Source organism: Mytilus edulis, chromosome 13 (genome assembly GCF_963676685.1).
Source record: "Mytilus edulis chromosome 13, xbMytEdul2.2, whole genome shotgun sequence".
In the NCBI taxonomy this organism is placed as follows: domain Eukaryota; kingdom Metazoa; phylum Mollusca; class Bivalvia; order Mytilida; family Mytilidae; genus Mytilus; species Mytilus edulis.
In genome coordinates, this window is record NC_092356.1 from 2,249,381 (window position 1) to 2,321,469 (window position 72,089).

Sequence of the window (72,089 nt, forward strand, 5' to 3'; positions counted from 1 at the left end):
AGTTTTTTGTTTTGTTTTGTAAGAATTAGTCTGTGTATAACTTGTAGTACTTCTATTTTGTGACGTAATTGGTAGAAAATTGTAAGTTAGTTTGTTTTTGTCATATATCAAAATGACTTACAATTTAAACGTGAATAGGTAGGAAAGAGCGATCGTCAATTAAATTTTCTCTTAGTAAGGAGTTTATGACAGAATGGAAACATTTTGAAAATTTCAATATTTTTCCTTTTTCATATCTTAACTTTAATGTACTTTACTATCATATTGTTATGAACAATATAATATTCGTGGTGGAAAAATAAAGACTTGTTTACAATGTAACTTCTAAACTTTTTAAGATGATTCTTAATATTTAAATTTGTTTCCAAGTAATTATATTGATTTTATATCAAATGTTCACATTTTGTGAATAAGAAAAACCTTTTAATGTTCTTATTTCTGTCAGTAAACAGACGCTTATAATTTTATCGGGTGCAGGTAGGAAATAGCGGTCAAAGTATGTTAGTATGGGCGTGATGACAAAATAAATCAAAAAGATAATTTTTGCATTCCGTTTTTTCAACTTATTTGTTAAGAAAGTGCAATTTTAAGTAAGTCCAATGATTTTAGAATTTAAAAGTGTGAAAGTAGGAAGGAACGCTCGTCAACCTTTCCTCAGTTCTAAACTTGTTTAGGATAATTTCAAATATGTTAACACACATTTCTAAGTAACTGTAATAACGTAAACATTTCTGGAATATCAACATTTTTTATGAGCTCTATAGAATAAAAGAAAAAAAGTGATTACAAAACTTGTTTCTAAGGGGGCAGTAATATGGCAGTATCTAAACACATTTCTAAGTAAATACATTAAAGTAAAAACTGTCTTCAATATCACCATATTTTGATATGTTTCAGAATTTTAGTGTTTAGGACTGAAACAAACACTTCTAAGGTAACCACGAATCCTAAACACAAACTAAAACGCTTGTATATATCTAAACATTATTAGAACTAAGACATGGTTACATACAAAAAACAGTACACACAAAATATGTCCAGAATTGTATTCAGTATCAAAGCACCCTGTTTACAATATAGATTTAACTGTACAATTAAATTGTCCGTCTCGATCTGTCATTTGAAGTCCTATAGCGATATTCTACATGTACATGTTTTCTTATACATGTGTTTTATTGCACCTATTTCTGAGATGTTATTGAAAAGAAATAGTTAGGTAATGCAATTTTATTATGAAATGAAAAGTAAAAATAAATTTAGAATTTGAAAATGTGTAGGTAGGAAAGAGCGATCTTCAACTTAAATCTATCTTAGAATGGGAATATATGACAGAATTATAACACAAATATAGTTTTTGTGTAACGGGTCTCTCTTCTGTATATTTGGGACTTATTCATTATTTTGGGTCTATGTACCCGGGATCGTAGCCATCTTGCTCGTTAACATTGGGAACTAGCTATTGCATAATTCACCATAAGCTCACTACTGTCTATATATACTAGTAACAAAGTCCATTTAATGTTCACATGTTAATTCGTATAAATATTCATATAGCAGTGCATGCATGATATATGAATATATAGGTTCACAATATAATTTTCAATTTAAACAGCACATCCATATTTTTGATAGTGAAGAGCGATCTTTATGTTTAGTCTGATTAAGAAAGTTATTACCGGATTTGTTATAACATAAGCAACACGACTGGTGCCACATGTGGAGCAGGATCTGCTTACCCTTCCGGAGCACCTGAGATCATCCTTAGTTTTTGGTGGGGTTCGTGTTGCTTGTTCTTTAGTTTTCTATGTTGTGTCATGTGTTCTATTGTTTGTCTGTTTGTCTGCTTTCATTTTGAGCCAGGCGTTGTCAGTTTATTTTTGATTGATGAGTTTGACTGTCTCTCTCAGTCTGGTAATCTTTCGTCCCTATTTTACTATGTTTTTTTCTCTCTAAAATGACGTTTAAAATTAAACAACTTAAATTTCTCTTGGGCGTATGACAAAATAAAACATGCAGTAAATGTTTGCATTATTCATTTTCCGGCTACTTATATAGTGCACATCACTTTCATATTAGACGCACCCGTCACACAATAGCCGAAAGGAATCCGTGACGTACCCATCCATATACAGAAATGGGAAATACATATACAGACATTGGTATGAAAATGAAAAAGCTAATTGTGTTTGGATCATTTTCCCGTCCTATTCTGTCTTATGAAGTTCTACTAATAATAACTTTAGACAGCGATAAAAATTATAAAATATTTCTCATACTTATAAAATAGCAACTCACTCTGAGTCGTAATTGCATGGCTGGCTGACGCGTTCATTGCAAGTGAAAGACTTTGAGGAAACAAACGTGTTAAGGTAGGAAAAAGCGTTCCTCAACTTATTTTTTTTCTTAGTAAGAAATTTATGATAGAATTGCAAAATCAATCGCAAAATGAAGATCATCTTCTCTGCAATCATAGACAATATATTTATAACATGTGTAATAAAAAATAAAACAAAATGAAAAGAAATATATTCAACAATATAATAACAATATATTGTAATTCAATTTACATTATGTTGGCATTGTCCCGAATTCACCAAGTAAGTGTATTTTGACTATTAAATAAAAACGGATGTTGTCTTCCTTAACACTCTAACACACAGTCCGTGACAGCTATAATTTGTTATCAGTTATGAGCTTCTGAATTTGTTTTGATTTCTTGCCATGCTAATAAAATGTGTCATTTATAATAAAGCACCGCCTGACATTTGATAGTGAAAGAATGTAAACCTCTGTACACGCACACACACACACACACATACACACACTTCTTGACATTTAAATTATCTTTCAATGAAAGGGATACCTGATCACGAAGAAAATGAAAATGATTAAACAACTTAAATAGTTATTCATTAGAATCATATTTTAATTTATGCCAGATTATTGATAAAAACAATGATTCTCTCACTTAAATAAATAAATATTTTTACAATGCAATTTATTGAATACTAGTAGACTATACATTGGTAGCTTTGTATGTTAATTCAAAAATGTTTTAATAATAGTACAACACTGTAACATACGTAATCACAAAGTTCAATGTATAAACAGAGTACAAGCATGAACTGGTCTATAATTAATTGAGACTATTATTGTCTTTTTTGTGTCTTTCTTTTCTCTAAGAAAGAAGCATACTTTTTCTTCAATTCGGTCACATTACGTTATGTTTATCTCAATACTTTTAATTTAACACATCGCAAAGGAGATGCATCATCCGTCTCCTGATATAACTATACAGTCTGAGACATATTCAACCAGTCAATCCACCGGTTTCATTTCTGCTTCTCCATTACATCTTATTTTTTTGTTTTAGCTGCGATATGAATTTTACTGGCATATAAAAGTAATTTACATCTGTTTCTGCTTTAAGTTTTCTCTCATTGTTCATGTTGTTATTGTTTGATGACCATTTAATGGACTTTCATCCACAACAGTAACTTTTTTATTCAATTTACCATTTAACGTCAAACTATTGATCATTATCTTAAAATTCAGCTTCTTGGTTTTATTCACAGAAATGATATTCAAAAAAGCATACTTTCTGCCATTCGTTGTCTGTAAATTTATTTTTGTAGTTTTGAAATGAACATGCTGTATAGTGATTTTTAAATGTTGTCAATTGCTGGGAGTCTAAATTGTGTGGCTGCTATGTTTTTATACAGTATTTCAACGCTGTTCACTTGTATTGAATGCTTTCGCTGTTTTTGGCTTAGAATGCAAATATTTCGTTGATTCTATTGATGTGTAAGCATATTTTCAGCTGGTCACCGTGAGGGAATATGTATATAATGAATGAAAGTACTAAGACTTACGTATATTTCAATGTCAGCCTATTTTATGTTGTTTTTATGAGATTCCATTTCCCTTAACAAGTTGTGCATTTTAATTTTTTCGATGTGATCATTTACAAGGTGACTCTTCCTTAGAAAAAATTAACTTGGATTTAGATGCAGCAGTTTTTTTAATGGCACTGGCTACGGTTACATGGAAATGTAACAATAATAAAAATATTATTGTTACATTGGAGACTAATTGTCGGAATGCAAAGTTGGTTATGGAACTGATTAATTACGAATGTAACAATAATTATTGAGGCTACGGTTACATTCCGTTATTGTTACATGCATGAAAAACAGCAATGTATGCTAGATTTATTAAACTTAAATCTTCTATAGTTTTGTTGCTTTTTTTTCATATGTACTGAATAATACTTGTAAAAATGATAATATACTACTTCAGATAAGTAGTGCCAAAGGCGAAAAAATATAGTTCAATGGTTTGTTGTTGAGAACTCTGACTGAGAAAAGTGTTCACTTTTAAGTATCTAACTGCACACCTACAGTCTTATTGCTGTCATTATACTTTGAATAAAATTGAGAATGAAAATGGATGAAGAGATTCCCATTACCAATTTTGTTTTGGGTGAAAAAAATTAAACTTGGGATGCGTTTGAAAAATAAACTGAAACAATATCAAGGCACACATTTCATACAAACACAGTTCTAAAAAAAAGTGATACACCAAAAGCAAAGTTTGCTAACTGTGAACTTCTGTATACATGTATCCATGGAGGACGTAATATAAAAAATAAAGAAATTGTATGTAATACCTGTATGTATTGAAAATATAGAATAAATGTCAACTTTTATTATTTACTAGTAGTTAGTCCCATCGTACATTGCTGATTTTCATGTAACAATAACGCAACGTAACCGTAGCCTCAATAATTATTGTTACATTCGTAATTAATCAGGTCCTTACCCAACCATGCTTTCCGGCATTTAGTCTCCAATTGTAACATTACTATTCTTATTATTGTTACAATTCCATGTAACCGTAGCCAGTGCCTTTTTTAATTCGTTCATTATATGACTTAACTTACTGATACTGTTTTTAACCTGTTCTGTACATATGCCTTGGTGATAATATTTTTCTCAGTGTTGGCGTCGTCGCTGTGACTTTGAGATGAATATAAGAGCAACAAAAGCGCTGCTCCTATTCTTTTCGTGTGTTTTTGCTGTGCATCCCCAATAATCTTCGATGAAGTTACCCAAATTGTATCTTAAATTGCATGTTTTCTACAGGTAAAGACAAACTAAAAAAATCTGTGTACAGATTAGTAGGTTAAAGGTTTAAAGGGCTGTGTCACCGAGCACGATATCCCGGGCATATTAATGATAAGTTATCTACGTTCATATCCGTAGATATGGATATTTTAACACCCTGAAGTACCCCAGTACACCTTGAGGCGTAGCCGAAGGGTGTACAGGGTACTGAAGGGTGTTAAAATATCCATATCGTTCATATCCGTAGATATGGATATTTTAACACCCTGAAGTACCCCAGTACACCTTGAGGCGTAGCCGAAGGGTGTACAGGGTACTGAAGGGTGTTAAAATATCCATATCTACGGATATGAACGTAGATAACGAATTTATCCCCGGTCTTAGTCCGAATCGGGCAAGTTTTATGGAAATTCGGGTACAAAGTGTAACGTGAAAACAACGTTTTTTTCATTATCTAAATTTTTTTTATTGAAATTTGGAAATTTTACATATTTTTTACGGGGTGTAGGGTCCTACCTACCTTTGGTAGGACCCTACAGGAAGTCAAATATAAGACGTTTTTAATACGGAGACAGAGAAACTGGATTGAGCCAAATTTGGCGCTCAATGTTGTGAGAGTTACGTCATAGATGGTGTGACGTCAATGTGGGTCATTTGCATAGCTAGGTCAGTAGTCCCATTCCTTGAACTTCAAATGTGGCAGTCAAGTGATGCATTTAATGAAATGAGTGTAAATGATCGGCATAATAGGACAAAATCGTTAATGAATTAAATATTTAATTACAAACATCATGGATAATCTACCGAATTCAATATTTCACAAGGAGCAATCATGGAACTAAGGAAAACTTGTGTGAAGTTCCCCGGGATAATGGTTACTTAGCAACGTCCGAGGATATGGGTTAGCAACACCCAGGGGCTATGGGTTTGGTTTTGTAACGACGTGCGTTAACCAATCAAAATCCTAGATATATACTAAGCCGGGGATAATAATTAATTTACTTTTAAAGCATATATTATGTTCACTGAAATCCAAAAACATCACTACAGACAGGTGTATAACCTTTTTTTTTTGGTTATCTATACTGAAATACTTTTATTGATTCTTTAGGCAGCAACCATTTGATTTTCTGGGGGGGGGGGCTATGGGTTTTTTTTCTGTACAAACTTTTTTTTTCGCCTGCGGCAAAAAACAATCTATTTTTTTCGCGACAAGTCGAAAACAATTTTTTTCTTTCAATTTTAGCATTACATATAGTGGCAGCTGAGGGTGAAACAAAGAATTTTTTTTTCTCAGAATCAAAAACAAATTATTTTTTTCTCCAAAAACTGAAAACAAACTTTTTTTTCCAAAAAAAAACCATAGCCCCCCCCCCCCCAGAAAATCAAATGTTTGCTGCCTTATTGGAAACCTTTGCAAATGTGGGAATGCTCAGAATCAAATGGTTGTCTCCTGACCCTGCTCATGTGTCAGACCGCTCTTTTTATTAGGTGAATTAAACTGAACATTCTATATCTTAAAATTGGTACTTTACTTTGAAGTCGCCGGGAAGATTATTAGTTAAGGAACAAGATAAGCTAAGTTAACAACATTGATAGATTAAAACCAAACAAATCGGGAAGTTATTAACTACCTTGACTGGCTATATAGCCGGTCGGAGTAGTGGAGTAGACTAAAGAGACTCACAGAGTCAGAGGCGGCCGGGATTTATTGGTGCCCCCCTTTTTTTCGGGAAAATTTTGTTGAGATAGGGAATCTCTGAAGCATGACTGGAGAGGGCCCCACTTTTGAAAATTTGTTGATCCGCCACTGATTCATCTTTCGATCATTTGTTTTGATTTTTAAAAAAATGGGGGTGGGGGGTGCTGACTCGGACTTTTCCTTTTATTTATCATTTGCAGTATTTGGGTCTCAAATCATTTGAAAACGATCAAGAATCTGCTTTGATGTGGTTTTAAAAAGCTTTTATGAGCTAATGAAGCCTTTTACGAAAAGAAAAGTCAGTGATAAATTAAAGTGCAAAATATTGCACCATGTGTCGTACGAAAAAAACAAGAAGTCCGAACATCTTACAAAAAAAAAAAATACTTGAAGAAAGACCTCTGGCTACATCCTTAGCTTAAGCGTCTCAATGACAAAGATTACAAAGTGGTCGAAGAAACATGGCAGCGACTACAAAATTATTAGGACATATGCGTCGTATTTTAAATGTACGGCGTCGTGTTATTTCGTCCGGAAAATTTTTCTCTAGCAGAGAAACTGATGAGGGGATGGAATCTTTTTTAAATGATTACACGGATTTGGAGTTTCGACCACTCCGCATGAATGCCTGTATCTTTGGAGAATCTTTCACCAACGCACGGATACACTACGATGAATTTTACTTTACTGATCCAGCCACTGGCAAAGAAAGTGTGCCTACGATTGAATTAAAAAACTTGTTTCATCATGGAATGGAAAAGTTGGAAAAATATGTCAGAGGAGAATTCATCATAGGCCCTGAGAATAAAAAAGATCAAGATTGTTTAAGTTCGGTGTTGGCTCTGCACTCCTTCATTCGAAATATAAGTAAGTTCTTATATATTTTGAGGTCACCTGGCTGTTGCCATTATCTAGTTTCTCTGGCCTGTTAGTCCAAATAAATATGACGTCTGGCAAGGCTATTTTAATTTTTTCCTGGGAAGTCGTAACAGGTCTGTTTGCGCCCAATACACTTTCGCACCCTACACGTTCGCACCTTGCACATTCGCACTCAAGGTCCATTCGCACTCTACACGTTCGCGCCAAATTTTAATTCAAATTCCAGTTGAATAATTGGAAAATCATGATTGTTGGTGCTTTGGTGTAAATACTGAATGTATTTATAGCTTGGTATGAGTAGAACATTGAAGATTTTAAATGAAAAACACAAAAGATAATTGATTTTAACAGCTTGGTCCCTTTGATCTAAAACAATGAAACATTAAAATATAGCAATACACGAATTATAACCAAAACATGATAAAATTAATTCAACACACAAAAAAAAAACCCAGTCAGAATCTCACTTTATTTTGAAACAAGTCAGTGAAACAAAACTATAGCAATACACTAACCGAAACATGATTAAGAGATATTCAACACAAAATAAAACTTTGACAGAATCCGACTCATGACTTGATTTATAAAGGATTTTTTTTTTAACAATACACTTTCCGAAACATGATTAAGATTTATTCAACACAAAAAAAAATGCTGTCTCACTTTACTTCGAGACAATGACAACAATTATACTTATAAGAATACACTTGCCAAAACTTGATTACAAAGTTATTAAACACAAAACCAATTAAAATTGGGCGCGAACATGTAGGGTGCGAACACTACTTTCATGACTTCTGGGTGCGAACATGTAGGGTGCGAAAATGAAAGGGGGCGAACTTGAGTGGGTACGAACGTGAATGGGTGCGAACGGACCTGGATTCGTCGTAGGAAGGCGTAGAAATTAAAATAGCCTTGCTAGACGTTATAATTATTTGGACTAGTGGCCTATTATCAATTTGTTATTCACATTGTAATCCCTGCTGAAACTACATACATTATTACATACATGTATGCATGGTTGGAATATCAATCTAGTTTCAAGACAATAACTTATGTGTAATTGTATGGATCTCTCTGAAATTGTACCACAATGTACCATATAACAAAGGGGAGGCTGGGATTTATCATTAAGTTTTGGGTTAATTGCCCAAAATATGTAGGAATAAGGGGCCAAAAAAGGGCCAAAAAGAAGCATGTTTCTAGTTTCCAAACAATCATGACAATAACTTGTGTTTAACCCTTTCCTCTATTGAATTTGTTTTTTTGCATACTTGATTCGCATACGGATTTTTCAATATAATATGCTTTAAAGTATTAATGCATTGCGAAAAACAAGTATTTCATCAAATAAATTTTAGTCGGATATTCCTATGATATTCCTTTTCATATTGGATAAAAATTTTGTTGAGTCTACTGCAGACACTTTGTAGTCAAATCATTTCAACTGAGGCACTACACAGGCGTCAAAAGGCGTCATTATGAAGTATAGGGGTGGCGTCAAAAGTTGTCATTATGAAGTATAGGGGGTGGCGTCAAAAGGCATCATTATGGAAGAAAGGTTTGGGGGGGGGGGATTTTTTGTTTACCATTTTTTTAAAGGGCTTCCTTTTTTTCAAAATTTTTCAAATTTCGGATTTTGTAAAGTTTCAAGAAGAAATCTTCAATTGCACAGTATTGTGCAATAGATTTGTTAGATCTTTGACCACATTAATTTTGTGACAAAAACTTATATTATGTCAAAAATTTGATCACAAATTAGACACAATCCAAATTCAGACAGAATCAAGCTTGAATATTGTGACCAAATTTGCCACAACTGTTCAGGGTTCAACCACTGGGGTCGTATAAAGCTGCACCCTGCGGAGCATCTGGTTAAATTTTTCAATAGCAAAATCGCTTGTTAAAGTAGTACCCCAGCTGACTGTTGGTCTTTTAAACTTTTAAACTAAATTAAAGACTTTAGAAAAAATCTGACAAAAGTACAAATTAAGATCTAAATTGAAATTTTCAGACGAATGAGACAACCAGTTGCTGGGTTGCTGCCCTAAATTTATGAAATTGGTCATTTTTGTTGAGCCTTCGACTTTAGTCGAAAAGGCGAGACTAAGCGATCCTACATACAGTCGTCCTCGGTGTCGGCGGTGGCGGCAGCGTCCACAAATATTCACTCTGTGGTTAAAAGTTTTTGAAATTTTAATAACTTTCTTAAACCATACTGGATTTCTACCAAACTTGAACAGAAGCTTGTTTATGATCATAAGATAGTATCCAGAAGTAAATTTTGTGAAAATAAAATTCCATTTTTTCCGTATTTTACTTATAAATGGACTTAGTTTTTCTGCGGGAAAACATTACATTCACTCTGGTTAAAGTTTTTAAAATTTTAATAACTTTCTTGAACTATCCTGGATTTCTATCAAACTTGGACAGAAGCTTGTTTATGATCATTAGATAGTATCCAGAAGTAAATTTTGTAAAAATAAAATTCCATTTTTTCCGTATTTTACTTATAAATGGACTAAGTTTTTCTGCGGGAAAACATTACATTCACTCTGTGGTTAAAGTTTTTAAAATTTTAATAACTTTCTTAAACTATCCTGGATTTCTACCAAACTTGGACAGAAGCTTGTTTATGATCATTAGATAGTATCCAGAAGTAAATTTTGTAAAAATAAAATTCCATTTTTTCCGTATTTTACTTATAAATGGACTTAGTTTTTCTGCGGGAAAACATTGCATTCACTCTGTGGTTAAAGTTTAAAATTTTAATAACTTTCTTAAACTATCCTTGGTTTGTACCAAACTTGGACAGAAGCTTGTTTATGATAATAAGATAGTATCCAGAAGTAAATTTTGTAAAACAATAAATCCAACACATTCACTCTGTGGTTAAATTTTAAACATTGTGTTAAAAAATTTTGATAACTTTCTTATACTATTTTTAATTTGTACCAAACTTGGACAGAAGCTTGTTTATGATCAAAAGCTAGTATCTAGAAGGAAATTTTGTTAATATTTTGTACTTTACTTATAAATGGACTTAGTTTTTCTTCCAGTTAACATTACATCCAGTCTGCAGTTTTTGTTTTCAAAACATTTATTAGATTCATAAACTATCCTGGATTTTTACCAAACTTGGACAGAAGCTTCTTACAATCAAAATCAATTTTGTTGAGCCTGCAATTTACAGCAAAAGTAGGCGAGACACTGGGTTCCGCGGAACCCTTACAAATTTTTAGGAAATTTTGTAGTTTTTTTGTCTCGCCTTGACGGAGTCATAAAGTGAGACATAGGTATGCTGTTTCCGGTGGGGACCGTGACAGCTGCGTCAACAATGTATTAGTTCATTTTTAGTTTGTGATTAGGTCTAGTTTATCATGTTTATCAATGTTTATGGTGAAACACATGTGGTAGGTCAATCATATTTGGTATGCAGTTGTATAAGCATTGGCACATCTCCTTTCCATGGAAATTATATGGCCCTGCCCCTTCAGTCATGTTCTATTGACTTAGAAACTTTTTCTTATTAAGTTTGACTCTCCCAAACAAAGTTTGGAGACTTATTGTTTTTCCTCAATTCTTATTAGTGGAAAGACCTAGATTGATTTTCTTCTGATTATTTTTTTTTCCGCTTAATTTTTTTGTTTATGATAACATTCAGTCTATACGCTTTTGAAACTGACCCTGTTTAACCGAACACTTTTCTTTGTAAGAGTTATCTCCCCAAACACTTTTTATTCTTATGAGATCTCATCTGCAACCGTAAAAGAAAGCAACAAATTTATTTTTCCGAATTGCTCGTCATATCCTCAGGATGTTAGGTTTTATTTTGACCGAAGCTTTACGAAGACCCCATATGAGAGTTATCCCCCCTTTTGTATTGTAATAAGTGAAATAAATTTGTAAATGGAAAACCATAAGTGATAGAGGCCTCAGGTCTTTTGATTTGAGGTCCTTGGTCCAAAAAAATGAAAATGAGGTCAAGGTCAAATATCAAGGTCATGTACAAATTTTTGATTTTGGCCTTTTATCTCTTATTTTCAGAAATCATACAAGATATCGACAAAATATTTTCAGACAACTGTTAGTTGCTTCAAAAATGTACATGTCGTTACACGTAAATTTTACTTAAAAGTGTACGTAACATTTAATGTGAGTTTTCCCCCGTTTTATATCTAATATTAGTTGAAATGCATGGTAATATAACTCATTAACAATATAAAGTAGAGGCCTAGAGTCTTTTGATTTGAGGTCCTTGGTCCAAAAAAATGAAAAATAGGTCAAGGTCAAAGGTCAAGGTCATATTCTAAATTTTGATTTTGCCTCATTTTCAATTGTTTTTATAAATAAAATTGAGAATGGAAATGGGGAATGTGCCAAAGAGACAACAACCCGACCATAGAAAAAAAAAACAACAGCAGAAGGTCACCAACAGGTCTTCAATGTAGCGAGAAATTCCCGCAACCGGAGGCGTTCTTCAGCTGGCCCCTAAACAAATATATACTAGTCCAGTGATAATGAACGCCATACTAATTTCCAAATTGTACACAAGAAACTAAAATTAAAATAATACAAGACTAACAAAGGCCAGAGGCTCCTGACTTGGGACAGGCGCAAAAATGCGGCAGGGTTAAACATGTTTGTGAGATCTCAACCCTCCCCCTATACCTCTAGCCAATGTAAAAAAGTAAACGCAAAACAATACGCACATTAAAATTCAGTTCAAGAGAAGTCCGAGTCTGATGTCAGGAGATGTAACCAAAGAAAATAAACAAAATGACAGTAATACATAAATAACAACAGACTACTAGCAGTTAACTGACATGCCAGCTCCAGACTTCAATTAAACTGACTGAAAGATTATGATTTCATCATATGAACATCAGGCACAATCCTTCCCGTTAGGGGTTTAGTATCATACCATCATAACATATATGAGAAGAACATAACCCGTGTCATGCCAATAACTGGTTTTTGAATAAATGTGTTTAGTTCCGATGCAAAGACCCTATAAGTGAATCAACGCCAAAATATGCAATCTTTAATGACCTGACAACAGTCTCGTAACTATATCCCTTCTTAATATAAAGTCTATTCAAAGGTTTTGTTAGTTTTTGAGGTGAATACTGACACCTTTGTGCTTTATAAAGAATATTTCCATAAAAAATTGGATGTTGAGCTATATTTACGAATGATGTCCTTATACCGATGAAAAAATTTAGTAAATGTTTTGACTAGTTTGTGATATCGAAAACCCTGGTGTAATAATTTTTCAGTAATACATAAATTTCTCTCGTTAAAATCTAAAACATTGTTACATACACGAGCGAATCGTACATATTAGATATCGACAACATATTTTGTATAAATTGTTAATTACGACATGTCGTAACTTGTGAATTTTTGTTAAAAGGATGCGTAGACATAAAATGGGAGTCTTCGCCCCTCTTATGGTTAGCAGGTTAGAATTAAGCGTAAAGTGATATAACTGATTAACTATACATATTTCAGACCTAGGATCTTTTGATTTGGGGTCCTTGGTTTATGACCTTGAAATTGAGGTCAAGGTCATCAGTAAATTTGAAGTTCTAGATTTTGACCTTTGCTTAAAATTCATATATGGACCATAATTTGCTATTGGGCCCGTTTCCTATAACGATAGAAAAGTGATAAAAATGTGTATTACTGTAAGAAAAGTTGTAACTACATCTAAAGATGCCTTTATTATACCCCACGCAACGAAGTTGCGGAGGGTATAATGTTTTTGACCCGTACGTCCGTCCGTCAGTCCTGTTTCTTGTCATCGCAACTCCTCTTAAACCACACAACAGAATTTCACGAAACCTTTTCAGATAATAAGGACATACTATGTAGTTGTGCATATCGACGGGAAATTGCGATTCAATTTTTTTTCTAGGAGTTACTCCCCTTTGAACTTATTTACTTTAATGTACTACTGCAACAGTTTGTCATCGCAACTCCTCTCAAACCACACAACAGAATTTCACGAAACCTTTTCAGATAATAAGGACATACTATGTAGTTGTGCATATCGACGGGAAATTGCGATTCAATTTTTTTTCTAGGAGTTACGCCCCTTTGAACTTATTTACTTTAATGTACTACTGCAACAGTTTGTCATCGCAACTCCTCTCAAACCACACAACAGAATTTCACGAAACCATTTCAGATAATAAGGACATACTATGTAGTTGTGCATATCGACGGGAAATTGCGATTCAATTTTTTTTCTAGGAGTTACGCCCCTTTGAACTTATTTACTTTAATGTACTACTGCAACAGTTTGTCATCGCAACTCCTCTCAAACCACACAACAGAATTTCACGAAACCTTTTCAGATAATAAGGACATACTATGTAGTTGTGCATATCGACGGGAAATTGCGATTCAATTTTTTTTTAGGAGTTACGCCCCTTTGAACTTATTTACTTTAATGTACTACTGCAACAGTTTGTCATCGCAACTCCTCTCAAACCACACAACAGAATTTCATGAAACTTTTTAGATAATAAGGACATACTATGTATATTGACAGGAAATTATTATTCAATATTTTTTCTTATACAATTTTTTTTTCTTATACTTAATTGATTTCTCCAATGACAATGTGGGGACGTGGGGTATGTGAGCGTGCTCACTAAGGTTCTTTAATTTTTATCAACAATGTTACATACAAGTGTATGCTGCTCTTCCCTAGAAAAAAAATTGAAATTAACAAATTTCGAAGATTATACGACCGTATTTTAGTGTCTTTTCTCGCGTTACTTTTCGCTTCCGAAGTGCATAACGCTGACTGATTTATAGATAATCGTCACCGACAAATTCATAACTTTTGCTTTCAAATAATAAAGAACATCGACCAATAAGAATAGTCAGAAGAAAAGGCAGAGAACTTTAAGTATTTCTGTAGCAGGTGTAAGAACACTAGCGTTACTTTGGTTTCCGATTTCGTAATGCAAATTTTAGATGATGTAATCTGCTTTGTTGTTATAGAATTCTTTATAACAATATGCAAATATAAACTCTCGCGAGATGTTCAAACAGGTAAATCAGAGATGATTTACATTCTAGTTTTGTTCTTCGTAATAATAAAGTTAGAAAATGACGTTATCGTTATGCGTTACATTTCACATGAAACAGAAGTCCAGTTAATTCCTTTTTTTTTATTAAAATTGTTTTTGTCGTTAAGTTCTAATCATTTCTGGTCATACGTGAAACATGTGACTAACATGTGATCACGCCCTTACGGCCAGATATATGAAATACTAGGTCTAAACATTGTTTTTGTTTCCAACGGGATGTTAGCAAACATAATCTGTAGACTTGTTTCGTCTTGTTTAAAAAAGGAAAATACAATTTTCAAAGAGATTGCGCCGGGGGTCTATTATTTTTCCTATGTGCATAACGTTACATACGATCTTGTGTGAAAATAAATGCCCAATGACTTGACAAAATGGATTTCAGATTTGACAGACGTTATAACACACTTCGTTTCCGGATAACGATGTAAAGGGTCCTTGGAAAATTCAATCGACATTACGTCTCTTATCATTGTGCCGATGCTCGTTGGATTGATTTTGCTTCAGCAGTAAATATTACTGGATATTTTAGGTGAATAAAGATAATTTAATAAAAAATACATGTTAATATACCGTTACACTTGGAATGTACAAAGGTGACCACCAGTACCTTTGTCACAACTTTTAATTATTTTTTTTCATTCATGTTCTGCAAACCCTTTTCAGAAACGCAATAAACTTGTCAAAGGAGAAGTAAACTTTTACCATGCATGACTTGAAAGCAAGTACTTTGTTGATTTTAGCCCACTAAAGTAGGTTAAAATGTGGAAACCATGTAGATGGTGTACAGGTCACAAATATCACATGGTGCCTATTTTAAAGATTTTTATTCCAAGTTAAAAGTTTTTTTCTTTACTGGATTTAAAGAATTTTACATTGCCAATGATTTGGAATAAATTGTATATAACTGGAATTTCAAAACAAAATATAAATACATTTTTTTGGCTAAAACATTAAGATACAACGATTATGGTATCCTGTATCAATGAAGAAAATATGGAAATTTCTGAATAAATTGTACTAATTGTTTTCGAAACAAGCACATATTTAGGAGTTTTATAATACTGTTACATTTAAGATGGATTTTAAGAAAAAGTATACTGTTCAGATTATTTTAAGCAGATTTTGCAATAAAATAAAACTAAAAAAATGCTTTCAGTTTCTTATGGTTTCCTGTCGCTTTAAAAAAAAACTTTAATTTAACATTGAAAATAGATTTTAAATATTAACATGAAGCAAGTAACACTAGTAATGGTGTTCATTTAGGTCTTTTGAAATATATTGTGCAAAATAAAGAAAATAAAGATTGGTTTCCTGTTTGGTTTCCTGTCACGTAAACGGTGAATCAAAATGTATTAATTTTTTCTTGAAAAACTCAATTGTTCCATTAATACTATTCTAACACCAACACAACCCACAGAATAAAAGTTAAAGTTTTAATTTAGAACTTATAAAAAAGGATAGAAAAAGAAACCAAAGGCCGAATACCAAATTATGGTTCATTTATACATCATAAAGCAATAGGAACTGATATTTTCAAATGAATTTAAATATTTGTTTATACCAAAATAGATCCTTACTGGTGGAAAGACCTTCAATTGTTCTCTGAACAATTCGTTTTTAATTATTTTTATTATTCTTCATCTTCCTCTTCTTCTTCCGCCACTTTCAAAATGAACTTGTCCGCAGCATTTCTCCAAAACCACTTATCAGATTTACTTAGGGTTTCATAGAATGTTAGACTAATACATTGTTATATATATATCTAGATGAGCCATCAATCGTTCGTTTGTGCATTGGGGTCTATTAAGGGGTATTTTGGGGGGCAGAAAGAAGGGAGTGGTTTACCATAGAATCCTATGGGATTTTATTTTCTAAAATTTTCAAATGAATATAACTTGAAAACTGTAAGTGATAGACACACCCAGTCTTCAGAAATGATGATAGGACAATATAACAAATCACATGAAATATAGGGTGAGTCCCTGTGGGGGTCATCCCCACCCCATCAATTTGAAAATATGCTATTATCTTGTACACAATCCAGATCCCCACCCCTAAACCATATATATTCTCGAATGGGACGATAAAACAATGAAATAAAAGGGAAGTTTCTAGGGGTCACCCCACCCCGTTGAATTTGAAAATGTCTAGATTATCTTGTAAACGGTCCAGATCCACACACCTAAACCATATACATGTATATTCTTGTAGGGGACAATAAAACTAATCAAATGAAATAAAAGGGAAGTCCCCAGGGGTCACCCCCACCCCTGGCCCATTCAATTTTAGAATGTGCTATTAACTTGTAAATGGTCCAGATCCCCACCCCTAAACCACATACATGTATATTCTTGTAGGGGACAATAAACAAATGAAATGAAATAAAAGGGAAGTCCCTAGGGAGTTGCCCCACCCCCTCTTGTTTGAAACTAGTAAAAGGTCAAGATCCCCACCTCTAAACCATATATATATTCTTGTATGGGACAATAAAACAAATCAAATGAAATAAAAGGGAAGTCCCCAGGGGTCACCCCTACCCCGTTCAATTGAAAATGTGCTATTAACTTGTAAACAGTCCAGATCCCCACCCCTAAACCATATAATATTCTTGTATGGGACAATTAGAACAAATGAAATGAAATAAAAGGGAAGTCCCTAGGGGTCACCCCACTCCCACTTGTTAGAAAACTTATAATTGGTCAAGATCCCCACCCTAAACCATATATATATATTCTTGTATGGAAGAATAAAATACATCAAATGAAATATAGGGAGAGTCCATGGGGGTCGTCCCACCCCCACATGTTTGAATAACTTTTAAATGGTTGAGATCCCCACCCCTAAACCATATATATTCATGTATGCCTATGGGACAATAAAACAAATCAAATGAATTGTAGGTAAAGTCCCTGGTGGTCACCACCACGGCCTCCTGTTTGAATACTTGTAAATGGATGGGACCATAGGAAAGGCGAGTTATGGGAGCTTTGTTAGTGAGACTTCGTAACAGCATCCTGTTACAATTACTTCTTGTTTTAAATGTATTAGTTTAATTGTGATTAGGTCAGTTTATGGGGAACCACAAGTGATAGGTCAATGATATTTGCTATATATGTAGTTGTGTAATAATCGGCATACCTCATTACCATGGAGATAATTTAGCTCCGCTCCCTTAGTCATGGTCTATTGACTTTGAAACTTTTGCTTAATTTACATGTATTAGTTTGTGATTAGGTCAGTTTATGGGGAACCACAAGTGGTAGATAAATGATATTTGGTATGTAGTTGTGTAAGCATCGGCCCTTAGTCGTGGTCTATTGACTTTGAAATTTTTTCTGACTTATCATGTATTAGTTTTTGATTAGGTCAATTCAAGGGGAACCATTAGTGGTAGGCCAATGTTAATTGGTATTCAGTTGTATAAGCATTGGCACATCTCATTTCCATGGAGAATAGTTGGCCTCACCCCTCAGTCACAGTCTAATGACTTTGAAACTTATCTTAGTTTATATGTATTAGTTTGTGATTAGATCAGTTTATGATGAACTTCTCATGTTATTAGTCAATGATATTTGGTATGCAAATTTATTGGCATTTGCAAGTATCGTTTCCATGGAGATTATATAGCCCCACTCCCTCTTATTGACTTTGAAACTTTTCTAAAGTTTACTAGTTAATGCATATATGTTTGTATTTAGATTTGGGAACAACTTATGGTAAGTCAATGGTCATGATGGTATTTGGTATGCAGTTGTATTTAAGCATTGGCACATCTCATTGACATGGAGATTGTTTAGGCCATGTAACTCAGTCATGGTTCATTGTTTTTGAATATTTTCATAACTTGTGTAAGATGTTAATGTATTGCTATTTTGATTTCAACATTTGCATAATCAAAATTAACAGTTTATGGTTATTTTAGATAGAGATAAACTGTAAACAGCAATCATGTTCAGCAAAGCAAGATCTACAAATAACATGAATAAGTCAACATGACTTAAACATGTTAAATCAGAGTTATTGTTCTTAAAAGCAATTTTTTGCAATTTATTTAACAGTTTTCTGCTTTTGATTTAACTACTTGGCCAAATAAGAAACTGATATTGCAAGTGGGGCATCCATGTACAACTTCTTGTTAGTACTTGTATTGTCACTTGATTATAAAGTCATGATGATTGCTTTCAAAATATTTGTTTGAACCGTCCTGTTTTTTGTCGAGCCTGCAACTTTATTTGCAGAAAGCTAGACATAAGGGTAAGTGTAAGTGATCAGGCGGGGACAGTGTTAACTTACTTCTTAAAAGCTTTCTATTTTAGAAGGTGGAAGACCTGGATGCTTCATACTTTGTTTATAGATGCCTTATATCATGTATATGTTACTAAGTTTCTGTGTGTCATATATGTTGATTGTCCTTGACCTCATTTTCATGGTTCAGTGACTACTTGAAAACAAAGTAAAGAGTTTTGTAATGTTAATTTTTCTATTATTATGATTAATAGGATAACCATATTTGTTATGTGCGTAGCTTGCAAGGTCCTCATTGCCTGTCAGACAGTTTTCACTTGACCTCGACCTCATTTCATGGAATAGTGAACAATGTCACGTTTTGGTGGTTAAGTCCATATCTCAGATACTTTAAGCAATAGGTCTAGTAGATTTGGTGTATGGTTCGACAAGGGACTTGTTAATGAATTATGCAGAAAACAAAAGGGCCTGGAATGGTGTAATTTTTATATTTAATCAGATATTTACCAGCTTGAATTCATGTTCTAACGATCCTTTAGCAAAAAAACTCTGCCACCATGCTGTGTATCACCATAATTATATCAAGTCTTCAATATATCGAAACAGAAGTTTATTCCAATAAGCTAAAGTTTAAGTAGGGGATAAGGTATCTGCGCAATACTAGGCGGTTTTGTCATAGAAGACCAGTTAGAAATAAAAAGTACAGGTTCCAGCCACGATTGGGGAGGAAGTTACGGATCAGATCTACTCTAACAATCGACTCATTAGGTTGATTTTCTAGGCTTTTAATTTATATAGATATATATTTATTAGCCATCTTACAAATGTATATATACATACTATTGACTATTTTAAATGTTTGATTTTTAGGAAATCATGAAATGGCACTGAAAGATGAGGATGAAGGAACAACAGTCTTAGATGATAAAGAGTGTTATGTTGCAGTTCTGCTTACAAATCACCTCTTATCACCTTTGATACCTGGACATGATTACATCATTGATAATAAATATCATGACAAGCCTACATATTGTCCTTGTTGGTCCAGATCTTGTCGTAAAATAGTCAACTATGGAAGGACAAGTATAGGTAAATTAATATGTTTATTGTAGCTAGTATATATATACATGTATATGCCTTATAGTAATTCACTATTTTAATGTTATAAATTTCATTTGAAATTGTTAGCTTTGATAGATTTTATGATCTGCAATATAACAATAAGGTCTTTCCATTTCTGAATAGAAAGCTAAATTCATATTGTTATGATTATTATTGATTTTATTCTGATCATATGGTCTGGCCTGGGACGAAAGTCGCAGAAAGCTAGACAGGGATTGCTTTTTTGGCAGCGACAACAGCTGATCACAGCCGCTGCAACATTTGTTAATTTTTCTGCTATAACATGTATAAGTTAGTTAGATGTAATTGCAAATTACTAGTTTGCTTTAGATCAATGATATTTTGTATGAAGTTGCATTGCTATCAGTACATACAAGACTGGTGACTATTTCGAGTCCCTATCCCCTAGGTCATGGACCCTGACTATTAATTAATTTGAGATTTTAATGTTATAAAGTTTTCTGCTGAAGTTAGTTTGATTGGATCCACTTATGATAGATCAGTGATAGTTTATATAAAGTTGCATTACTATCAGTTCATATCAGTTTGATGACTATTTTGATACCATGCCCCTAGCATCCTAGGTCATGGTCTAGTGACTTTGAATCAGTAAGTTATTATTAATGTTAAGTTTTTCTGCTGAAGTCAGTTTGACAAGAACTACTTGTGATATAGATCATTGATATTTGATGTAAAGTTGCATTTAAACTTTCAGTTTGGTGATTATTTTGAGGACCAGTTTCCCCTAGGACATGTTCCAGTGACTGAATAAATTGGCAGTTTTCAATGTTAAGGTTTTCTGCTAAATTTATATTGATCATGTTGATAGAAACTTCTTACAGTAACAATGATATTTTGTATCAGGTTACATTACTGTCATTACATCTCAGTATGCCTACATACATTGATTGAATGCCCCGCCCAATAGATCATAATAAGATTATGGAAATGAAAATAGTGAGAGAAAAAAACATTGAAGTACTGTCAGAAAAAATATATCAGATCTAGACTAGCTATTAAAATGACTGGATCTGTGGATCACTACATCGATGATGTTTTGTTTTTCATTGTAGCATATATAGTCATGATATTAGTATTGATATTTTGCTTGGTTGCTATCAGTGAAAGCAGGTCTTGTACAGATGCATCTACCCCAATAAGTTTGCCATTCATTCACAACAAGTAAAGGGTGGCTAAAGCTAGTAGTACTCTAAAAGATTTCAGTCCTTATCATTAAACCTTTAATTTTCTCATTGATTGCACACTGACACATATATTGAAGATTTGTACCTCCTAATATAAGCATACATTGTATTTGATAATTGTTTCCCTACATTTGTATAGTGTTGAAAAACTTAAGTTGAAGTTAATAATTTTTACGCCCCAACCACAAATGGTGATGACACATTTAAAAGTTACCCTTGTCTGTACGTTAAAACCTACTTCCAAACTGAGAGGTTAGGTTTTACATTGAGATTAATTTCTTTGGAGCTAAACACACTGTATCAATGTAACATGTGTAACTTCATTATTGGAAGTGCCTTGAACAGTACTGAACAGTCATTACGATACATTAGATTCTATTTTACACTTGAGTGACTGATTAAGCATGTTAAACACTGTCCCAGGGTTGAGATCAACATGTTTAACCCGGCCACATTCTGTATGTATGTGCCTGTCCCAAGTCAGGAGCCTGTAATTCAGTGGTTGTCGTTTGTTGATGTGTTACATATTTGTATTTAGTTCCATTTTTGTACATGAATATCAGAATTAGACCCTTAGTTTTTCTTGTTTGAATTGTTTTACGATTGTCATTTCGGGGCCTTTTTTAGCTGACTATGGGGTATTGGTTTTGCTCATTGTTGAAGGCTGTACATTGACCTATAACGTGACGGTACCCAAATTGCACCTATTTTTACAGTTTTTTCACCTACGTTTTTTTATGATAAAGACAAAAATGTTCATTTTGTGTTTATTTTGTAGCGGTATCCTTCTTTATTTTATAGGCACACCAATTTGATATTTAATCTATATGGAATCTTAGAAAATTTGGTCTAAACTGACCTCCAAACCATCAATGATTCTGAAATGAGGAGTACCCAAATTGCATCCATGCTTAAATTCGCATCGTCAAACCTCTAATTACAGAGCTTTTGATTATTTTTTTCAAATATTTGGAACAATTAGATATTAGTCCATGCTTACTCTTTTTTTTTTTAAATGGATACTTGTAACATATTGTATTTGATCATCATTTTGAAAAGATGACGTTTTGATAACGTCGCATGGCAACGTTTCACTACATTTTGCTTTTTCAGTAAACACTTTATCTATTGATAAATACTGCGAACGTTTTGTGCATATCTAATTATTTTTACCTATGTTGAAAGATGTGCATAGTATCAAATCACAAAAATACAAACTGTTTAGTCCCTAGGAAATCTTGTAAGATGTCCGCTGCTATTGGCTTTGTAATTTGGGGACTTCGTGCAATTTGGGTACCGTTACGTTAGTCATGTTAGTTGTTAATTTCTGTGTCATTTGGTCACTTTTGGAGAGTTGTCTCATTGGCATTCAAACCACATCTTCTTTGACATGTTTCTTATAATAATATAATATATAAGCATGTTATGTTTTGTATAAAAAATTAGGTTCATTTCTTTGGAACTTAGTGTATAGTGTATCAAAAAACTTGTAGATAATCAGAGTGAACTATTTTTTGAAAATAACAAATTCCTTTATTAATGTGTCCAGCACATTCCTGTGTGATTTTGTAAATAATCTTATTCAGCTACACTGAGTGCCAATGAAAATGAAACGCTTGCATTTATTTTCCATGGAGTAAAAATTTAGAGTGCCATATATATATCTTATGTAAGAAGGCTAATTTATGTGTGGGAGTGATATTATGAGACTCACCTGAGCCTCTAGTACTGTCTTTTGTTTTCTTCTCAACTGAACTGGTATGATTTTATATTTGGGTTATAGATTTTGTAGCAAGTGATCAGAATATGCATTATATAAATTCTTTCCACTTGGTTTTAATCATGTAATGGATTTGTGACCTTTTAATCATTTTTAACCAGATTTTTGTGACAAAAATGTCGGTTATTGATTTGGTGATGGGCAGTCGGGCGGTTGGGCGGCAACCAAATGTTGTCCGTGCATTTACTCATGAACTGTTCCACCAAAGCTTTTAACATTTTAATATGTTGTTAATGACAACAAAATGAAGGTCAAGTTCAAGAATGACGATTTTGACTTTTACTGTTCAGGAGTTATGGTTCTTGAAAGATTGAAAAATTGTGTTTCCAGCTGTGTCCGTGCATTTACTCATGAACTGTTCAACCAAAGCTTCCCAAACTTTAATATGTTGTTACTGATGACAAAATGGAGGTCAAGTTCAATAATGACGATTTTGACTTTTACCGTTCAGGAGTTATGGTTCTTGAAAGATTGAAAAATGGTGTTTCCAGGTGTGTCCGTGCATTTACGCATGAACTGTTCAACCAAAGCTTCTCAAATTTTAATATGTTAATACTGATGACAAAATGGAGGTCAAATATGATATTGACGATTTTCACTTTCACCGTTCATCAGTTATGGTTCTTGTGATATTGCCAGGACTCCCATGAATGTTAATAAATCCAGTTTGCTGTCGTTGTGACAGCCTCTTGTTCAAATTTGATATTAGAATATGATTTGTTTTTTCAGGTAACTCTAAAATGTGGTATGGATATCCAGATGTTGTTTTACTTCCCAACACTGTTATGGTAGAGCAGGATTTTAAACAGGAAGCGGAAGACAAGGAAGAAGTGCATGACTTAAAAAATGAGAAAAGAGCAGCTGAAATATGTGAACTTAAAACAAATCAAAACCTTAATAATGAACGAATTGCAAGTCAAATTATATCTCAAACCATTACAGTTTCACTATACACATCTGCATTAAGAATAAGAAAGCCAGAACTAGGAATTCCAGACATTTCTTTGATACCATCTTTGATATTGACTCCTTCAACTTACTGTATATATATGTATGACAACAAACATGATATTTTGTTAACTAGTGGTCCTAATCCTACATACTTGTGGGATGACTCAGGTGTAGGGTATCGTTTCAATAAATCAGCTATTATGCATATATGGATGGCTATGAATCATTTCCAGTTGTTACCAAGTCTTGACCCTGCACACATTGAATTTATTCAACAAAGTTCAAATTTTAATAAACTCTGTGAAATGAATGGTTTAGAACTCCCCAAAATAGCTGGTCATATACTATTTCAGTCAAAATTTGTTAGACCAGAGAAATTTGGCTTCAAGAATCGTAATACAAAACGATTGGAATCTTCAAGGTACAACACAATGAATACTGCACATACAAACTCAACCAAAAAAAATGATTGAGAAACACTATCAACTTACAAAAGCCTGAATAGACAAGTTTTTGTCTAAATTATATGTCCACTTCCTTCTAAGGGGAACAAACTGGTTACCCTTAATTCCTTTTTCCTAGAAGTTCTTCTCATACATGTCATACAGTTATTGAAGGTCAGAACATTTTTATCTGTTGACTAGCATATATATCAGCTTAGATATTTCACATGTGGATGTACCATTATGCTGCATACAATCATGACCTGTATATGACCTTGATATTCGACCATGAGTTCAATTTAGGATTTACTTAACAAACCTTGTTAGTTGGGCAATGATTTGTTTTGCTTTTTTACAGATATATTTTCAGCATATATGTTTTGCTTCTGAAAGGCTTTTGCATTTGCCATGTGAAAATACCATTTATTAGATAAATTGTTATGCATTGTCATATTCTCCTTGTGACCTGGACCTATGACCATGATGACCTCAAGGTCAAATTTTGCTTTTCTTGTCACAGTTAAATCTTTTAATACCACCACAAAATAGTTAAGATGTTTCTGTGGTTGTTCCTGATAATGTGATAGTCAAGCATATTGATCATAAGTCCAAACATAGTCTGGGATTGATTAGGAGGTTCAGGTCCCCAGTGTTTTTAGAGACAGGACAAATAGGCTTTTTCTCATATATATTAACCCCTTAAAGAGTTAAAGCCTTAATTGATGAATGCTACCTATTTATTTTGTAATCAATGTCAAATAAACTACTGTGGATTCATTATTATTCGTTGGATACCAATTTTCGTGGATTTCGTGGGAACAATCAAACCACGAAATTTAATATTCAACGAATGATAATTTTTCTGTAGGTTTGTATGCAGACTTCAGCAAAACCACGAAATTTAATATCCACGAATATGCGAATTTTTCTTAATCCACGAAAATTGGTACCCACGAAAATAAATGAATCCACAGTATCAAATAATACTGGAAGTGACATTTTTTAAACTGGAAGTAACAAATTATCTCCCTTATTTAAAACGATTTGTGTAGAACCATATTTTTTTTTATGAAATCAGCGTACAAATACTATCATTTGATACTGAAAATGACATTTTAAATATTTTGGGGTTGAAAACCTTCAATTGTTCTGTGAACAATTAGTTTTTAATTTCTGATGGTTTTGTTTTTTAATGCTGGGCTTGAAAAGCAAACATATTTATAATGACGTGATATAAGTTTGCGGGTAGAATTCTAATAAAACTGATTTTATTTTTCTATTTTTATCTATAGGTTATGACTTGAAATAGGGCCAAATTTTTCTATTTATAATTTTTGTAATTATATAACTTTGATTAATATTTTTATTTTCTGAGAAAATGATATGAATGATTTCTCTCTTAGAAATTAAATGATACTACATGTATAATCATGACAATAATGTGCAAATTTGAGATAGAAAACAGTTATTGATGTTATGTTATGTGTATTTGTTATTTGTTATTTTTAATGGTAATCAACAAATTATTATTTATTTATTACGTGCATTAAGGGGACTGAACATTTGACTTGCAAAGGTGGGATGTTGTAGTTTTTTATGAAAAATATTTTGATTCTGAACTTTTAAGAGAAAACATGGCAATGATTGTTAGTGAAAACAATAGTCTTATTTATAATTTTTGTAGTAAAAGCTTAATGAATGCAAATATTAGTGTTTGTCTTATCCGAAATATTAAAATAGACTTGCAATGGAGAGGCTAATATCTTATGATTTTAAGATCCAAGAGAAGTTATTATATTATTGTTTAGTAGTGAGTGCTGTAATTGTATAGTTTTTATCTTATTTTAGATGTTATTGTTGAAATCAATTAAATTAAGTTATTATTGTTCATGTTGTTACAATCAATTGAATTAAGATGTTTTATATTGCTGAAATAAATTTTAAGATTTTTACTTGAAAATGCTATATATACAGCTGTAAATATATTTCCTGTATACATATTAAAATTATTTGTACCGATATTTAATCATTTACCAAATGTATATGATATATTAAATATAGGTAATCTCCACTGATACTTCATGTAAACACATTTACCATTTCTGATGCAATTAAATTAAATCTGCACTTAACTTTGACTTTTTTCTCACTTTCCCATGTATAGTGGCAAGTTTCTAAAAGAAGCTTAACTTGAACCTGTTAAGCACAATTCCTCAAGGGACCCATAGAAGATACCTTATAGGACATGACTGTTTTACTAGGAAAACTGTACAGAATCCTGACTATTGATCACATATCCATTCTTTTTATTATACGACCGCAAACAAAATTTTGGGATTGTATAGTGGTATCATGTTGTTGTGGTCGTCATTGTTGTCGGCTTCATCATTGTCTGGGTCATCGTCCGAAGAAACGTTGGTTTCCAGACAATAACTATGAAATTTTTTAAGAAGATTCAATACCTCAAAGGGAAGTTTGGGATTGAATTTAGGGATGATGGTCAATTAAAACCGTTTAGGAATAAGGGTCCCAAAACCAGCATTTTTCTAGTTTCAGGATAATAACTTGTGTATAAATATTTTGATTGCTCTGAAATTGTACCACAATGTTTATTACCACAAGTAGAAGGTTGGGCTTCGCCTGCACTGTAGCTGTCCCGTTTGACCACACGACCACCTGGGCTTCATAAAAATGAAGCTTTTTGTGGCCGGGTGTTACCATTCCACGTCAGTTTTAATCTAGCGTCATACTACAGTACATGATATATGTTATTTTTACAGATCAGCTAAATTATCTATAGTAAAGGATCCTACAAATAATGTAAGATACAGTCACAGAAAATAATTATATTTATAAATCTGTTGTAGATTTGGCTGTGTACATATATATATATATATAAATGCATGAGCAAAACGGCAGGTGTGACCTGTGCATAATCAGTATATCTGTTAACCCTTCCTGGGCTACTGCCACCACGGTATGTGTTTTGTGGGGTTCGTGTTGCTTCAATAGTCTTTAGTTTTCAATGTTGTGTTTTGTTTAGTGCATTTTGTCTTTTCGTCGTTTTTAGGTTTTTAGAACACCTGGCCCAAAGATGGCCGTCATGGCTTTAAATAGAACAAAGGGGTAATTTTTTAACAATTTTTCGTAATTTTTGTAATCTTTTACAAAAGTCTTCTGTTGAATTTAACCAAACTTGGCCACAATAAGCATTAGGGTATTAAGTTTAAAAAATGTGTCCGATGGCCACGCCTGCGAACCAACATGGACGACATGGCTAAAATAGTTAATAGGGATAAAATGTAGTTTTTGGCTTATATCTCTGAAACTAAAGCATTTAGAGCAAATTTGACATGAGTATACATGTTTATCAGGTTAAGATCTATCTGTCTTGAAATTTTCAGAAGTATCAGACAAGCCGTTGTTTTGTTGCTACCCCTTATTAAGTAATTTTCAGAATTTTTGCAGTTTTTGTTGATCCTGGAACTTTTGTTGCAGAAAACTCGACATAGGGATAGTGATCCAGCAGCTACGGTGGCAGCAATGTAAGCTTACTTCTTAAAAGCTTTATTTTTTAGAAGATGGAAGACCTGAGTGCATCATACTTTGTATAAGGATGTCCTATGTTATAAAGTTTCCGCCGGTCACAAATGACATGTCAAATGTCATTGACCTCATTTTCATGGTTCAGTGACTACTCGAAAAACAAGTAAAGATTTTTTGTAATGTTAATTTCTCTCTTATTATGAGTAATTAATAACTGTAATTGGTATGTTCATACCTTGCAAGGTCCTCATACCCGTCAGACAGTTTTCACTTGATCTCGACCTCATTTCATGGATCAGTGAACAAGGTTAAGTTTTGGTTGTCAAGTCCATATCTCAGGTGTTATAAGCAATGGGTCTACTATACATGTATTTGGTGTATGGAAGGATTATAAGGTGTACATGTCCAACTGACAGGTGTCATCTGACCTTGACCTCATTTTCATAGTTCAGTTGTTAAAAGTTGAGTTTTTGGGTTTTTGTCTGTGTGCAATAGGTCTACTATTTTTGGTGTATAGAATGATTGTTAGGTGTACATGTCCAACAGGTAGGTGTCATCTGACCTTGACCTCATTGTCATGGTTCACTGGTCAAAGTTAAGTTTTTGAGTTATGCTTTTTTCATCACTTGGCGTCCGTCGTTGTTAACTTTTACAAAAATCTGCTCCTCTGAAACTTCTGGGCCAAATTTAACCAAACTTAGCCGCAATCATCATTGGGGTATCTAGTTTAAAAATTGTGTCCGGTGACCCGCAAAACCAACCAAGATGGCCACCATGGCTAAAATGTATATTTTGGCTTATAACTCTGAAACCAAAGCATTTAGAGCAAATCTGACATGGGTTAAAATTGTTTATTAAGTCAAGATCTATCTGCCCTGAAATTTTCAGATGAATCGGACAATGAGTTATTGGGTTGCTGTCCCTGGATTGGTAATTTTAAGGAAATTTTGTTCGTTTTCGATTGTTATCTTGAAAATAATTATAGATAGAGATAAACTGTAAACAGCAATAATGTTCAGCAAAGTAAGATCTACAAATTAGTCAACATGATCAAAATGGTCAGTTGACCCCTTTAGGAGTTATTGCCCTTAATAGTCATGTTTTACCAATTTTTCGTAAAATTTTGTAATCTTTTACAAAAATCTTCTCTGAAACTGCTGGATCAAATTTAATAAAACTTAGCCACAATCATTATTAGGGTATCTAGTTTAAAAAATGTGTAAGGTGACCCGGCCAATCAGCCAAGATGGCCGCCATGGCTAAACATAGAACATAGGGGTAAAATGTAGATTTTGGCTTATAACTCTGAAACCAAAGCATTTAAAGCAAATCTTACAAGAGGTTAATTTGTTTATCTGGTAAATATCTATCTGCCCTGAAGTTTTCAGATGAATTGGACAACTGGTTGTTGGGTTGCTGGCCCCCAATTAGTAATTTTGAAAGAAATTTAGCCGTTTTTGTTTATTATGTGGAATACTATTATAGATAGAGATAAACTGTAAACAGCAATAATGTTCAGCAAATTAAGATCTACAATAAAGTCAACATGACCAAAATGGTCAGTTGACCCCTTAAGGAGTTATTGCCCTTTATAGTAAATTTTTAGCAATTTTCATTAATTTGGTAAATTTTGGTAAGTTTTTACAAAATGTTTTCTTCTGTAAGTAAAGGGCCAAGTTCATTACAGATAGAGAAAATTGTAAGTATAGCAAGACTGATCAGTAAAGTATGATCTACAAAGTTACACATCACGATCACCAAAACACAATTTTGTCATGAATCCATCTGTTTCCTTTGTTTAATATGCACATAGACCAAGGTGAGCTACACAGGCTCTTAAGAGCCTCTAGTTTAATACTGTTTGCAATAGGTCAACTATATGTGGTGCATGGAAATATTTAAAGATGTACATGTCAGTCTTACAGGTTTTGTTTGATCTTGACCTAATTTTCATGGTTCATTGCTCAGTGTTAAGTTTTTGTGTTTTAGTCTGTTTTTCTTTAGCTATAAGCATTAGGTCAACTTTATTTGTTGTATAAAAGAATTGTAAGTTGAACATTTCAGCTTGTGCACTCTTGTTGGTTATTATCTTGAATATCATTAAAGATAGAGAAACACTGTAAACAGCAATAATGTTCAGCAAGTAAGTCAACATAACCAAAATGGTCAGTTGTCTTGACCCCATAAGGAGTAATGGCCCTTTAAAGTCAAATTTTACAATTTTTCGTATTTTTTGTAATCTTATCTTTGAAACTGAAGCAAAAGTATAACGGCTACATCATTTCATGCATCAATTTTCAATAAAAAAAAATATCAGGTGAGCGACACAGGTTCCTTGGAGCCTCTAGTTCGTTTTTGTCATGGCTATGTTTTTTTTATCTTCGATCATAAATTAAGGCCAATTATGGGATGCTGTTGTACACTCATATTTGTGTTATTTAGAATGAACTTTCACGGGAGAAAGATACGCATGAGTATATATCAATTTTTAACACAAATACCGCTATCGTGATAAAGTACAGTGTAATATTTTCAAAATGCAATGTCTAAATTATATTTGACAGGTCAATTAACCTATACGTGTTACTTAACACTATACATGCCTAAATAAAATTCACAAATGTTGCACATCTGACTGCACGCTATAAATGCCTAGGAATCCAAATCTAAGAGGAACAAATCGACACCCAAGGGATGTTGGAGCATTTGTGCCATATATTGAAGATTTTGTGAAATTACTGAAGTCATCTGACATTGTAGTGAAAAGTATTGATTTAAAGTGTGTGTACCTTAGATACGTAAGTGCTCGAACTGAATCTCTAGACCTTGATCATGAAGCAAGTTCAGGATTTTATAGAAGATTCAAAAAGCTTGCAATTATACACAATATAAGAATATCTACAAAACCAAGGGGGTATTATGTAGAATTGCCGAGAATATCCAGAAAAACAATTGATTCTTCAACAGAATCAATTTCCGGGAGACAATATTTTGAAAGAAAATTTGTAAACAAGAACATTGGATGTGGCGTTTTTGCTCTCTGCAATATTCCATCAAATTTTCATTTAACAGAATACAAAGGACAATGGATCACAAAATCCGAAAATGAAGATCGTGAGAAAGAATATGCAGAAAAAAAATTGCCCCCAGTAGCAGTATTTGATCCTGTAAAAACGTTAGTGTTAGATGCTAATCGGAATAAGCTCGGAGATTTGTTCAAGGAAGAAGAAAATTTAGCACGATATTTCAACCATTCGAAACAGTTTCCGAATTGTAAACTTATATCTGTGGTGCGTGATAAAGGACAAAGTTATAAGAAACTTTTCTTGGTGTCTAAAGTTGATATACCAAAAGGTGCAGAATTGGTTTGGGACTATGGAGAGACCAAGAGAGATAGGATTCTAGGGAACCCTTGGTTGACCGGATAACTCTGTCGCGTACAATCTCAATAATTAATGGGTAAGTAAGTAGTCGAGGTATAAAATAATTAATCGATTCATTTTATATATATTCGATTTCAATGATTGGTAAAATTTGTCTAGAGCGTAGGTGGTCGAGTGGTCAGGCTAGCGCGTCGGACACAAGAATTATAAGGAATGACTGTGATATTTATTTCTGTCTATTTGAAGTGTGCACCACATGTTTGATTTTATTTCGAATAGGCAGAAACAAATTTATTACATTCATTCCTTAGATAATATAAAAAAAAAATCGTGTATAAAATCTGAGACTACTATATAGACTAGTCTCAGATAAAATGTACTTCACAGTGAGTGACTATCATATTGAATCGGTTAAAAAATCACGTGTGTGTTTACAAAACTAATTCAGTGTATGTATTATTTTACTGCATAAATTGATTGCATAAAAGTATTTAAATTGGTAATAAATACCAATAAAGATAAAAACCTGAGATAAAAACATTGTACGTACAGTATTCAACTATGTAAATCCGGGAAAATAATTATTTGGTCGTCAATACAAATATTTGGCAAATTTTTCAACAAACTTAAATATACTCTGTCCTAAAAATAAATATTATGCAACTAGAAAACAATAAATATATAAATAAAAATCAGGGCGAATGGACCTTCGGCGAACAGGTATCAGGGCGAACATGAATTAGGGCGAATATATCCGGATTCAATAAAACACGCCCCAAGTTTGCACCAAGATGGTGTCCTTCCTAAGTATCCGCTGGGGACTTCTGCACAATATTACAACTAATTTGATGGTCTATGAGGGTCCACTCATGTCAAGATGGACTAATACATATATTGATAAACAAGGAATGCAGGATATAACTACCGACCGAATACAATGTAAGTAAAATATAATTGACATTTGAAGCGACTTCGTGGTCATCCTAAAAGCTAGTCCAAATAATTATGACGTCTGGGAAGGCTATTTTATTTTTTTTCTGGGACGCCTTCCTACAACGTTGTAGAAGGCGTCCCAGAAAAAAAATAAAATAGCCTTCCCAGACGTCATAATTATTTGGACTACCTAAAAGCCCTAAAAGTTAGTCCAAATAGTTATGTAGTCTTGGAAGGCTATTTTAAATTTTTGCTTTGAAGCCTTCCTATGTAAGGCGTCAAAGAAAAACAATATAATAGCCTTTCAATATGTCATTATTATTTGGACTACCTAGTAAAAGTAAAATATGGACATGTACAAGTGGAAAGCGAAAGTAGTCTAAAACTATAATACTAATCATGCTAATAGAAAACATTTTATCTTTATAACATGTATAAACAGATAAATAAGGATGTGAACAACTGATTGAACAATGTATAAGAGACATTAGAGGTAAAAATTATCCTCAATAAAATTGTTTTTTTTACAATTGACATGAATGACACAGTAAACTTATATTTTGTATTCTTATACCTGTATACTTTATATACATGAATTCTAATTTTTGGTGATTTTGTAATACTAATCATGCTAATGGTCTAATTATATATAAGATATCAGGGAGTAAAAAGGGGGGTGGGCGGGGTGGGGATGGAACACTTCCCTGTTTATTTGATAATTAAATTAGGGTCCTAAAGGGGGTATCTGCATGAAAAAACGCGAAATAAAATTGCCATTACACGATGAACAATTAAAAATGTCTTGCCAATTTCAGTAAAACATAGTGAATAACGAACCTTTTCCAAGACTGCACGTGAAATAAAAATGGGAAAACATGTGCACGAAAATAACCCTTTACCACCCGCCTTGAAGTATAGGAGTTTAACTGATTTAACTCCTCTGGAAGACGCTTTTTCAATTTTTCTTACAAAATGTATTTAATAGTTCATGAAACATGATGTACTGTCATGACTGTAAATTCAGAAATTATTGCATGCATTAAACATTGCGATTTTGTCATTTTAGACTGAAATGTGATTTAAATTTTTACGATTTTGAGAAAAATCCTGTTTAGTTTATAAATATAAAATATTTCAAAATGAGAGTTCAAATTAATGCTTTTACAGCTCTGTCGCATTTTTCATAATTTAATAAAAACTTCGCAATAATTTCTGAATTTACAGTATATTTACATTGATCATGTTTATAATATTGAAATAGTGCAACAATCATTGATGCAAATAAAAAAAAAATCGGGTGAGCCTCATGTTTAAAGTTTACTATTTGTGGACCTCCATCAATGTCCATGGATTTTTTAGTGTCACGGTTAAGTTTATATTTAATATATTAAGCTAGCCTATGTTCAAAATACATGTATGTGCGTACTAGGTATGTAAAATAAATGTAAATGATAATACTACAGTATAGAATTTTTTTTCAGAGGCTATAAATCGTACATGTACAGTGACAAATGACAACAGTGTGAATGTGAAAAATTGTGACCTCTGCATACCTTCCACAAGCAACTTTCATGGCAATGGTCATGCAGAAGAAAGTAATAGAAATAGCCTCGAAGGTAGTGTAAATGATATGAGAATGTATATATGTAGTTTGGTATGAACTTTAAAGTTAGACCGAATTCTTCTGTTCCTATCATGCATATATTTACTAATTTACATTTGCTTTTTATTGATTTTGGTATTTTCTAATTTAAAAAAAAATAAAATTGTGATTGTATACTGATATATATTGCACAAAATTTAAAAAAAATTAAAAACCAATTGTTCAGAGAACAATTGTAGGTCTTTCCACTAGAAAAGATCTTTTTTGATATTGAAATATTAAAAATCAGTTTAAAATGTTAGTTCCTATGGCTGTATGATGTATTTATATGAATTTAAAGCAAAGGTCAAAATCTAGAACGTCATATTAACCTATGACCTTGACCTCAATTTCAAGTTCACAAACCAAGGACCTTAAATCAAAAGACCCAAGGTCTTTAATATGTTTGGTTTATTAGTAATATCACTTTACGCGTAATTCTAAATGTAAGATGGGCAAAAACTCCTATTTATTGTCTGCGCACCCTTTCAATCAAAATATACAAGTAAGGACATGTCGCAACTAACAATTTATGAAAAATTATTTGTCGATATGTCATAAGGTATTTGAAAATAAATGAATATAAGCCAAAATCAAAATTTAGAATATGACCTTGACCTTTGACCTTGACCTCATTTTTATTATTTTCGACCAAGGACCCCAAATCTAAAGACCCTATGTCTTTATCACTTATGGTTTACCATTTAGAAATGCATATCACTTAATTTAAGGGAAAAGGGGGAATAACTCTCATATGGAGTCTCCGTAAAGCTTCGGTCCAAATGAATATCCTAATCCTGAAGATGTAACGAGCAATTTGGTAAAATAAATTTGTCGTAATCTTTAACGGTTGCGAAGGAGTAGTGGCCACAAGAAAAACAGTGTTTGGGGAGATAACTCTTACAACGTAAAGTATTTTGTTACACAGTTGTAAATTTTTAAAGCGTATAAACTATACGATACCATATTCCAAATATCTAAGCGACATCTTTTGAAACATCAATAATACGCAAGAAAAAAAATTAGGCGGAAGAAAAAAAAAAAAAAAAATAATAATAATAATAATAATAATCAGAACAAATTCAATAGGTCTTTCCACGGAAAGGTGGAAAGACCTAATAATTAGAAAATAGCAAAATCTATAATAAGCAAATGTAAATTAGTAAATATATGCATTATAGTGACAAAAGAATTTGGTCTATTTTAAAGTATTCTTGCACTAATCTTTGAAATGAAAGAGCTGAAAATTGACTGTACAAATTGATCTTAAAATGTGTGTACACCTAAATAATACATGTACATGTATATTCTTGAGGACCTCAGGAAAGAACAGTCCTACATGTACAGCTTACAGTGTTAACCTCTTAATTAAAAAAAAACTATTATTTTTATGTCAATGTATGGAGGAAATTGTGTTATAATATACATGTACATTGTACCATTTACAGGGTAAAGAACAGAAATACTAAAATAAATGTATTGTTTTCAAATCTATATGTTGAAGCACAAAATTTTGAAAAAAATTATACAAGAGAAGAATAACATTCAGATTACCTGATTACAGAAATGAACATTGCATTATTTTTATTATCGAAAATTTTTTAAATTTTAAAAACTTTCTCACAAATTCTGTTGATATACTTCACATTTTATTTTATGCTGGACTTCAATTATATTTTATTTTCTCAGATGATTTGCATTAAGATCAGAATATAAGGATGTAACTTGTAAGTGTTATCTATAACATGTATAAATTTGTTTGCGAGTTTAAATGAATGAGAGAGGAAACCCAACATCACTATTAAACATAAGACTTCTAAAGATCTACATCAAGTCATAACAACATGAACAATCATACTAATGTTTTTTCCATTTTACATTTATAAATAGTTTGATTTTTTTCCAATTTTACTTTATCTAAAGATCTAAATTTATTTGTAGAGAAGAAATCATCAGAAATTCACATAAAAAGGAACCCCCCTGAAAGAAGAGACAATTCTGAAACAAAATCAATTAATGTTCCAAATATTGATGAAACTCATCAACAAAGGACAAACAACACAAAAACCTTTCTATGTTGTCCCAAAGATACGTCAGAGCAAGGAGAGAAATTTACTAAAGGTGACTTTTCAAAATTAATGCTGGATATAAGCAATATGCATCTAGATATTTTGAAATATATTCAAAATTGTTCAAAAAACATTAAATTAATGCCAAAAATAGGAGATCCCTTGGATAGTTGTGAGGACTACAATGATGAAACTAGGAATTTGACTGAGGAGCAAAGATCATCACTCACAAAATATTTATGTGACAATTTTCAACAAATCACCTTGCAACACCCTGATGTTCCAAGTCTAATTCATGGCACTATTACATTTGTTTTGACACACAGACCTTCCAACTTAGATTCAGGTTTGTCTGTTTTTGCTTCTCTTTTATTTCTGTCAAAAGAATAGAGATGATATACATTTATTTTAGTGCTTATCATGTGTATGGTGCATATGGTATTACTTAGTCTATATATTCAGCTATATAAAAAATGAACACCTTACATTCCTTAATCATGTTAATGTTTGTAGCGTCATCGGGCGAGAAAAACAGACTTGTTTAGGGATATACATTTTTATGGCCTCGCAATGAAGTTGTCGGTGCCATATAGTTTTACCCTTGTTCATAATTCCGTCATTCTGTCATTCCGTAACAAACCATTATACAGAGTTTTTTTCTAAACGCCTTCAGATATTGGGCTGATTTTTGGTATGTGAGTTAACCATGATAAGTTACTGATCAATTTTAAGTTTTGTTCCGCTCCACTAATTTTTGCCTAAATTACGGGCTTTGGACTTTGAGAAATTATTGAAAATCACAGTTATACGGACTTTTTTTCTAAAAGCCTTCAGATATTGGGCTGATTTTTGGTATGTGAGTTAACCATGATGAGTTATAGGTCAAGTTAAAGTTTCGTTCTGCTCCGCTAATTTTCGTTGAAATTACAGGCTTTGGACTTTGATAAATTATTGAAAATCACAGTTATACGGATTTTTTCTCTATTCCCCTCCAGATTTTGAGCTGATTTTTGATATGTGAGGCTACCATCATGTTTGTGTCCACATGTGTTTATATCATTGTATATTGAATCTGCAGATTTTTCAACTTTTTGGGACGGGGCCATACGTGTCGCTTTGACACATCTAGTTTAAAATCAATGTCTTTTGAACTTTTTTTACTTTGTCATGTTTGTACAAGATGCCTTATGTTAAAAACATCCCTTCTGTCATATGTCAATTGTGCCTGACCTAATTTAAATGGTTTCATTGACCACTTGAAAAAAAGTTAAGATTTTTTGTTATGTTAATGTTTATGTTATCATGAGTAGTAGGATAACTTTACTAGCTATTTGCATACATGTGTCTTACATGATCAGTAATAATGCCTGTCAGACAGTTTTCACTTGGCCTATACCTACATCACGTACATGCAAATATATCTACAATACCAAAATCACGAAAAATAAGTACCCCAGAAAAAGTATGTGATGTACTGAATAAGATTTTAAAATTGTATTGCATATATTTACAGGACAAGGATTTGATTTAACTCCATTTTTGGAATCTGATGATAATGATGGCACAGATTCGGATTCAGGAAAAATTGAGAATGATGAATTTTCAAATGGTAATTAGCAAAATGATTAGTATTATATTACTCTGATTGAACGTTAGCATGGTTAGTACATGTATATAATTACATTACATGCATGTTTCTTAGTATGACATGTATGATGTTTTATTTTAATGGAAAATTCATACAGACCTAGAAACCAGTGTCTGGTTACCATTTGTAGAAAGGAGTGATAAACCTAGTATCTATAAGAATAAATGATAAAGCTAGAATTTAGGTTTAAACATTATTTAGATTAGTGTTATGGTTCACACATTTTAACTAAATTGCATAGTTGTGCACTAAAGCTGAACATTAAAACAGGAAGATAAACTGACATGGCTAGGATTACGTTTATACATATGTTGTAATATGTAGTGTGTTGAAAATTAGTTTTTGGTTAAGACTGTTTCTAGAAACTTTAAGCAATAGGTCAACTCTATTTAGTTTATTGAATGATTGTAAGGTGTACATGTATTTTTCTTTTGGTTTATACATTTATTACTATGACCTCATTTTCTTGGATCATGTTAAGTTTATGTGATTGTTGTAGTAAAGCTTTATATTTAGGACTATCAAATTAATATCAATGGTTAGTAAAGAAGGCGAGACATATCAGTGTGTGCACACATTCGTGTCAATGAAAATAAAATTGTTTAAATGAACTTTTTTGTTTTATTTACAGGACAGGTATTTGATTTAACTCCATTTTTGGAATCTGATGATAACATTGATAATGACGATAATGATGACACAGATTCAGCAATGATTGAGAATGGTGGATTATCAAATGGTAAGTGTGGTATTATTTTATGTTGATGAAAATTTGATATTATGTAAAATTGACACACTTGTTATTGTTTACTGTGTATTCTTATATCTTAGAATAGAATGGTATATAATGGCATGAATGGTATGCTCTTTTTGTTTTGCCTTCAGAAAAAAGTTTCAAAGTGTGAAACATAGGGTTGCTAATCAGCCTCTGGCATTGAAAGCTCCTTTGCATAAACTTTTATATATCAATTGCTGATCCAGAGCTTCAAGCAAGGGCTGGGTGTTGGGGTGGTGTCTGTCATGGAACTTTCCCTACATATGGTTTGTTACAGTTAAACAGACATTTGCCTGACACCACCTAAAGTTAATTCATGATTTTTTGTTAAATATATAAGTTTATTCTTTGATAAAAGTCCATGTAAATGTAGAGCGTTTGTATGTTGTATTAATGACAAGAATATTGCCAAGGTATGTTGAGGGGAGACAGTTGAAAAGAAATTGACATGTTTTTGTGCCAAATAATATTTTTCTGATTGCAGGGGAGTGATTGCTCATAAAAAAATCAACTGTTGAAAGCACAAAGTTACATAATTCACAAAAAGGATTATTTTTCTTAAACTTATTTGAAAGAGGATTGAGAGTTTCTTGTAGAGGTGTTGACTTCTTTTTAAAAAAAAAACCCAAAACTTCTAGATAGGATAGATCTAAAGCATTAACAGATTATAATGATATATATCAGTCTTAAGTTAATGGTGAAAGTTATTTTTTTTTATCATTCTGGGAATCAAATAAAGTTTACTTTATTTTACAGTTCTTATCTTATTTTTCTCTCATATTTGATAAAAACCTCATTACCAACAACTGAATAATTACATCTTAATTTAATCCTTTGTCCCAATTTGACAGGTATACCCCATTATACATTACCGTAAATTGGGTTATTTTGGTTGTAGTTTTACTTTGGTTTATTTGGTGCCTCCAATGAAAGTGCCAAAATTAAACACACAAAAATAAAGCAAACACTAAATATTGAAACGCCTAAATCGAGGACTGGTACGACGATATTGTAATGTAAATTGTTAAGGGAAATATCTCATGTAATTATCATGTCTTCCGTATTTCCAATAATTCTATGCATAGCCAAATCTGCAAATGAATATCGGGTATAATTTGACAACAACACTATATAATTTATATTTAATTGTCAATTTTCTAAAATTGTTAACAAAACACAATATGAATTTAAATTCACATATGTCATAAATATGCATGGCTATTACTGATTAGACACCGTTATTGGTAATTAAAATATAAAAACACCTTCGAATCCTTTATCTTCTGTTAATTAACATGTACTGCCAAGGGCATACAGATTAAAATTTAAATCCTTGATTGTTAATCTTTAACATTTAGTTCATGTTCATGTAGTTGCAATAAAGATAATGATTAAAATTTATTTTATTATTTTTTTTTTAATCAATCTTTTTAAAATCTCTGCAAAGATTGTGAACAATTGGTTATTAAATGTTACAAATATATTCATATCCTTAAGCTTTATAATAGAATTGTTTAATTGTATGTCATATTTTGAGAAAGGCTGCATTGAAGTGACTATTCTACTATCATACATTTATTTTACAAAGTAGAAAATGAATATTACTCAATATTTTGTTTATATTATGGCATAATGAAAATGTTGCTTACTTATTCATGTCACTTTAAACAGAATGTTTAAATTTTAAGTTTTTTATTTTTCTTTATTTACAAGTATTTGATTTAACTCCATTTTTGGACTCTGATGATAACATTGGTAATGATGATAATGATGACACAGATTCAGCATGTTCAGCAATGATTGAGGATGGTGAATTATCAAATGGTAAGTATTATATATACCACGCTATTTACGAGTTAACATTTAAACGACGAAACTGCAGGATGAGTTCGTTTAAATATGTTAATGAGTAAGGCATGGTGTATATGTTTTGTAACATCATTCAAAAGTGGCCTGGTGATATATTATCCAATAAAAAACCAGTGGAAGTGTCGTTTGAGCCCGCTGCTTAGCACACGCACAAGGAAACCTATCTAGTTGGGAATACAGCACAAGTTATTTTTCTGAATTGAGCGACTCGGGGTTCTTCTAAGGCACATACCATCTGATTTTTTGGGGGCCTATGAAATTTTAGAGCAAATTATTCCGGCTCTGATTTGTCATAAAAAAAATCTTTAAAAGAAAGATTTTCCCTGACAAAATTCTATTGCAACAAAATTTAATTTCAATAAAAATATTCGTATTAACCGCCGTCCCCTCCCAACCCCTAGTTGTAAGAGGTGTGTCTAAAAATTTTGTTAAAATAATTAAGTCGGTGACGGAAAGTAGAAATCCTATTTGTAAAATAAACGAAATTCTTGTCCTCGTGCATTTACTTAATTGTCAATCAAATGGAGACGTAACAAAATGGCGGAGCTTAAATCAAGGTTTAACATAAACAATATCAGATTAAACCACAGTCCAAGCTCTGCCTATCTACATAAAGTTGCAAGGACAAAGTACGCCATGATTCTTTTTAATGGAATGACAAATCAATCTTTTTATTACTAAAACTATGTTTTTTTTCAAAAACCGAACTATTAAGCAACATTTAAACCTTAAAACATTTAAGGAAAAATGCTGTATTATGTTACAATTAGTATTATTTTATCAAATAGAAATACAGTATGATAAACTAATTAACTTAAATTCTTCTGGTTATCTTGTCCACCGGCAATCAAAACAAATAGTTGCTATGAATCAGTTTCATTTTTATATTAAAAGCACTCATTATATACAGATTTTAGTCTTGACTGTGATGAAAGGATTTCTTTTCAGGTGACAGCTGCTGGGACAGCTTTGACGTTGGCGTCAACTGTAGTGAAATTTGTTTAATAGGATCTACTGATCAGTGATATATTGTTTAAAGTTGCATTACTTACAGTACATCTCAGTTTGTCTACCATTTCTAGGCCCTGCCAACAAGATCATGATTCATGGTCCAGTGACTTTGAACTTATAAGCAATTTTGATGTCCATCAGATTGTCTTTCTCTGATTTTCATGTGGACAGGCAAACAAATCTCTGTAAAATTAAGAATGGAAATTGGGAATGTGTCAAATAGACAACAACCCAACCAAAGAGCAGACAACAGCCAAGGGCCACCAATGGGTCTTAAATGCAGCAAGAAACTCCCGCACCCAGAGGCGTGCTTTAGCGAGCCCCTAAACAAAAATGTATACTAGTTTAGTTATAATGAAAATCATACTAAACTCGAAAATATATACAAGAAACTAAAAGTATAAATCGTAGAAGACTAAGAAATGCCATAGGCTCCTGACTTGGGACAGACACAAAAATTCTGTTGGGTTAAACAGGTTTTTTGAGATCTCAACCCTCCCCTATACCTCTAGCCAATGTAGAAAAACCAAAACACAACAATACACACAGTAAAACTCAGTTCAAAAGAAGACGGTTGAGCCAAATGTCAGAATTATATAGATAACAAAAGAAACTAAACAAAATGATAATGATACATACATTAACAAAGGACTACTAGCAGTTACTGAAATGCCAGCTTTAGACCTCAATTAAACTGATTCAATTATAATGTATAATTTTTTTTTATATATTAAATGGTCTTGTCACAGTACAATTAGACTTTGCAATTCTTCCATTTCTTTGTTCTCTTTCCACTCAATTATTAAGGTCCGCCACGTCGGTCGCCCTACAGTGATAAGTCTATCCTTCCATAAAATATTGTGTCTGCTCATTTCTTGAAAACCTTTACATTTTTAAAGTTTATACTTAACATGTTTATTCACTAACACCAGTGGGTGTGTCAATATGTATGCAGGCAGAGGTAGATTTAAAGGGTTTGTCAGGGGTCATGCCCCCCTTTTTGTGGTAAAAACTTGGTTGATTATATTGGGAATCATTGAAGCATGACTGGAGTGGGCCCCCTTTTAAGCAGTCAGTGTGACCCCACTTATGAAAATTTCTGGATCGGCCACTATACAGAACTCTGCAGATCATAGGTCAAGGTAAAAAAACTTAGGTCAGTTGAGAACCCTATGTCCTATGGAAAAGATAGTTTTAAAAACTGATTGCTCTGTACACTTCAGAACAGAAGAGTCAAATTTTCAGTTTAATCAAGTATAAAATGTACTTTGATGTTCTTAGATATGTTTTTTAAATAGTTGGACAAGTTCCTGTTTCATTAGTTCAAATCAATTTGGAAGGATTTGAAAATTAGTTTTTTTGCATGATAATGTTAGCTACAACTATGCATTTTGAAACTCTTTTCAATAGGCCACCTTTCTTCATGTTATTTAAGTTCTCTTCTGAGGGTGACCATAATGTACAGGTTTGACTGTAAACTATTCATAACAGAACTCTTTTTAGGATGAAATAATTCAATCCCTTCTGTTCACTTCAGAATTTTTATGAAAATACTTTTCACAAACATATTAAAACTATTATCTTATACTGCCACATCACTAGGATACTTTCATATGAGAACTGAATTTTAACACAGTGACCATGGATATGTTAAACAGTTTTGTCAATCTACACATTCTTGCCTTCTTTCCATATATGTAATTAATGTAATTTTCTTAAATACAAAAAGATTTCTTTTGAAATATATTTTTTGTATTTCATTTCCATTTACAGATAATAGCATTGATGAGAATAACGATGATGACATGGATGATGATGATGAGGATGATAGTAATACATCTTCTTGTGTGCAGTCTTATGTAGATGGTAAGACATTCATTTTGTAATAATGTCATGATCTTTTCTGGATTTATAGCTTCACCAATTTTTATACTCAGCCTAAAATACATGTAGAACATGGAAATCATGGTTCTTAAGTCTTTGTGTCTATCTGCTCATACGATCGTCCTTCTATCCATCCATACTCACGATCCTGAATCAGGTTAATGTTTTTGGTGAAGGTAGATTAGGGTGAAGTTGAAGTCACAAAACTTTGATCATAGTAAACATGTTGCTTATGATATGATCTTTCTAATTTGCATGTAAAATTAGGGTTTTGACCCCATTTGCATTGGTCAGTGAACATGAAAAATGATACTGAAAGAAGGGCATCAGTGTACTGTGGACACATGTTCTTGTTAAAAAATAGATCAATTTGGTTTTTATTATGTATTAAAGGTAATTGGATGAAACATTTATTGGTTACTTTTTTTTAACTAAGGCCAATTAAAATTAGTTGATAGATTTTTATCCTCGCCAGCCCCAATTTTTGTTATCTTGAAAAATTTTCGATTTCAGGATTTTGTTCATTTCCATACGTTATTAACGCTCAATAATTTCGTCTCATTCAATACTTCCCCATTGTTGGGTTGCTGCCACTAAATGGTAGTTTGAAGGAAATTTTGCAGTTTTTGGTTATTATCTTGAATATCAATAATGTTCAGCAAAGTAAGATCTATAAAAAAGTTAAATGACAAAATTTGTCAATTGACCCCTTAAGGAGTTCATGCTCTTTAAAGACAATTTTACACAATTTGTTCATAGATTGCTAACATTTAAAAATCTTCTCCTGAAACTATTGGGCCTAATATTTCTTAACTTTGAATGAATGTTCCTTTAGGAATCTAGTTTATGAATTTTATCGAATTTTTGATCCATCAACAAACATGGCCACCATGGTTAAAATAGAACATAAGGGTGAAATGCAGTTTTTGGCTTATATCTCAGACACTAAAGCCTTTTGAGAAAATCTGAAATGGGGTTAAAATGTTCAAAAGGTCAAGATCTATCAGCTGTGAAATGATCATGCAAACAGAAGAACCCATTGTTGGGTTGCTGCCACTAATTGGTTGATTTAAGAAAATTTTGCAGTTTTTGGTTATTATCTTGAAAATTATTGAAGATAAACAGTAAACAGCAAAAATGTTCATCAAAGTAAGATCTACAAAATAGTTTTATATGACCAAAAATGTCAATCGACCCTAAGGAGTAATTGCCCTTTAACAGATGTTTAAGGAAAATTTTACACAAGTTGTTTTATGTTTTTTAACTTCAAAAATCTTCTCAAATGAATTTAGTATAAATTTTGTATTTCATTTCCTTGCAAGTCAAGAAACATAGACACTACGGCTAAAATGGAACATATGGGTAAACCATAAAAAAAATAATCATTGATGAAAGATTTAAGCAAATAAAAAATAATAGGTGGGCGATTCAGGCTCTTAAAAGCCTCTTGTTTATTTATACAATGATTTGTGTCTGGAAATTTGGACTGTGAATGATTCCCAAGTGTAAGAATAGTGGAACACATTGGTTAAAAAAATCATAACTGGAATAAAGAAATTGACACAAGCATGAACTTGTTAGATTTATTACCATATATTGAGATCAAAAAAGTTGACAAAGATACCCATTTTATTAATTTATAGCAAGCTCTTTGATTTAGATATACCCAATGTTGACATACAGCAAACATCCTCTGTCCAAATACCCTTGTTATAGTCATTAAAAAACTTCATGTTCTACATTGTAATTGTATTTGCATCTTACATAGGACCAACCCTATTATTTCAACATTGTTGTTTGAGTTTTCATTTTATTCTGTACTTTTAATACTTGTGTTGCATACCAATGCATTTGCTTCAATTTGTTGGGACTACAAACCGTTGCTTAGAAAGCAAAATATATTTGATGTAGGTAGTCTAAGTGAACATGATGAAGACAGCATTTGTCCACATTTTTGCTGTTTACTATCAAATAGGTTTCTAAAGCGGCAATTATATGTAGAAAAGTCGTTTTCAATCAGGGATATTTATTTAAGAATTTGAAAAATTATATACAATACCTTATGCATGTAGTTACATGATACTGTTTATTCATTTATTTTCGTGAGTATCAATTTTCGTCGATTGAGGAAAACTTACATTTTCGTTGGTATTGGATTTCGTGGTTTTGCCAATCTCTACATTAAAAAGCCTATAGAAAATTTGTTATTCGTTTAACATTGGAATTCTTGGAACACATGTACCCAAGAAACCCACGAAAAATGGTATCCAACAAATAATGATTAAACCACAGTATAAGCTTATTATTACACTTTCATATATGAAGAACACGTCATGAAGCTTGAAACCCATTAATGGAATTTACTGACCCCATATATATCATATTAGGTCACTAGCACACTAAGTAACTAATAATATCAAAATTAAAATATTATACCCATTGATAAATCACCTAAATTTGGCAATTACTACTAATAAATATTTCACCTTGGGAAATTGCACTCCATTCAAATATTTGGCATATCCAAAAAGTGACCCATTCCACATATCTGTGTATTCCTTGATGTAGAAAGAGACCTTCCCTCTCCTGTGATCATGGTGATATTATGATTAGCATTGTTAAAATTAAACTGTATTACATTTAAGATTGCACTTCTTTTGAATCTTGATGAAAGGATGAATATTGACATTATGAGTACTTTATAAATTGACTTTTTGTGACTTTGCAGAAATTCCAGTTAACAGAGAAGCTTATCAACTTTTTCCTGACAAAATCAGAGGAGACCTTAAAAGTCCATGTTTATGTAAACAGCAGTGCAGTGAAGCATTATTTCAAGATGAAAATATCATTTATAGAGTCCAACATATAAGATCTGATTTACAAGGTTATAGACAAGGTGAAAAACGATCAACAAAGATCCTTGAATTAATGAGGAATACCATGTATAAAGATAAAAAAAAGGAAAGGAAACACAATTTCCATGGAAAAATAATTTGTATGTAAGTTGATAATTAAGAAATGATTCCTTTATGTCAAGGTCTATGCTAATTTAAAATGGGTAGGCTTTATATTTGTCGGTATTTACTCAAATTACACTGAACATTCATTTGACATAAGTGGTGTGTAAATATTATAAAATATAATGTCTTCCCATGTTAAATGAACATTAAGCATGATGTAAAGGGATTATTTTAATTCTAGTAGGACAAATATGATATCTTTATAGGTCGAAGTATACAAAATTCCTTAGGTATGTTTGGCTGTTCCTGTTTCCTCCCTATGAATTATGAACATATTATTTTCATATTAATAAAATTTAGCTAAAATAAATAATTTATTAGGATACAAATGAAAAAACCCCAGATAGAACAGTAAGTTTGTGCGCATTTGTCCTGGCCTCGACAATAACGCTTGTCCGATTGTCCGGTACCAGAGGGAAAAAAGGTCGGACAAGTAAAAGCTGTATCAAGCTTGTCCGTCAGGACAAGTTCAATTATTTTTCAGAAAATAAATTTTAATAATCCAACTTTGATGAACAAAGTAATTATAAACAAAAAACAAGAAAACAAATATTTATTTGACATGTGTCTGTATTCTGTTTATTCAAATGCAAAACCGTTTTTTTTCTTCTTCTTTTTCTAATTGCAATCGATAATTTTTAACTGGTTCTTTGTCAGGTACATTTTAAAAGGTAAAAGGTACACTATTTTCGGAAACCAGTCTAACTGATCCGAATCAATGATGCGCTTTGTAGATAAGGTAACTTTACAGGATAGTTCGTCACCTCGACAGGTTTAGCTTCAAGTTTAATAGACAGTTTGGCACCGTAGGCGTAGGAGACATATTTATTAGACATGATTGATAGACAGTTTGGCAAGGCAGGAGACATTTCGGGACCAAAACAAATCAGCACCTCATTTTGCTACCTTATTCTGTTCCATATAATACATACCATACCAGTAATTTTTTCACAAAAATATTTTTTTTTATTTACCAAAAAATTCACAAAATCATATTTGATCATAAGTAGAAAAAAACAATACTTGCAATATAGTGACCTATAGTTGTAAATTTCTGTGTCGTTTGGTCTCTTGCTGAGAGTTGTCTCATTGGTAATCAGACCTTATCTTCTTTTTATTGATAGTATTTGAATACACTTTTTTCAACTTAGAAAAATATAGGATACAAATGTCAAATGAGTGTACAGGCCTATCAGAAGATGGTGCCTCATGTGCAGAGTCTGATGAGACTAGCATTGATGAAAACTAGAACCTAAGTCATGTAAGTCCTGTGACATGACTAGATTCAGTTGTACTTGACTCATATTTTTGAAAAGTATTTTAAAGAAAAACATCAAATTCTGTTCTATTGTTTAAATTCATTTTGTTCCTTAATCAACTTAAGATGTAAAAAGGTTATTTTTAGTAAAAAAAATTTGGACAAGTAACAATTTCATTCGGACAAGTAAGTTTTGGTATGTACTTGTCCGACTGGACAAGTTGAAAAAAAAGTTATTGTAGAGGCCTGATTGTCAATCTATGTTTTGCCAATTAGAACACAGCAATGATTACAAAACAAAATAAGGATGTCATTATATGAATAACACAGAAATGAGAGGGTGATAGAGCAGATTGTTACCTCAAGAAAACATTGTCAACCGCAGCGAAGCCAAGGTTGACAATGCTTTTTCAGGGGTAAAAACGTTACAGGTATTAGAAATATCAACAGAAGTGGAGCAAAATGTTTCATTTTTTAAATTTTTTTTACAGTCAAATAATAAAATCTGTGCCAAAATGTAGAACTTAGGCATTGTCTTTAGTTACTTGAAGTAAATTCAATTCATTGTCCTTTGAATTGTCGATTTTTAGCTCACCTGGCCTAAAAGGCCATGTGAGCTTTTCTCATCACTTGGCGTCCGTAGTCGTCGTCGTCGTATGTCGTCGTTAACAATTTTTCAAACATCTTCTCCTCTGAAACTACTGAATGGATTTGAATGAAACTTAGCATGATTGTTCCTTAGAGTATCCTGCACAAAGTGTGTGCTTCGATTTTTGATTCGTCAAAAAACATGGCCGCCGTTACTTAAAATAGAACATAGGGGTCAAATGCAGTTTTTGGCTTATATCTCAAAAACGAAAGCATTTAGAGCAAATCTGACATGGGGTAAAAATGTTCATTAGGTCAAGATCTATCAGCCCTGAAATTTTCAGATGAATCAAACAAACCATTGTTGGGTTGCTGCCACTTAATTGGTAATTTTAAGGAAATTTTGCAGTTTTTGGTCATTATCTTGAATATTATTATAGATAAAGATAAACTGTAAACAGCAAAAATGATCAGCAAAATAAGATCTACAAATAAGTTAATATGACCAAAATTGTCAATTGACCCCTTAAGGGGTTATTGTCCTTTAATGACAATTTTTCACAATTTGTTCATCATATTTGCTAACTTAAAAAAATCTTCTCCTCTGAAACTGCTGAATGGATTTGGATGAAACTTAGCATGATTGTTCCTTAGATTATCCTGCACAAAGTGTGTGCTTCGATTTTCGATCCGTCAAAAAACATGGCCGCCGCTACTTAAAATAGAACATAGGGGTCAAATGCAGTTTTTGGCTTATATCTCAAAAACGAAAGCATTTAGAGCAAATCTGACATGGGGTAAAAATGTTCAATAGGTCAAGATCTATCAGCCCTGAAATTTTCAGATGAATCAAACAAACCATTGTTGGGTTGCTGCCTCTTAATTAGTAATTTTAAGGAAATTTTGCAGTTTTTGGTCATTATCTTGAATATTATTATAGATACAGATAAACTGTTAATAGCAAAAATGTTAAGCAAAGTAAGATCTACAAATAAGTCAATTTGACCAAAATTGTTAATTGACCTCTTAAGGAGTTATTGCCCTTTAAAGACTTTTTTCACAATTTGTTCATCATGTTGACTTACTTTAAAAAATCTTCTCCTTTGAAACTGCTGTATCAATTTCAGCCAAACTTAGGCTAAATGAGTTTTAGAGTTTCAGAGTATCTAGTATAAATTTTATATTTCATTTCCTTGTATGTCAAGAAACATAGGTCCTATGGCTAAAATAGAACATAGGAGAAAATGATTTTTTTTTGCTTTTGAAGAAAATAGGACGATTCAAAGAACATTTAAATAAATTGAAAAGCCAAAATAATCATTGATATGAGATTAAACCAAAAAAATTCAGGTGAGCGATTCAGGCTCTTGAGAGCCTCTTGTTTATTGGTCTAGACAAAAGGGTGACATTAAAAAAAATTGTCACCCGCTCAGCCATGTGATAGAGTAAATTAACACCCTTGTTGTATTAGCCAATCAAAATGTGGCATTTTAATGTGAAGTATAATAAATTATAATGTAGTACAACAGACTATTGATCTGTAGATATTCCATGAGGAGTTCAGATGTTCAAATGACTTTTTACAATCCAATCAACACTTTGGCTTCCAAAAGCTTTTGTATGTTTTACTATGAACTATTAATGAAGTTGCCATGTAATCTGCATTTATTTCTGGATAAAGTCCTAAATACTATTATTCTAACTGTTTAATTTACTAACATTTCAATTTTAGGCATCAACCTGTTTGTTTTTATGATCCAAATGAATATTGGGGCAACCCTTGGCTAATTTTTTAGACTTCCTCATTGTTTTAATTTGAAGCAGAGGTGTTATTTGGTATTGAGCTGCAGGGTATAACTTGTTGTAAAAAATCACAAATAAAGGATAACATTTCCTTCAGATACTGATTCCATTAACATGACAGATACAGATCTGTGGTTGAAATAAAAAAAAAATATTTAAGTATTAGTTGATTAATGTATCAGCTTTTTATATGGTGATTTTTTTTTACAGGAGGAAATGGACTGATCTGTTGGGAATTAGTATTGCCACTTACTACAGGATATATAAACTTTTGAAGAAAGACATAATGGTGGTAGAGAAAGTGAGGAAAACCCATTACCATAATATCAAAGGTTTGATTTTGCCTATATAGCATGTATAGTTATTTTTATAAATATATAATTATGTTGTGTACAAGTTGCGATTTTGTACAGGATATAACATGTACAAAAATTTGTACATGTTATAATTGGTACAATGCAAAAATACAAGTTATAACATGTACAAAATATTGCTTAAACATGGTTTTAACTTGTTCAATTCCATATTTTTCTAGGGTTCCAGCTGTTAATAATTTATACTGCTTCAAAGGGGTTCTTTAACTGTACCGAAATGGTATCGCATTAACGGACAATAACAAAAAAATGATAAAAAAAATGTTTACGGTTAAATGCTTGTGTTGTGATAAAAGAATATATTTTTATTTTCAAATTTTGTACCAGTTATAACCTGAACAAAATTGCAACTTGTACACGACATATATATAGCTTTTAAAACTCATATTTTCAGTTGCATACAATTTCAAATTACGAAACAAGAACACACCTTGATTGTAGGTATGTTTTCTTTGAAAAGAAAAGAAATGTCAGCCATTTAAAATATTATTATTAATTAAAGTGAAGTATTAACATTCAAATGATTCTTCTGTTAGATTTTAAGTAATATGATGCAAGGATCCATGCTAACCTTTCTGAATTTTTCTGAAGATTTCTATATCGTTTTGTCCATTGTAAATTATTGATTAAAAGTAATAAATAAAACAATGAACTAGTTGAATATTGCTTTTTGGATTAATACTTAAAATAGATATATCAATTTTTCAACAATTTGTATTTTATTTTGTTATAGGTCTTCATGCTGTAGCATTTATGGACAATTTTATAGATGAGTACGGAGATCCAAGCCCTGAAAGAGATGTAATGTTATTGCCAGATTGCATTAATATAAAGTATATGTATGATGAGTACATAACTATACCTGGACTTTGCATAAAAGAAAGACGTTTTTATCAACTTTTTTCAGAAAATTTTGAGAAAATTGTTAGTTTTGTTAAGGTAAATAATTGATCTTTTATTCATAAATTTGAAGGAAAGAATACATAGTATTTGAACCTTTTAAAAAAAAAAAAATTGTTTATTCTATTGATAAAGGAAAATTACAAACTGTTATAAACATATGCCTCATATTTAAACTGAGTTATTATGATTTTTGTCGAGCCTGCGACTTTTGTCGCAGAAAGCTCGACATAGGGATAGTGATCCAGCGGCTGCTACGGCGGCTACAGCACAGCGTTAGCTAACTTCTTAAAAGCTTTATATTTCAGAAGGTGGAAGACCTGGATACTTCATACTTTGTATATGGATGCCTCATGTTACGAAGTTTCCGTCAGTCACGTGTCCAATAACCTTGACCTCATTTTCATGGTTAAGTAAATACTTGAAAAAAAAGTTAGGATTTTTTGTAATGTTGAATTCTCTCTTACTATAAGTAATAGGATAACTATATTTGGTATTTGCCTACCTTGCAAGGTCCTCGTGGCCATCAGACAGTTTTCACTTGACCCTGACCTCATTTAATGGATCAGTGAACAAGGTTAAGTTTTGGTGGTCAAGTCCATATCTCATATACTATAAGCAATATGTCTTGTATATTTGGTGTATGGAAGGACTGTAAGGTGTACATGTCCAACTGGCAGGTTTCATCTGACTTTGACCTCATTTTCATGGTTCAGTGGTTATTGTTAAGTTTTTGTGTTTTGGTCTGTTTTTCTTATACTGTATGCAGTAGGTCTACTATATTTGGTGTATGGAATGATTGTAAGGTGTACACGTGTAGCTGGCAGATGTCATTGAACAGTGTATTGAAGGCTAATTATAAAAAACAACTTTAAAAATTATAATATTAAGAAAATGGAAATAGTGTGTGCATATTTGTAATCATTAAATAGCAAAAAAATAATCATTGATATACAAAATATTACAGTTGAGTGATTCAGGCTCTTCAATTCCAAAACTTGGACATATCTGATCAATAATCTCATCTGCTTTTAGAATACTTTTATCTTTTTAGACAAAGAATATTAATCCTTGTGACATATGCATGAAGGTTAAAATGGAGATGCATAAATTAAAAGATGCTGTTAAAAAAGATCAGCTGAAAAAAGATTTAAAAGTTCACCTTGATAGACAAAGGTAATGTTATTCAACTGAACATTGAATCTGAATCCCTTGAACCAAAACTTATATGATACAATTCACATTTCTTTTTATACCCCCGGCCCCCGCATTAAAAAAGGGGGTATACTGTTTTACCTCTGTCTGTCCATCCTTCCGTCAGTCCGTTAGTCCGTCCGTCCCATGAATATTTTTCGTCGCATTTTTCTCAGGAACTACAATACAAGGATTTCCAGAGTTTATATAAGTCAGTTATACTGTGTGATGTGTTTCAGATTCATTGCTCGACAACTTCCTGTTTACCGAATACTTGTATGATTTTACACAAGATAGCCAAGTTGAAAATTTTCGTCACATTTTTCTCAGGAACTACAATACAAGGATTTCTGAAATTTGGTTTCAAGGTTTATATAAGTCAGCTATACCGTGTGATGCTTTTTCAGATTCATCACTCAATAACTTCCTGGTTACCAAACACTTGCATATTTTTACACTATTAATAATATACACTTGCGGTGGGGGTATCATCATTGAGCAGTAGCTTGCAGTTTCACTTGTGTTACTTTAAAAATAGAATGAATCGTTTAAGTATATTAATGTCTCTTAAATTGTACTACATTTGACAAAAAAAGCTTCTTCAAAAATGTTGCTACTAATGACAAAATGGATGTCAAGTTTAATATAGGCAATTTCCACTTTAACAGTTCATGAGATATGGTCTTTGTGATATTGAAAATGACAGGACACAAGTAACTGTTCAAAAATTTGCTTTGCTGTCACTCTGACAGCCTCTTGTCTTTTATTTTTTTTTCGATTTCCAATGAGAACACTATACAATCAATCACAAATAATGCAACATGGCGGAGCCTCTACTTTAATTTGTTTACACATGACATTTGTTATTTTCCTCTCCAATATTTTGTTATAGATGTGTTTTAGCAATATATTTGTATGCTGCCATCAATTTTGTAGTACATTCCCTTGATTCCACTTTCTTTGTAACTACAGCATACAAACCAAACTAAATGCCAAATAGTGAAGATCCGATATCATGAATATTTTGAAGCAAATGCTTATTTTTTTTATAGGAGTGAAAGAAGAGACTATTACAAGAAGAAAGACGAAGCATGTATGAAGTCAAAGGAAGTGATGAGTATTATCATTGATGGAATGGATCAGTCAAAGACTAACATTCCACACTTTAAGGGATGGACTAAACCAAAGGTATACAGTTGTACATTGTCAATTATCCAAGTAATAAGATATGAGATGATCAGTAAGTCACCATGAAGTTTTAATCAGGTTTTTTTCTTTTAAAATTTACCTGGATTAGAAACTACCAAATCTCATAATGATGATTTTAAATTTGGTTTGATAATTGTTAGGTTAAAGTAAAAGGTAAAACATTGAATTCACCATAGCGATTGTTATGGTCTACAATAATGTTCAATATTTCTATCAAATTGCCAAAACTATAAAATATATCAAATTAAACAATATTGATCATTTGATAAGGCATGCACAACTTTAAAAAGTTATTGACATATATCTGTAAGTAGTGTGACATCTGGAAAGGGTAATTGTGTCAAAAATGATAACACTAAATTGATGTTCATAATAATAATTATTATCCATTTTTCAATTGTTTTATAATCATTGATAATGTAGATACAAATGGTACAAATGTGTAGGTTTAAGATCAATATATTTGACAAGTTGAAATTCCAAAATATCCATTAATATTACAGATATGAGCTTGTTAATTGACATTAGAATAGAGTCCTATTTGCAGATTTTCAGATGTTGAATAAGCTTAATATTTTAGAAACAACATAGAATTTAGTATTCTCTTGATATAGAGGATAAAACAAATGAACAGATTGGCTATAAAAATCAGTACTGATGTAATATTCTCTCTCTCTCTAGAGATATCATATGTTTGAAACCTCTACACTTTGTCTTCAACAGTAGTGATTAAGACACTTGTTCTGTAAAGGAATCTGGCTTAAAAATTGTTTTTATGTCCCATTTATGAGCATTATGTTTTCTGGTCTGTGTGTTTGTTTGTCCATCTGTCCCACTTCACGGTTAAGTTTCTGGTTAAGGTAGTTTTTGATGAAGATGAAGACTTATCAACTTGAAATGTAATAAACATGTTACTTATGATATGATCTTTCTATTTGTAATGCCAAATTAGAGTTTTTACCACAATTTCACAGTCCACTGAACATAGAAAATGATAATGTGGTTGGGGAATCCATGTACTATAGATACATTCTTCTTTTTAATTTTTTAGCTTTGATTATAGGATTCACATATGTACAGAAGTTCAACATGTCCATGCACTAAATCCAAACATTTTTTTTGAAGTGTGGAGCACCAGCTTTAAAAACCCACATCACTGGATGCTTAGTTCATGGCAGTCAACTCTATCTGTATACAGATTTACTACAATGGCCACATGATCCTAACTTAACTATTACCTGCCTTGTTAATGCAATAACCAGTAATACAAATGTGCTACCCCCAAAACTATATGTACAATGTGACAATTGTGGAAGAGAAAATAAAAACAAGTATGTGATAGGATTCCTTGGTTACCTTTGCTTGAGTGGATATGTCAAAGAGGTACTTGTATATGTTTATATGTATGTATGTACAGTTAAGACAATGATTTATCAAATTGAAACTAAATTTCTTAAATCTGAGAAAAAAATGCCACACTCTTGGAATTTGTGTCCTAATAAAATATGGAAAACACACTACTGAAATAGATCGATGAAATATTAAAACAAGTTTGAAAAGAATTTTGGAGAAAAGTTTATGAAAGGATGTGTGTAGATGTGAAAATTACTTAGATTTGTGTACAATCAGGTAAATGTAGCAATTCATTGCAAATTGTTAGTCTGGCTGTTTATATGTATGATATGCAAATTTTAACACTGTGTATTCAGGCAAATGTCAGATATACTTTAGGCAAATATTTTTGATAGTCTGATACAAAAAGATTAAATATTTGTTGGCCCATTTAGAAAAAAAGATATGTTCAATGATTTGCTGATAGATCTAGTTTGCAGACACTATAATTTGCAATAACTTTAAAATGGCATGTTTAAATGCACATTCATACTTTCAAAATAACTAATGATACTGATTAAGGGCATACAATACAGTTTTGGTCCTGAATTTACAGTTTGATGAAAATTTCCATGTAGGCTAGTTTTTGCCTGATTAAATCAAATATGTAAAAAAAAATATGTGCTACTTTTTGAGTTAAATGAGCTCGAAATTTTGTATATTTGCTCAAAATTTGAATTTGTGGCCGTATTTTTCCTTTCGATAGAAAGCCATCACTTTTTTGTTTTAAAAGATAAACACAAATTGTTTTTTGTGAGATAATTTGTAATTTTTGTATTTTATAAGTATCCTAAAAAATTATGCATTTTTTATTCAGAAATAACTCATATTTATCAAATGGTCATGAATTAAGAAAAAATCGTATTTTTTTGCTGTATATTTATCAAAATTAATAAAAAATCCTCTATTTACAGTTTTATAAAATTTGGTCCACATAATCTTCCTGCAAAATGAAACAACATGTTGTTTTAAAAAATAGGGGTCCATGCACTCGTTTTCAAATTAAATCAGTTTGAATGATAAAAAATAGTTGAAAAATGCATCTTTTCCCGATATGTCATAGTTTGATGTCGCGAAAATAACATTTTACGTTAGCAATGTCATTACCTCCCCTGTAACTGTATGGTATGCCCTTAACACAAAATATTAGTGGTGAGTGATTTATGCTCTTGTGAGCCTCTTGTTATATATATACCAGTAATTGCTATTGGTGCATTGCATAATCATGATAATAGAAAAATTATATGACCATACTAAACTTATTGCACACAACATGCTTGTAAGAACAAGTTTATCTATGCCAAGTCCCAAAATATCTGAAGGTCAAATAGGATAAGCATGCAGCAGTACAACATAAATTTAAAATTTCTGTTTAATTTAACCTATAGTTTTGTACTCTTGATCCTTGAATTCAAAAACATGTGTATGGTGCGCTGTTAGGTTTGTTGAGTCACTAAGGAAAGAAGTTTGTTTGTGATTTTATTATTTGTTGCTGGGTTGCTGTCCATAGACAAATATTCCCTTCTTCTATATATATATATATGTAGAATATGTCTTAGTTCTTGATAAATTTCAATTTATTGTTCTTGTGTTCTGCATACTTTTAGGCTTATCTGTCCTTCCTTCTGAAGGGACATACACATGAGGACATTGATCAACGATTTTCAGTAATTTCACACAGATTACGACGGGTTAATGCCATGACACTTCCTCAGCTACAAAAGGAAATAGAATCAAGTTTTCATGATAAACCACACCAGGAAGTGTTAGCATGTGTACGAGATGTCAAATCATGGTTAGACAATTCTCTTTGTGAGATGTCATTCCATTCCTTCCAACATCAGTTTTGGTATGTATTTTATAGTGACATACAGCTTAGAGCCTCTTATAAATAAATTAATCATAATTAAAATGTAACAGTTCATAGCAAGAAAAACATTAGCCAAAGTAACAAACTATTTAGAAATGATTGTACATTTCTCACACTTATCACTTGGATAATGAAGTTCTAATTAAAATTAGGAATAATCAGAAAAATCAGATTTGAACCATCATTTTTTTGAAATTTTTTTTTTTGAAATTTCAAAAACTGATTTCTAATACTTATAGAGCATTTTTGATCAGATTTTCTTCAAATGAGCTGCAAGAATAAGGGAAACAACAGACAAAATCAGAAAAAAAAATAGGAAGGGCACCATTATGTTGGAAAAGATCATATTAGAATATTCCATATCTATACTTGTAACTGCAGTAACAACCTGCAGTTTTATCAGAGTATCTTCATTATTAATTAATGTTCGCACTTATACCTTGGCCAAGTGTGATGAATAAAATAATTCCCAGAAATTATTGTATTCCATGGAAAAGAGTCTCAGATTGCAAGATAATAGAATGTTAATCTGCAGAAAGTGATGGTTCATAGCTTTTATTCCAGTAGGCAGCAGATCTGCATGCTCAATACCTTATATAAAGATGCCATGTAAGAAGTTTCCATTTGTCACATGTGACATGACCTTGACTATAATTTCATCATGTTCATAGCTTAGTGAAATGCCTAGAAAATCAACCTAGTAAAGTAAAGGTCCATGAAACCTTTACTTTTCACTTTAACTTCATACTTCTAGGATATATATTTACTTGAGATAATGTAATATAAGCAAATAGGATCCAGAAACGAGCAACATTTGTTTAGTTTGTTTTTCTCATGTGATATTTATTTTTTTACTTTAGGCTCTATTGTGACCGTCCTAACCATGTTACTTTGAAATATAGGAAGTTTTCAACTGATTCTTGGTTGCCTGAGGCTGGCCAAAACCAAATAGAATTGTTTGATTTAGATATAACAGGAAATAACACTATTCCTCAGGGTAAGTTTCAACCTAGGTGGTTTTAAAAAAAGGATGTCTATTTCTTTTACTTCCATTGCTTTGAAAGCAATCGTTTGTATACTGATTTTAAAACATGAGTGCATTCATGTTTATAACCTTGATTGAAACCAAACAGATAGTTAAAAAAGACCAAACAGCACAAATATATATATATAGAAAGAGGTGGTATGAGTGTCAATTAGACAACTCTCCATCCAAGTTGCAATGTATAAAAGTAAACCATTGTAGGTCAAGGTGTGGTCTTAAACACAGTACCTAGGCTCACACCGAACAACAAGCTATAAAGGGCCCCAAAAATTACTAGTGTAAAACCATTCAAACGGGAAAACCAATGGTCTAATCTATATAAAATACGAGTAACTAGAAACACTTATGAACCACATAAACAAACCACAACCACTGAACATCAGATTCCTGACTTAGGACAGGTGCAAACAATTGCAGCGGGATTAAACGTTTTAATGGTACCAAACCTTCTCCCTTTTCTGAAACAGTAGTATAACATCACAACATAGAAAGACACACGATAAAATATCAATTGGAATGACTTAACTCAATCAAAAAACGAAGTGACACAAATAAACACACAATGAACAAATAAATTTGATCTATGTTGCAATGTAAATACTGAGTTAATAAAAATAAGGGATGAATAATAAAAGTCAAAGTATAAAACTGCTGTGAAATGTTATTTTTTATAGAAAAACATCAAATTGGGAAAAAAAATTACATTATATAATACACAGGTAAATGAAAATAATTTTGTTGCTAAGTATACTTCTTTTTTTGTTTTTATAATCATCCGGTTAGGAATATCAAGAAATATGTTGGACTCTCAGATTTTTTAAAACAATAGCTTTACTTGTGTAAAGTATAATTGAATTGTGAAAATTCCCCTGACAGCTTCAGCTTGTACACATTATAATCTGCATTATACTTAACATCCAATAAAATTTAAGTATCAAAAGTATACAAACTGAAGAAGTCCTGCCTATCTATTGATTGCAGATATCAATCTATAATTACAATGCCTCAACAAACAAATATATAAACAAAGCAATCAAGCCAACCAAACATTGAAACTAAAAGCATTATAAAAATAGCTCTAAGGTTATAAAACTAATGATATAATTTCATTGAATAGGTATACCTAAACTATGCCAACAGCACTATGATGATAGCAGGATTGAAATGGCCAGACATGCCGTCATGAAAATGAAGAATTTTTTGAATTTCCAAGAATATACATGGTGGATGGAATTTCTTAACAATCCAACTAAATCCACTCCCAAAATAACCAGATGGCCATTGACGAATTTACTGGAAACGCACAAGATTATAGATATACCAATACAGCTGGTGCAAACAGAGGATCCTGGACCTTCATGCATTACTGAAATGTTAGAAAGTGAAGGCTTAATAAGAGAGTATGATTTCCTTTGCATTCACTTCTTAAAAGTACATTAATCTTAGTGTCTCTAATTTTTGTGATAGTTTCATGTTTCTTGATTGGTGTGAGAAAAATATTTTTCCTCACTAGTGAAATATTGAAAGAATAGTCTCATCATAAACCAAATATCAGCCTTGTCAAGAATAACTTTCTACTAGAACTGGGAAAAGGTGTATAATGAAGTCTTTAGTTTACAATTCTTGCCTGATCATATAAAACTCGTTTCAAAGTTAGGATCAGCAATGTCTTGGATAAGTTAAAAAATCAGTACCGAGGATTAATAATGATATTGAGTAATGCCTCTTGGAAACATTAAATATATAGAAGATGCCTGCAAAATAGTGGTACAATATTGGGCAAGTGTTGAATCAATAAAGTTTTTAAATTGTGTGTGCAGTATGTCGACTAAGCATGAACAAAAGCGTTTAAGACACCAATCAATAATGGTCTCTAAATTTGAATATTTTCTTTAAAATTGGTGTTTTTGTCGAGCCTGCAACTTTTGTTGCAGAAAGCTCGACACAGGGATAGTTATCCGGCGGCGGCGGCGTTAGCTAACTTTTTAAAAGCTTTATATTTTAGAAGGTGGAAGACCTGGATGCTTCATACTTTGTATATAGATGCCTCATGTTACGAAGTTTCCGTCAGTCACATGTCAAATGTCCTTGACCTCATTTCCATGGTTCAGTGACCACTTGAAAAAAAAGTTCAGATTTTTTGTAATGTTGAATTCTCTCTTATTATAAGTAACAGGATAATTATATTTGGTATGCGCGTACCTTGCAAGGTTCTCATGCCCGCCAGACAGTTTTCACTTGACCTCGACCTCATTTCATGGATCAGTGAACACGGTTAAGTTTTGGTGGTCAAGTCCATATCTCAGATACTATAAGCAATATGTCTTGTATATTTGGTGTATGGAAGGACTGTAAGGTGTACATGTCCAACTGGCAGGTGTCATCTGACCATGACCTCATTTTCATGGTTCAGTGGTTATAGTTAAGTTTTTGTGTTTTGGTCTGTTTTTCTCATACTTTATGCAATAGATCTACTCTATTTGTTGTATGGAATGATTGTAAGGTGTACATGTCTAGCGGGCAGATGTCATCTGACCTTGACCTCATTTTCATGGTTGAGTGGTCAAAGTTAAGTTTTTGAGTTTTGGTCTTTTTATCTAATACTATATGCCATAGGTCAATTATATTTGGTGTATGGAAATATTTTATGATCTATATGTCAGTCGTGCAGGTTTTATTTGACCTCGACCTCAGCTTCACGGTTCATTGCTCAGTGTTAAGTTTTTGTGTTTTGGTCTATTTTTCTTAAACTATAAGTAATAGGTCAACTATATTTATTGTATGGAAGCATTGTTAGCTGTACATGTCTGCCTGGCATGGTTCATCTAACCTTGACCTCATTTTCATGGTTCATTGGTCTTTGTTTAGTTATCTTGGTTAATGTTAAGTTTATGTGACAGTTTTTAATAAAGTTTCATACTTAGGACTATCAACATAATATCAATGATTAGTAAAGAAGGCGAGACATTTCAGCGTGTGCACTCTTGTTCTGTATAACAGATGGTTTTAAAAACATATTTAGGAAGTACAAACATTATACATTCATTCATCATATTGCAAATATATCTGACTTTGTATGGTGTCAGAGGAGTTGTGGCTCAACGAAATAGGTCTTGTCCTTCAGTAGTAAAGATGGAAAATTATATTCTTTGTGCTCTCTTGCCAGAGTTTTATAAAACTTATATCATAGTTTCATATGAGCAATGTCTAGATCAATTTGAAAAATCATTGCAGATAAAATATTTTCAAAAGAGTTTAAGGCCACTTGAAAATATTAATTTTTCCCAAAATACATTGCATTTTATTTCAAGCCTTCATTTCTCAAAGATATTTATGAAAATTATGTTCCTTTAACCATTGAATTTTTTTTAGGTTTAACATAGTTTTTGTGAGATAGTAATTTACAGGATATTCTATTTTAAGATTAAGACAAGGAAAGGAAAAAGAAAGAGAAAGGAGTAAACTGATGACGACTTCTATATTCATCTGTAACTTATGCAGTATTGCTGGTTTACAGAGATGCTTAAAGTGACTAAAGCAGGATTTTCTACTGAAATCAGGATGGAAGATGTTTTACAGCTTTTATATGTTTTTCTTGGAAACAATAGAGCTAATAGAAATGCATGATGCATCCTTTTATACTTAAGAAAAGAGGAACGGCAGTATACCTGATCAAAGAACAAATGAAGGCATTTAAATTTAAGAGACTATCTTTTGAATTATGTAACTGTTGAATTGTATCAACATGCTATTATTATTATTGTTGGCTTTTGGCCATTAACAAGAAATAAGGTTAATATTGGGCCTAAATTAATATATTGTTTGTTTCCCCAATCCCGACCCTGCCAAGCCAGGTGTGGGTCGGAAGGTAGGGAAATAATTTTATTTTTTCCAAAAAGCTTGAAGAACATTGAACGATCCTGCAAGTCCGAAAATAGGAAATGAATAAAAATAATATTTGACTTAAATTTGACAATAAAATTTTACGAGTAGCACTGTTTTTGCAGGGTCGGTCGGGATTGGGGAAACAAAGAATATTTTATTTTAGGCCTTGGATCGAATAGAATATAGATATAAGGCTTGTAATGTTATTCATACTGTTAGCGTTTAGCCAGTATGAAGCAATTGCACTCTGCATTTGCAAGAAATGAATATAGGCATGATATAATCTTCATATTGTTTGCAATTGAGAAGTGTATATGAATAAAAATTAAAAAAATTAAAGTTGAAATTCCTCAACAATATTTCTAGAACCTAAAATGTACTATCTGTTTTGTTTATAAAAAATGTCTTCCTGTTTGTTTTTTACCTGCAAGGTGTCTGCCTCCACTATATAATCATTACATGCTCTGCTTTGTCATATTAATATTACAAGGAATTATTTGTCTATATAATGTGCATTTAACCACTATTGATATACACATGTTAATATAAGTGACCTACTTTGAAGCAGAAGTCATAAGCATGAGTATATTAAACTGTATTAAATCTAGAAGATTTGTTGTTTGCTTTTTGTAATTAGGTTATAAAGATTATGTATTTACAAATGTTAATTATATAGTGGTCAGCCAAAAATGTTAATTACATTTGCAGATTTTTAAAGATGCAATATCAGCAACATATATGAATTTCCTCCATTTTGTCTAGTTATAGCAGAAAAATGTCAGTTTTTACAGTTTTAAAAACAAGAATTGTCATTTGTCCAATCAGACCTTTTTTGTAATCATATATCTAGCTGTTCTTTAAAGTGTACACAGAAGACCTTTAATATGCTTTTATGTTTGAATTGTTTAACACTAGTAATAATGGGGCACTCAATATAGCTTGCTGTTTAGTGCGAGCCAAAGCTCTGTGTTAAAGGTCGTACTTGGACATATAATTGTTTATTTTTTACACATGATTTGGATTGTTATATGTTTCATTAGCATGTATACCACATCTTATTTCTATTGGCAGGTTAGTTAGCAAAATTGATATTTGTATTAAATTCGTTATATTGGTTATTAAATTTGTATGTGGTATTAATATATGAAGGGTTTGATCTGTCTTTTGTCACTACACAAAATACACATACATTTTACCAACCATTTAGAAACTATATGAGTTATTTCCTCTACTGTATATGACATAAAGGACATGTAAGTGTAACATTATAACGGTAAGACATAGATACATAGGGTCTTTCAATTTAAAATCCATGGTCTCATCTATGCTTGCTATTATGAGTTTTCTTATGACTTTGGACCAAATGTACCAATTTTTTCTTCATATACATTTTGTATCACTTCTATTGTTGTTTTTTATACGCCCGTCAAAATTTTGACGGGACGTATTATGGTATACAAATGTCCAGTGTCCGTCCGTCTGTCTGTCTGTCCGGCGTAAACATGTCACACTGTAACTTGAGAACAACTTATCTAAATTTTATGAAACTTAATATAGTTGTTTCTAATGATGGTCACATGATCTGTATACTCTTTGGTGAAAATAAGATTTAAACTTTTTGAGTTACAGCACTTTGTAACTAAAACAGGGGTGTTTTATTTTTCACATGTCGCACCGTATCTCAAAAACGATTCTTGATTATTGCTTAAAACTTTACACACTTCTTAGTTATATTAATCTTAATATCTGTATACTTTTTGGTGATGACTTAAAATTTTATTTTTGAGTTATTGAGTATTTTGTAAAAAAGGGGATGGTTTTTTTTACATGTCGTGCCGTATCTCAAAAAAAAATTATGATTATTGCTTGAAACTTTACACACTTCTTTGTTATATTTATCTTAAGATCTGTATATTTTTTGGATTGATTCAAAATTTCATTTTAGTGAGATTTCACATGTCCTGCTGTGTCTCAAAAACACTTAAAATTTTCTCAGAAACTATTTATGATTATTGCATAAAACTTCCACACAAGACGTTGGGCGTATCATGCACTCATGGTGCAGCTGTTTTTTTTCACATCAGACTGGAAGTAACTTTTTCCAAAATAGATTTAGCTAATTATCACCCCTTTTCAAGTAAAAATACATGTATAGAAACTACATACATGTATCATTTAATCAGTGTGTGGAAATCTGTCTTCTGACACCTTCATTGTTTAATTTGTTTCATTTTAATCTTTTTTATCAACAAATCATCATTTCAAAACCCAGTTCTTTCTTGTTCTGAGTTTTTTTTATGGAAGAAGTTTAAAAAAATCATTATTAAAAAATTCATATTAATTAAAAAGTTGATATATTCAGTGAAACAAAGAATGCAAATATTTTTAAGGCTAAACGAAAAATGAAATTGGTGTCATCTATCCAGGAAAAAAATGATAAATTATTATATCCCAGAAACTCTTATTTGCATAATATTATAATAAATAGCCAACATTATAAATAATATCCTACTATGCCAAAATTATTATTATATATATAAGTAACCAATTGTTCTAACATCACATATTGTATTGTACTACTTAGAGTTTCTTTGTAACTTTGTATCAAGAATGTCTGTGAGAATAAAGATCTATATTTATCAAAGATTTTTCTTTAGAAGTGATATTAAAGTATGCAGCATAGTTTACCTGCTTCACCAAGATGAGGATTGAAAGCAAGTCGTGTAAAGGCTCCGCTCCGTCTGTCTTATCGACTTATGTTTATCACTTTTTTCAAAGTTTTTTTCGCTTCTATTAAAGGGGTATATTATATTTGGTGTTGAGCTTATGAATGGTAGGTTGTGACATTTAAGGTCTGCCATGCAGCCACTTGTTTGCAATAGTAAAATAGAAAATAAACCTGTAGATTGTACAAGGAAAATTATTTTCTTGAATTCTAAAAGGGAATTATTTTACATTTGGTCTGGAACCTGTTACATGTATGTTGAGTTGAAGGTGTTTTTTTAGCATTTTTAGATCTGTGGTGTTCAGTTAGTTGTCTAAGTTACTTTTCAACTTTCTACAGAAGTGCAATGGCTCATATTTCAGTTCCTAGAACTATAAACAAAACAGCTGTGCTAGCATAGGGCAGGTTTAATTGCCACAAAAAGAAATCCTAAAGAATCAACATACAAAAAAAACATGACATGCTTTTCAATAATTTGAAATACAAAGGTTTTACAAAGTTGTTTACCAAGCCACAGAGATCACCACTAGAAAGCTCTTTTCCTTTTTAACTCGGCAGATATATATGTGTGTTTCTGTTAGTGTCTATTTATACTTTATTCCTTCAATTCTCACGGATTGCTAGAGTCGGTCTCTTTTGCAAATGTTCCCCAGTTCTGAGATGATTTGTATTTACTTATATCTGTACAGTCAAGGAGTGATTGTGTAGAAAATTTGTCATTTTCCTACCACCTTAAATTGTGGTTTCATGCCAATTTAATCTGTATGGACCATCTCATAGCGATCATTTTTTTTCTTGTGGAGAAAACCTGAGTGCTGGAAACCAAACATCAACCTTCGGCACATCACTGAAAAACGTTTTCACATATGATGCGAGTTGAAAGCACTTTTTCTTGTGGTTGCAAAAAATAAGATGCAAACTCACACATAGGTGATAGGTAGAATTTACTCCAACCTGTGCTGTATCAATCGTGCAGCTTTCAGTGAGCTTTTCCTCTGTGTTAAAGGCCACACTTTGTGTTTGACATGAGCAACAATAAAAGTACTGTTATATTACTTTTTACCAGATAATGTTTTTGTTTAAAAAAAAAAGTCTTTACATTGTCTTCTCGTGGCCTTTTATAGCTGACTTTGCGTTATAAGTTTTGCTCATTGTTGAAGGCCGTACGATGTCCTATAGTTGTTAATGTCTGTGTCATTTTGGTTCTCGTGTGGACAGTTGTCTCATTGGCAATCATACCACATCTTTTTTATACTTTAACCAATCCAAATATCTTCATACAATTCCAAAGACACAATTGTCCTTTTCTTGTGAAGTCATTTTTTTCAGAGATGTTGCAATAATTCCCTCCACTCCCATTTCGATGTAATAAAACAAAACTCAACACATAAGTAATGATAATCATATTTTGGCATAAATAAAAAAATTACAATCATACATATGTCATAAATAATTTCTCATTTTAAGTCCATATTCTTGATAATTATTAATTTCCAAAATATATAAATGCACTAGTCACTTCCCAAACAGACATCACATTCATCAATCTGCATTATCTGAAAAAGACTAACTTCTTCGATTTAATAAGGTATAACTCATGTACAAAAATCAAATAATACAAAATAAAATGGGTGGGAGGGTGGGTAAATTTAACGTGTTGAATTGACCAGTACACAATTCGAAATGACCAGGAAATATTTGTATGAAAATTTACCTGAAGTGAACAGGTATTTCTATTAACCAATCAAATGCGGTTAAATTACGAACGATAAATTTTGTACAAACAGGTAACGAGTAATGTCGAAAGGTAACGAGTAATGTCGAAAGCATCCGAGATGGAATTAAGTATTTTTAATTAATTAAAAATTTACCAACAACGAGTCCTTTAAAGCAATCCAAACATCTTAATATTACCTCTCGGACATAATCTTCTGTTTTTCTATCAGTATATATCTTCAGAGAATCAAAATAAGATTTTATTATCTCATCAGTTTATACACACATTGTATATTTTCATATTCTTGAATATTTGAAATAGTCGGTCAATATAACAATTTGTTTTACTTTGAACTAAAAAAATATGTAGGCAAAATTCTATTTAATTATAACTTGAATAATTCAAAAATACACGCATATATGTGCTGGTAAGAAACAATTGATTTGATGATATAATTTCACTAGGTGTTCCTGTTAAGTTTATATTACCTAGGCATTATTCTTATCAGGTAACCTAGCCTTATAGCTACATGATATAAATAAACGAAAATTCTGGGGCACGACACTCGGTGAATCATATTTCTTTATTTTAAATTGCAAATACTCTATTTTAGTTAAGAAGATGTTAGATATTCTTTTAAATTCTTGTGTTTCTGGTATGCAACTAAGGGTGGTTCTCTCAGGTCATATTCAGGGGCGGACTTAAATTTTTGAAAGGGGAAAGGGGAGGGGGGGCGAAGGTATTAAAGTTCGCTGAGCTCTGAATCCGCCACTGAATATTTCCTGTAATATTTATTCTTCTGGAACTTTTTTTCACAGGAACACATTTTGGCTCACATATGCATTCCGTTTATGGGGGGGTCTTTTATAATTATTAAGCTGTGGTGAAAAAGACAATAGATTTATAGCTACTAACTGCATTCATTAGAGTGCCAATAGTGCCATGAATCAAATTTACGTTCCTTTTTTTTTTCAAATACCCGTTTTTAAAGCTTTCACCTACAATACGATTTTCGCAAATAATGTGCATTGATACAACGTTATCGACAACATTGTTGTACGACAACAGAGAAACGAAATAATCGAGTTTATAATAATTTACGTTAAAAATCATATGTTGATTGGCTAATACGAGGGTGTTAATTTAGTCTATCACATGGCTTATAATAGCGGGTATTTTTTTTTAATGTCACCCTCTCCTCTAGACCAATCTAAAATCGGTAATTTAAAGGACAATGAATGGAATTTACATCAAGTTATTAAAGACAATGCTTAAGTTCTACGTTTTGGCTCAGATTTTATTATTTAACTGTCCGAAATGAAAAAAATAAAACATCTTACTTCACTTCTGTTGATTTTTCTAATACCCGTAACGTTTTTACGAATGTGACTTCATAGAAAATACTTTTAAATAAAATTCATCTGTAAAAGACAATAATGATAGGACATTCAGTATAATAAATGAAGTAACACATAACTGAGAGGGTGATACAGCATATTGGTACCCCTCGAAAAAGCATTGTCAAGCTTGGCTTCACCGCGTTTGACAATGTTTTCTTGTGGTAGCACTCTGCTCTATCACCCTCTCAGCTCTGTGATATTCATAATTATTTCACATAAAAAAAATCACGTTAATGAATTGCCATCAATGTAGTAACAATATTTAATATATTAACAAACAAAATAATCCAAAGGTAATCCAAACATTTTAGAGACAAAATCTTTATCATAAAAGTGCTTTAAAAATATAAATCACCAAAATGTTTGAAAATGTATAGATTTATTGTATATTTAAAGCGTTTGAACGACAAAGAATTATAAACATTACAAAATGGCGCAAATTTATGTGAATCTATGGCCGTATCAAAAACATCTCTTGTTTGTGTTTTCTAAATAGAAATGATAATGTTATTTAAAAGATAGAGGAATACCAGAAAAGGAGGAGAAACTCTCAAACTTTAAGATAAGTATTTTTATATATTTGACTAGTTTTACTACTTTTGATTTGTATGACAATATGTAAACAAAATATCTTTGGTATTCAGATGGCCATGTACGAGTTCAATTAGCTGTTGAATATGTACAAGCAGCTCGCCCAATAGTTGGTTGTTGTCCATTTGCAGGTATACATTATTTCATATTTCCAAAAATAATATTTTATATGACTTTTGACTTCAAATAGGGTCCGTAGAGTAAACGTCATAAAATACATGTAATAATAGTGTTATATGGACACACCATATACAATACTGCCTAGTTCAGTATATGGCTTTATAGTATACAAGAGGTGAATAATACCAGAAGCATCATCAAAATTCATTTAGCTAAAATAACTGACAATTCTGTGTCGAAAAGCGTTGATTAACAAATGAGGACTAACAAATAAGTCCTCTGAAACAACATAAACAACTATAGATTAAGCAATTGCAATCCACCAAACGTTGATTAATATAATTTGAGGTTACCAATTAGCATGTTCAGCATATTAATCAATGAATGTGGAAAATGCAGTTCTTTTTCATGTAATTACATGTATACATGTACACGTAATTTGTCTAGATCAAACATTAAATCTCATCTGCGAAATCCGTTAAATTTGATTTTAATAGATAAACATTCACTTTCAATTAAAATGTTGTTGTAAAAACCAAGGGTTTGTATAGTACTATACAAATCCTTGTAAAAACTAAAACTTTAGCATTTTAAATCATGAAAAAACAAAATTTATGTACTTGTTAAAATTGTTTTAATGACTAAAATTTTAGCAGAAAAAATTGAACCCAAAATGTTTGAAAGCTAAAATTTTAGCCCTCAGTTTTTAGTTTCGATAAGCTAAAAGTTTAGTTTTGTTTTATACATTCATTGTGTATCATATGGCATAAAAAGTGGAATGCTAAAGTTTTATCAAGCGTATTATTTCTTTTATTTTTATTACAGGTTGATTTGAAAGCGGTTGTGAATTTTCATTGGTTTTTCTTTAATAGAAAAATTATATTCAGCGGTATTATTTTAAGCTTAATGTAATTTTTCTAACATAAGCAAAACTGTGGTTTTCCGAAAAGATGTGAATTGTTGTTCCTTTATGACATGGTTCTTCAAGAGATATGTTTAGATTTCCAGATATGACATTGTATAAGAATAAAACTCCTAGATTTTTAGCGAAAATCCATAGTCATTTGACCATTTTGCAATGATTCAAAACAATCCATTTTGAGAATGAAAATTGCAGTGAATCAAAATTTATTGCAGTCCGTTTCATGCTAAATTTTGGTCCCGCGAGGCTGATGTTTTTAACTGAAATACATTATTTTGGGAAACTAATCAGGAATGAAGCAGACATTTGGGTCAGTGCTTGGTGGAATTAGATACGACTGTCTTTAGGAGACAAGTTTTGAAAATTTAAGTGTATAATTGTTCATGTGGTCTTTTATTTTAATAGACTTAAGTATGCTTTATTTGGTAAATGTATATATATAGTCAAAATAGGTTTGATGTTGTCAACACTGATACTGCTGATTACTTTGTTCATTGTAAGACAGCTTTTGTATTATTTGGAATGAATGTGAGGTGTTTTGTAAACACATAAGCAACACGACGGGTGCCACATGTGGAGCATGATCTGCTTACCCTTCCGGAGCACCTGAGATCACCCCTAGTTTTTGGTGGGGTTCGTGTTGTTTATTCTTTAGTTTTCTATGTTGTGTCATGTGTACTATTGTTTTTCTGTTTGTCTTTTTCATTATTAGCCATGGCGTTGTCAGTTTGTTCTAGATTTATGAGTTTGACTGTCCCTTTGGTATCTTTCGTCCCTCTCTTATATATACAATTCAATAAAATTTCATTAAATTTGTGAAAGTGTTTACAAGTGATTGTCCGAAAACAGGAAAATCACCCCTTTTTAAGCAAAAAAATGCATGATCTGGAAACGTAAAATCTTAAATTTATAACAATCGAAAGGGAGCTTACGTGAATAGATATAAACAATTCAACAAAGTTTCATAAACGTTGGTGGAGGCGTTTTTTTTTATTAATTGTCCGAAGTGGTGACGACGGACGGATGGAAGGAAAACGGTATACCATATTAATATGTACCGTTTTAGACGGGCGTATAAAAACCAAGAAACAAGTTATAAAAACAGCTTAACACATAGTACAGATACAAGCGTGCTGAAAGTTTGTGATAGTTACATGTAGTTTAAAGCGAATAACAACATATAAACCATCATGTCTCTGAGCCTACAAAATCAGTCAGTACAATTGCAATGGATTTTTACACCAAAAAATTACTGTAATGTTATCATCGACACCTGTTAGGATTATAAATGATAAACTCAATTATGTATAAAATATATCGACCGTTAATTTTTTATCAGTTTTTTCTTCTTCTGTAAGTTAGTATTATCAACACAATCTCTATTAAAACTACGGCTTTATAATTCTCTTCATACCTTTTTTTCTATTACATGTACATCGAAACACGACGATTTGATATATACTGCTATGAACAGAAAAATATGTCGCTTACACGGAGGCGAAAAAACAAACCAACTAAACATATAACCAAAAGTCTCTTGGAAAACACTTATATTGTATTCAACAGAAGACAGGTGTCTCTATAAATATATTTGTCAACTTCCGAATCGTTTGAAAAGTATGATATACTTTAAGCAATTATCAAGTTATTTTTGAAACTGAGTCACACTGGAAGTACATTCGCTTGCACAAACTACGTATAATTAGTTCTTTTTGTATTTCTTTTTTTTTTATTTAAGTTTATTAATATGTTTCGGAATTTAATGTGACGTCCATTTTCGATGAACTAGTACACATTTGTGTAAAAGGTCCAGGTGGAGCACGACTCCGTATTTTAGAATTTCTCGCTGTTTTGAAGACCCACTAGTGGCCTTGGCCTGTTTTTGCTTTTTGGTCAGGTTGTTGTCTCTTTGTCCAATTCTCGTTCCTATTCTGACAACATAAAAGTGTGTTACAAATAATTAAGAGCTGGATTGATTGATTGTTGGTTGCTAAACAAATACTAGGTAGATGAAGCGAAATAAACTAATTATAACTTCTAGTTTGTTATCATCATTATTATAGGAAATTAGCACAAACAAACAAAAAAAAACAATAAAAGAAGCGGGAAAAAAAAACACGGTCAAGATTTGAATTAAACGATGAAAAAATAAGTTATGACTGACAGCAAATTGATTAAGGGCAACAACTGTAATACATTCATACAAATTAATAGCTTGGGATACTAGTAGGCAGGTACAGAAAAAGAAAGTTACAGTTTTAGAATGTTTGTAGGGATCAAGTCTCTGTCATGCCATTTGAGAGTAGTAAAGAACGCTACCAAGATAATGATATATAAGAGGAAAGCGGCATGACTCACTAGAAGAGGAGATTTACACACATACACACAAAACTTGTAAAATGACAAAATATTTATTTTTAAAATATTAACTTTTTATTGACCTTTATTTTGACAAGCAAACAAAAATTAAGGCTATTCAAAAGAGATGTATATGTCCATAATTAAACGCAAAATCCACGACCGATCATGTAATAGGCACAAAAGCAGAATGAATGTAGGATGAAAAACTTCAATCAAATAGTTTGGGTGGGAGTGGGGGAGGGGGTGTAAAATTGCTGCGAGTTTTGTTTATCCAAAATCGATTTCACATACAGAGATGGGTCCGATTACTTTCAATGTAATTGATTAAATTACAATTACTTTGTCATTTGTACGATTAAATTAAATTAATGATTACATCATTTCTGAAAGTATCTG

The 72,089-nt window shown here is 31.9% G+C and overlaps 2 protein-coding genes across 6 annotated transcripts; both read left to right on the plus strand.

Moving 5' to 3' along the window:
* The first annotated feature begins 7,210 nt into the window (after window positions 1-7,210).
* LOC139501509 (uncharacterized) lies at window positions 7,211-24,720 on the plus strand. The gene is made up of 3 exons (XM_071290615.1): window positions 7,211-7,695; window positions 19,929-20,147; window positions 23,895-24,720. The coding sequence occupies exons 1-3, from the start codon at window positions 7,290-7,292 to the stop codon at window positions 24,587-24,589; spliced, it is 1,320 nt and encodes a 439-aa protein (XP_071146716.1). The 5' UTR covers window positions 7,211-7,289; the 3' UTR covers window positions 24,590-24,720.
* Window positions 24,721-31,545: 6,825 nt separating this feature from the next.
* LOC139501510 (uncharacterized) lies at window positions 31,546-59,427 on the plus strand. Of its 5 annotated transcripts, none has more exons than XM_071290616.1 (16): window positions 31,546-31,564; window positions 33,903-34,037; window positions 36,005-36,478; window positions 37,646-37,741; window positions 38,412-38,519; window positions 40,269-40,379; window positions 43,209-43,301; window positions 46,048-46,318; window positions 50,199-50,320; window positions 51,096-51,301; window positions 52,317-52,438; window positions 53,509-53,644; window positions 54,791-55,048; window positions 56,665-56,906; window positions 57,788-57,924; window positions 59,090-59,427. In XM_071290616.1, the coding sequence occupies exons 1-16, from the start codon at window positions 31,561-31,563 to the stop codon at window positions 59,410-59,412; spliced, it is 2,838 nt and encodes a 945-aa protein (XP_071146717.1). In that variant the 5' UTR covers window positions 31,546-31,560; the 3' UTR covers window positions 59,413-59,427. The 5 variants fall into 5 exon arrangements, with proteins under 5 accessions (XP_071146717.1, XP_071146719.1, XP_071146718.1 ...); XM_071290618.1 differs by having other exon boundaries at window positions 36,005-36,184; XM_071290619.1 differs by lacking the exon at window positions 31,546-31,564 and adding an exon at window positions 32,253-32,427.
* The last annotated feature ends 12,662 nt before the right edge of the window (window positions 59,428-72,089 follow it).

Bases quoted from the DNA above. Each gene is read 5' to 3' on its own strand.
- LOC139501510 (XM_071290616.1), top strand. The intron at 34,038-36,004 runs GTAGTGTAAATG...ATTTATTTGTAG, and splicing joins TAATAGAAATAGCCTCGAAG to AGAAGAAATCATCAGAAATT. The intron at 46,319-50,198 runs GTAAGTTGATAA...TTTTTTTTACAG, and splicing joins CATGGAAAAATAATTTGTAT to GAGGAAATGGACTGATCTGT.
- LOC139501509 (XM_071290615.1), top strand. From the start codon at position 7,290: ATGGCAGCGACTACAAAATTATTAGGACATATGCGTCGTATTTTAAAT. The intron at 7,696-19,928 runs GTAAGTTCTTAT...TTTGATTTTTAG, and splicing joins CTCCTTCATTCGAAATATAA to GAAATCATGAAATGGCACTG. The intron at 20,148-23,894 runs GTAAATTAATAT...TTGTTTTTTCAG, and splicing joins CTATGGAAGGACAAGTATAG to GTAACTCTAAAATGTGGTAT.